At 36.9% G+C, this 72,089-nt stretch overlaps 4 protein-coding genes and 1 non-coding gene across 7 annotated transcripts; 1 reads left to right on the forward strand and 4 right to left on the reverse strand.

Annotated features, from left to right (window-relative positions):
• Nucleotides 1–9,297: 9,297 nt before the first annotated feature.
• LOC111904951 (U2 spliceosomal RNA) lies at nucleotides 9,298–9,494 on the reverse strand. The gene has a single exon (XR_002854681.1). It is a non-coding gene; the product is annotated as a U2 spliceosomal RNA (small nuclear RNA).
• A 1,611-nt stretch (nucleotides 9,495–11,105) lies between these two features.
• Nucleotides 11,106–13,269, reverse strand: LOC111904947 (uncharacterized). The gene is made up of 6 exons (XM_023900645.3): nucleotides 12,822–13,269; nucleotides 12,386–12,583; nucleotides 12,126–12,254; nucleotides 11,882–12,028; nucleotides 11,564–11,731; nucleotides 11,106–11,465 (listed from the first exon to the last, which is right to left on the reverse strand). The coding sequence occupies exons 1-6, from the start codon at nucleotides 13,032–13,034 to the stop codon at nucleotides 11,211–11,213; spliced, it is 1,110 nt and encodes a 369-aa protein (XP_023756413.1). The 5' UTR covers nucleotides 13,035–13,269; the 3' UTR covers nucleotides 11,106–11,210.
• Nucleotides 13,270–22,850: 9,581 nt separating this feature from the next.
• Nucleotides 22,851–24,030, reverse strand: LOC128125945 (uncharacterized). Its single transcript, XM_052763576.1, has 2 exons — nucleotides 23,634–24,030; nucleotides 22,851–23,517 (listed from the first exon to the last, which is right to left on the reverse strand). Exons 1-2 carry the CDS (start codon nucleotides 23,784–23,786, stop codon nucleotides 23,104–23,106), a joined length of 567 nt encoding a protein of 188 aa, XP_052619536.1. The 5' UTR covers nucleotides 23,787–24,030; the 3' UTR covers nucleotides 22,851–23,103.
• Nucleotides 24,031–24,490: 460 nt separating this feature from the next.
• LOC128125944 (uncharacterized) lies at nucleotides 24,491–27,244 on the reverse strand. Its single transcript, XM_052763575.1, has 7 exons — nucleotides 27,141–27,244; nucleotides 25,801–26,399; nucleotides 25,571–25,712; nucleotides 25,336–25,479; nucleotides 24,884–25,255; nucleotides 24,730–24,801; nucleotides 24,491–24,638 (listed from the first exon to the last, which is right to left on the reverse strand). Exons 1-7 carry the CDS (start codon nucleotides 27,171–27,173, stop codon nucleotides 24,525–24,527), a joined length of 1,476 nt encoding a protein of 491 aa, XP_052619535.1. The 5' UTR covers nucleotides 27,174–27,244; the 3' UTR covers nucleotides 24,491–24,524.
• Nucleotides 27,245–27,584: 340 nt separating this feature from the next.
• On the forward strand, nucleotides 27,585–29,838 carry LOC111904929 (E3 ubiquitin-protein ligase CIP8). 3 transcript variants are annotated; one of them, XM_052763577.1, is made up of 4 exons: nucleotides 27,585–27,744; nucleotides 27,834–27,876; nucleotides 28,597–28,781; nucleotides 29,007–29,838. In XM_052763577.1, the coding sequence occupies exons 3-4, from the start codon at nucleotides 28,612–28,614 to the stop codon at nucleotides 29,743–29,745; spliced, it is 909 nt and encodes a 302-aa protein (XP_052619537.1). In that variant the 5' UTR covers nucleotides 27,585–27,744; nucleotides 27,834–27,876; nucleotides 28,597–28,611; the 3' UTR covers nucleotides 29,746–29,838. The 3 variants fall into 3 exon arrangements, with proteins under 3 accessions (XP_052619537.1, XP_023756395.2, XP_023756394.2); XM_023900627.3 differs by having other exon boundaries at nucleotides 27,834–27,887; nucleotides 28,597–29,838; XM_023900626.3 differs by having other exon boundaries at nucleotides 28,597–29,838.
• The last annotated feature ends 42,251 nt before the right edge of the window (nucleotides 29,839–72,089 follow it).

Consider the following 72,089-nt stretch of genomic DNA (forward strand, 5'->3'; position numbering starts at 1 on the left):
CCATTACTTTACATTATTGCCTACCTGAATATTTACCAACTGTTATATCATACAATCTCCATTGATCAAGTTTGATGATGTGCAAATTCAAATAGTTTCAAGTTGTTGACTCTTATCTTTATTAATGTTCTAGATTAAAGATTTGGTGCATTAAAGATTTGGTGGTGCTTTATTACAATTCATCATTTTATGATTATGGTTATGTAGGGTGTCTCGGTTGCTGCTTGCACTTCTAGTATTTTGTATTTTCCCAATCTTTGGCCGGCGTTTTTATTCGGTTCATTGTAAGCTACAATCATTGGGTACATGTTGGTTTTCTTTATTTTAGTTTCGATGGTAAAATTTTGTGACACTGAATCAGTACTTACTTCTCATGTCAAGGTATAAGGGCATCTCGGTACTTACTTATTACTCAAACTTCTTTTTTAATGCTTGATTTCTTGGTGGTTTTGTGGAATTAACCACTGAATAAGCCTCATTGTTGTAGTTGTTGTACATGGTATTTTCTTAAAATTCGTTGGATCAATAATTACGTTTTTTTTGTGTTTGTTACTTTAATTATTATTTTTGTTTTCACTTAGACTGCAAGTGTAATCTTCGGACATGCCTCTTAAAAAAATCCATGGTTTTCAATTAGGTCGGGGCATTCATTTTTGGGGAAAGAATTGATTTTGATCTTAAAATGTAAGAGATAACTTTGTTTATTCTAATAGAATAAAATGTGTGCAGGAATCAATTCACTTGATGTCAATGGCAAGATTTTATAAAGTATGTAATAAATAATTATAATAAAACGATTCAGAGAGTAAATTTAAAATAATATAATTAAACCAAATGGAACCGTAAGTTTGCATTTTTTTTTATATTGGGTTTGCTTTAAATAGTTTATTGCAATGTTTTAAAAACTGGTTTCGAACCGTTTTGGACCGTGAACTGCGGATGAGAGCGGTTTAATAACAACCGGTATGATGTCAATTTCTAGACATGATCGAACCAAAAGTTTCTTCGGAAACTGGGTTGAACCGATAGGATAGAACCAGTAAAAAAACGTTTGAACATGTTTATTAGACTTCTATAGTTGGATTTCCATAGTCCGTTAAAAATCTCATTTCGAAAGCAAATTGAACATTTTTGGAATATACACAACTCGAAGACCGACGCACACCACTATCAGATCCAAATTTTCTTAGTTGAATCGATAGTCAAACATTTTGAGTCGGTAACTAGCCACCGGTTCAACTAGCTAGAAAACCGGTTTTTAAAACATTGGTTTATTATTTTTTGAAAAAAATGATTTTTTAATAAATAAATGGATGGCAATACATATTATGTCAACATGTAAACTCATAACCTTATAATATCATTACAAATATATTAGGATATTAATGTTTTTAAGCTTAGTTACTCGATTAATCATAAAAGTTTTTATGAAGCATTCAATTAAATTATTTTTTAACCCACTTGCTTCGTTCTAATGTACGGTGACTATTCTCAACATTTTTTTTAGCTTCATTAAGTCGATTTGAAATTTCAATCTTCCAATCCCCACCTCCAACACCATCTAACCTAATTTCTTCTATGTACTTTTAGATCTCTCTCCTCTTTATGACAATCTTTGCCTCTTAAATTTAGGTATTTATCTTCCAAAATTAACATTCTAGCATGACCAACATTAGGTGCTATTGTCTAGATAGATAACACGTGACAATAAAAAATATTAATGAAATATAATAAAGAAATTCAAAGGTGATGAAGTTTATACATCAAATATGGTGTATAAAGAACTGTTGCATCAATCACGATTAATAATGTATGATCAATCATGTATTGATACATATTTTATATTTCATATCAACTCTTTATTTTTAATTCGTATTGATTTCGTACTATCGCGATTATTATTGATAATAGTTTTGATTTGGTACTAAAATGAAAAGATGTAACATTATAAATTAGTTAAATAAAATTATTTGATACAAATAACTCCGTAAATAAGCATAATTTGTGGACAATAAAAATTCAATTACTTATGTATTGCAAGAGTTACAACTATATATTGTCATAAAACAAACGGATAACAGTAATAATGTTCCTAGAAATATAACATGTTTCCGAATGAAATTAATTACCGAAAGAAAATTGTTTCTCGCCGCCGCTTTGCGCGGGTACACAAGTAGTCAATATAAATCCACATTTACTATCCATAATTATCTATTCCAACTGATGATCACTACCTTAACGTAATATATCTAAATTTTAAAAACAGTTTCTTCGATTATCTTGGTTAAATATTTTCACCTATCCTGCTTCATACTTCACGATTCCATTCATTTACATATCCCGTGCAAGAGCAAAAGAACATAAAACATCGAACTTGGCATCCATTCTTCAATTAGGTATGGTGAATATTCTCACCTCTTTTTCATGTTTCTATTGCATAGCTATTCTACATTCTTCTTCTTCCTGTTATATGTATGACTCACATTCATTAAAATTGAAGATAAAAAACATACCGGTTGTTTGATGATTGCTTTTATCTAACCCAAAACATTTGTATATGTTGTTTGATGAGTGTCGTGTTGCAATATATCACAAGCAATAAACATGATGTCTTGGTTGTATAAATAATCTGTAATCTGAACAATAAAGAAAAATAAAACTAACTTTAGAAAAGTCAAAATAGAATATTTGCATGTAACGTTTGGTCCGGGTATAAAACATTTCTCAAAATATTAGAAATCATTGTTGGAACTCGATGAGTTGGGGAGCTCCAACTCGTCGTGTTGAGAATATATTGTGGCCACGGGTTTTGATGACCTAACTCGACAAGTTGAGGTGTCCCAACTCGACGAGTTAGCGGTTGGGATCAAACCCTAATTTTAGGGTGTTGCATCATATTTAAAAGACCTAAACCCCCTTGGTTGGCCTCCTTACCAGCCTCCTTTGTCCAGAAACCATAAGTGCGTATATCACCTTGCAAGTTTGAGTGTGTGAGTTGTGGTGTGCTTGGAGAATTGATTTTGGTGATTCTTTGGAAGGAGCTTGGAAGTTGGAAGCATCTAGCTTGGAAGAAGGATTATAGATCCAGAAACTCTTCACCAATAGCAGTCTTCTTGAGGTATAAAGTCGACATCTTGCCTTGTATTCATCTAGATCTCTTTGTTTGAAGTTTTAGCTTGACTTTGGGATTTTGGTTGGGTTGTCCAAGATGTTGAGGTTTCCAGGGGTTAATAAGTTAGATTTGACCCCTTCATGACTCCTCTTGACTTAAAGTTGCAAAATTTATTGGTTTCTAAGTTCCATTCATGCAATAAGTCCCTCATTAAGTCTTTATTAAGCCCTAAAGTGTATTTTATCTTGCATGGATGTAAAGTTGGAAATTTTATGTGATTTTCCAACCTTTGGACACCATATCTGTGTTTTGGGACTATGTTGTGAAATTTTAAGGGCTTAATGGATTAAGACTCACTCTAATTAACCTAGAGTGTGGGTTTGACTCATTATGGATGGTTCTTAAGGCAAAGTTGGAAACTTTACCCTTCTAGATATCATTTTGGAAGAGATCTGAGATTTGGAGTCCTTGGATTCGATGGAACCAGCTTAATGTATTAAGAGGTTGGATTTTTGGCCAACTCGACGTGTTCATTAGTGAACTCGACAAGTTGATGGGATTTTTCCCAGTCTGTTCAGATGATGGAGAAATTCGACGAGTTGAGGGACAACTCGGCGAGTTAAGTCAACTCAAGTCGTGGACTTTGACTTTTGATTTTAGTCTTTGACCAAGTTTGACCTATAAGGGGCTTTGGGGCATTTTGAGTTGTATTTAAGGAATTGCTTCTGTTATAGGGTTTGTGTAGAGCGGATATCTGGAGTCCCAATTTATTTAGCTACTGTTCAGTATTGAGGTGAGTCTTCTCACTACACTCATGGGTCGAAGGCACCAAGGTCGGCCCATTAATTGATATGAGATGATTAGGATGGGAATATGTAATGGTTTGCTATTTGATCTATGTATGGTTTTATGTGAAGACCATGGGAGGGCCCATGGCATTTGGCAAGACCATGGGGGATCCCATGGCTCGAGGATACAATACCATGGGGTAGCCCATGGCATTCCATATGAAGACCATGGAGGGAGTCTATGGCAAGTTGATATGTATGTGTGCATGACATTATATGATTATGTTTTATGTGTGTTTTGGGAAACTCACTAAATGTATGCTTACAGTTTGTTGGTTGTTTCAGGTACTTCTAACCCTAATGGCAAGGTCCCGATTTGATGGTGTGGCGTGTATTCTCTAGTGTTTTCACATTTAGCTTTTTGTACTCTAAATTCTAAAACAATATGGAACTAGACTCCTCCTAATCAACGAAATAATTAACACTAATTAATAATTAAGGTCCAAAACTCAACTCACGAGTCCCAATCCCACAGATAAGTCCTTTAAGGGGAAAAAGACCATTTTGCCCTTCCTATGGTCCAAAACCCTAAATATTGACCAAAGGTCAAGGTCAACAAAAGTCAACTACCCAACTTGTACGTTGGGCGTACCTCTTCTTACGCGGGGCGTACAACTCGAACAACGTATGGATCGGGGGCGTAGCTAAGAGTACACACGGTGTACTCCGCCAATTTCAACTTGCCAACTTTTATCTTAATCCATTAAGACATCTAGCCCCCAACTTCAGATCTGACCATCCTAAGGTATCTTATTCCATAAAGTCATCGACTTTAAGCCTTTGCATAGCTAGGAAAGTCCCAATGCAACAAACTTTAACTTACAACACACTCTAAGCTATTTTGCTCATGCATGAGCCATAAGGAATGATCAAGTAATCATTTTTATGAATCTACAAGTCTTATAATGCATGAAAGGACAGCTACAAGCCCATAAAGTGCTCTAAACTCATACAAGCTCAATCCTGGGGACAAAAGTTCATGAAACTTCAACCATATAGATCAAATGGAAAACTTATCAAGGTATAAACTTTATACCTGAAAATGATGCACAAAGAGGAAAGGTTCATGGATCTACAAGCTTGCTAGCACCCACTCCTTCTTCTCTAGTCTCCTTCAACTAGATGCACCAAAATCACTCAATGAGTTCACAAAACCCACACAAGCATCTTAGACTCAAAAATAGGGTTGGGGGAGGGAATGGTGGCTGATAAGGATGATCAGATGGGGACACAATGTTGTTTAAATAGGGAGAAACCCTTAATATTAGGGTTTGGAGTCTGAGATAGTATGTCGGGCGTACCACACGTACGCCCAGTGTACTAGCGGATTACCCGTGATTCCATGATGCATGATGCGTGTACTCTTTAAGTACGCCCTGCGCACGACCACAAATGCAAGCCTTTTTCCTGAAGGGATCAATTATGCAATTTTTTATAAAGATAAAAGCAATAATAAAATTACCTGGTATTGGGATGTTACAATCTAACCCCTGGCACTTGCTTGTAAGACCAAGATCTGGCCCTTTGCATTTCAAGGAAAGACCATGGGGGTAGCTCATGGAAATTGTATGAAAGACCATGGAGGTAGCCCATGACACTTTCTTGTATGACCAAGATTTAGCCTTTAGCATTGCAAGGAAAGACCATGGGGTAGTCGATGATAATTATATGAAAGATCATGGGGGTATCCTATGTCACTTGCTTGTAAGAACAGGATTTGTCCCTTGGCATTGCAAGGAAAGACGATGGGGGTAGCCCATGGCAGGAAGTGACTGTAAGACTATGATTTGGCCCATAACATTTGCTTGGTGTTGGAAAATATCCATTATTTTATGTATGAATGTTGTGTATGTTATATGCTAGTTAATACGAGAGTTGGGCGGACGACGCTAGAGCCGAGGACTGTATGTGGATGCATTGTATGTATGATGATATATATGGTATACTAGGGAACTCACTAAGTTTTATACTTACAGTTGTGATTAAAATGTTTTGCAAGTTGTTCGTGAGAAGAGTTCAGTGGGACTGTACTCATGCATTGAAGATGTTCGTTTCCATGGTTTTGTAATTTAACTCTTATAATGTACAATTTTAATCAAAGGAATGTTACTTAATGGTTTTAGAGCTAAATATTTTAATTGGTTAATTTTTTTAAATGGAAATTTTATTATGGAATTTGGGGATGTTATGACAAGAGATTGAGATTTATCAATCAATGTATGAATAATATGATTAGTTTTAAAGTACATCGCGATTTTTTGTTCCTAAATCCTTATTTAACATAAATGATAAATATTTGTAATCTTGGTGATATTACCAATTTTTAAGGGGAAATTAGTGATAACTAATTGAAGTTTTTTTGAAATAATATCATGGTGTTTTTTTGGATGAGTAGTTATAAATACCATGAGACGCCCTATTTAGAGTTTAATGGTGAAAAAAGGGGTTTAGAAAAGAGAATAAACATCGTCTCATTAGGATAAGGGAAGTGATTCGTACACAACAATTTTTTGTCATACACAAATGGGTGGAGGATTTTTACGCATAAAGAGATGACCACATCAACTAATATCAACTCCACTGGGTTTTCACCATCCTTAGGAAATGTGTTCCACTAGTAACTTTCTGGTAAGTGAGGAGAAGAAGATATTATATACATATACATATATATATATATATATATATATATATATATATAAAGAAAAGTTCAATAGAGAACCATAATTATGGGTTTTTCAAGGAACCAAATCTTTTTTTTTTCAATTTCTAGAGCTTATTCTTTATAAAAAAAATCTAAAAATATCTAAATTCATATATTAACATTGTGAATGTGAAAAATATTTTTCGGATTCACGTTGTGAATTTTCGAAGATTCACATTGTGAATTTGACGTAAAAAAAATCAAATTTTATATCATTGGAAAAAAGATAAAAAGTTATGAATTTCTGTATTTTTAGTTTTTTTTTATAAAAAAATAAGTTCTAAAAGTTGAAAAAAAGATTGGTTCCTTGGTTAATTATGGTTCTCTATTGAACCTCACCCTATATATATATATATATATATATATATATATATATATATATATATATATATATATATATATATATATATGATTAGGTTCATGTGTTTCTAACATTTAATGTGAGCTAAAATGCACGAATAGTAATTTAGTAAAATTAAATAATTAATTAATTAATTAAAGATAGATATTAAATAATTTCCATAATTGTCAATAATACATTCTTTCAAAATAGATTCGCATGTATGTTTTCATATATGGGTTCGTGTTTTGTTTATTGACTCACTCACTTAAAATACAATAAAGTTGCATGGAATATGAAAAATGATAGTGTATTTTAGTAAAATACACCCTCATTCTGTTAGATTATATTCTTATTTTTTTTAGAATAAACTATTATTCTACTAGAACACACTTTCGTTCCCAATATTTAACTATGGTCCTTTTGATTAGGCATTTTTGTGTATTTAATTCAATGACAATATAGCCGTAGGAACATAGTTCCCAATATTTAACTCCGATCATTGATTAGGACTTTTGTATATTTAATTCAATGACAATATAATTCATCATCTTGGGACAATATCTTCATAATAGCAACCAACTTTGGCTTTTTGTCATAACCTAATATATAATGAGAAATTATCCCTTATAAATCAACGAAATTCGTAATTATTCTGTAACAACCAAATTACCAATTAACACTTTGTTTTATTGAAGGGTAAAATGCATAAAACCCAACCATTTATGTACCAGCATTCGAGAAAACTCTTAAATTTTGTTTATATGCAGAAAAAACTTTTATATTTTCATTTACCTTTTAGATTTACCAAAATATTTATTTTTTTAAGAAGTTACTGGTTGTTTTGTATCATGGCATTTATCTTGTTTGTTTTTAAGTTGTCATTGAAAAAAAAATGATGTCGCTTATTTTACCTTAGACAAGAGGCAACTTCACTTATTTTTGTTTTAATGTTAACCTAAAAATAAAAATGATAAATGTTATGTCACAAAACAAGCAGTAATTTCTTGAAAAACGATATTTTGGTTTTATGTGAAAGGTAATGAAAATGTAAGAGTTTTTTTGTATATAAACAAAATATAATGATTTTTTAGAATGTAAATAGATAAATAGTTGTGCTTTTCTGCATTTTGCCTTTTATTTTATAATAATTAATTTTGTATTTCAACATTTTACATTTTAAAAACACAACCTATGTATTTTCGGTGTTACAATTTGGTTTCTAGAATAAAACCATAATAAGTTTGATTGCGTTGTAAATAGAATCAGTTTCGCTTTAAATCGAGAGTGTTTATGGGCTTTCAATTTATGATGCATTTTTTGAAATTTTGATGGTTTTATATATTTGTATTATTCTTATAGATAAGTGAAGTATTGTGTTTGAATCTTTATAACAGTAAATATAAATGATTCATTTTTGTAATTTAAATAGTTTATAATGTTTACACAGTAAGATTAATAATTTTCTTTGCATTTGTAACATTTGCATTTGCAATAGTAGTTTTATACATAATGTTTACGTTATGTTTATCTGGCTACGAATTAGTAATGACTCAACCGAGTTTTTTTTTTTTTTTTTTTTTGGAACCAAGCTTTATTTCAGCCAGAATTTTTGGGTCTATTTGAAGACTAGTTTTTTCTATTGTTGGTGTTTGTGTGTGGATGGAAAGAAGTCTTAAATAAAAATAAACTAATGTCAAATTAAAAGCTGTTTAATAGTCATGACTTTTAATCGATGGCCAAACCCTACCTTTATAATACAAAACTTGTTTATTTCATTGTGTTTTTATTTATTTATGAAATTCATTTGTATTGAAAATAGACCCTTATGTTATAACTTTGTTTACAAATATTATTGTTCATTAATAATCCATGGTAGCATTAGCGCAATGCATAAATATCAAATTTCTAAATTGAAATTCCAAATGAGCAAACATTTTGGAGATATTAAAAAATTACAATTTTACCATTTGTTTTATTTGTTTTATGTTTATATTAATAAAAAATGGACCCGTTATAAACCATCTTACCTCCCCCACAGTAGATCATCTTCTGTTGCATTAACGAACTTAAAAGTTAAAACCAAGATGTAATAACAACTTTTAAATGAAGACGCGAATACCTTCTTCCACCCTAATTTTCTAATCGAATAAAAAATGCCCTTCATTCCTTAAAAGTTTCCATTTGAAGCTTTGAATATGAAGAATTACAATAGCAATAGTTAGCTAAAATTATCAGAATGAGAACTAACAGATACACCAAAAAAACAAAAAAAAAAGTTTCAACTGAAGAATTGGAGGGGTGAGCCAGGCCTTGGCAGTAGTGTAAGACCAAGGCGACTCTTGAAGAACCCCAGCAGCAAGCTACTGTAATGGGCCTTCCCCCATAAAAAATAAGATTAATATCGAGTGGGCCGATGGCCCACATATCAGATATTAAACTGATAAGAACAGATACTACACTTGATCTTAGCCAAAAGGCCGAGAAAGGTATGCTTATTCCGCTCATTGGCTTCTTCTTTTATACACAGCTTTCTCTTCGCTGCTTCCTTCACCCTTCCGATGTGGGATACAAAGTCTTCAACTATTGTCTACCTTTACAACAAAAATTAGCAAAAATAATATCTTTATTCTTTTTGTTTTCTTTATCCAAATAATAGTTACAGTGCATATGCGTGTTCATATCTTTATGAAGGTACTCGAAACTATCACCTCCAAATTCAGGCTTAAATCAGTTTAAGGGAATGACTGAACTTTTTCCTGGATGCCTCATGTTCTTCCCCTTTTGTTGTGTACAACTTCCTCCCAATTTGGTATACCTACATTTCCTTATACAGTGTTAGACAAAAGATTCGATAATCTAAAGACCATTTCCCTTGAATCTTCTTCTATGTACTCATATGAATCACACTTCTCAGCAAGAGCTAGCGATCCTGATCCTCATCCCATACATGCTTGCCCATAAATTCAGTAGAATCACCTCGTCTTCTTTCGCCATTGTTTGGTTGTTGGGTATATTCACTACGTGTTTTATGAGGAAGTCTGTATGATATTATATGTGTAGTGATGGACTGGACAAAATTCTTGAGTAGGGTTGTGGAAGTGTGCAGATAGATGTATTGGTGCTACAGTTCGAAAGTGTGAAAAATATCTTAAATTTATTTAAATTACAGGTTTATGTTAAAATAAAGTTGTGATGGTAAAAAGACAGATTGAGGTAGGAAAATTCTATAAAAGTTAATTAGTTTATAAATTTGTTCGGAATTTTGTTGTTTTTACAATACATATTTGGAAGTGACAAAATTACAAAAATAGTCATTTGTTTTTTATTTTACCTAGTTAATATCCAAAGCTTTAAAAAATGTAGTAATAGATTTGGTAGTAGTTTTGTTGTTGATTCTTCAAACTAAAAAGACGGTTTTATCCATTTCATTTTTTTATTACAGGGTTTAAATAGTTATATAAATATTTAATAACTACTGAAATAGAAAAATACCCCTACACTCTCGCTCTTTCTTCAAAGCCCATCTCCGCCTCACCATTCTTTCCCTTCACCAGATAATACCTCTCCATCAGGCCATAACCACCTCCGGTCACATCACTTCACCGACAGCCACCATGAACCGCCACCCTTAGGCCACCAATTTTATAACGACCCGAATCCACCACTACCATTTGTTTTATACTATTTTATTATTTGTTTATAAACCCTCCCACACGGTGGATGTCTTCTCAGGCATTGAACCAAGAACAGATCAAGAAAGAAAGAAATGTGAAGAACAAAAGCAACTAAACAAATATAGGCAAGAAACCAAAAAATTAAAACCAAGATGTATTAACAACTTTTTAATCAAGATGAAAACCTTCTTCCTTCCTTATTTTGTATTCAAATAAAAAATGGCCTTAATTTCCCTACACTTTCCATTTGAAGGTTTAAGTATGTATGAAGAAGCGGTGATCTGTTTGTGTGTTTTTCGAATCCATGTTGAGAACTTATCTTGACAGAAGTTATTTATTTATTATATGCTGTTGTATATAAAGAATCACATAAACTGTAGAAAAAAGATGATGGAATTAAGAATGCCACAATCATAACAAATTGGTAGAAAACCTAAAAGAAAAAGATAATAGTAATTAAAATCAAACAAATATGTATATAAATTAATTAATGTTAATTAATAATATCCATTCATAAACATTGAAAAATCGATCATACACTCTTAGCAGTAGTAAGCCGTGGTCGTTGGGAGGTATCCGGATCCGTTGGGCGGGACCAAGCAGAAGCAGGGGTAGATAGGTCAATTTGAACTTCTTGGGTGACGTCATCCCAATACACCAAATCTTGCATGCTCAGTTGATGGTATTCAATTATCTCTCTCAAATGCCTGTTCTCACGTGCGTACACTGAATTATCATGTGCCAAACGCCCTTTTTCTGCTAATAACGTCTCCAGCTGAATCCGTATCTAAATTAATAAATAAACAATCCAATTAATTAATTTCTTTCAATTATACTAACCGTTAATAGTACTAATTAAATTAAAATACATACATACATACATACCATGTCATCATCATCATCATGTGCATGTGCAGGGTGGTCGCCATCTCGGAGCATTTTGTTTTCTTCTTCCAGCTCAGAACATCGTTTTTTTGCAGAATCCAAATCAGCCTTCACTCTTTTCAGCTCCCGAAGAAGCACTTTTGCTTTGGCAGCTGTTGCAATTGCCACCTGTCACCCATGCAATCCAACAAACAACCACCATCATACATACATACATATATGATATGATATATCTCATATACTATAATTAATTATCATTGACATGTCCATCATGCATGCATGATGCATCATGATTCATGCATGCATTTGCCACCTTACGTCGCGAGAAACCTTCAGTTGAGTTTCTGGATCCATCTGGACTTTCTTTCCTTCATTATTCTTTCCCCTGCCTCTTCTCATCTGCATTAATTCCTGCATCAATTCCTCATCGCTTTTCCTGTCTCTCATGCTTTTTCTATTTCCTTCCTAAATGTAACAAAATTAAAATAATTACTTTGATAGATATCTATAAACATTTACAATTCATAATTACTTTTAACTAACAATAACAAGATTAATTTACCTCCAAAGCATTCCCAATGGTCTCACCAATTTGATTGAGGGAACAAGATGTGAGTCTATCCAAACCATGAATCTTTACTCTTGGAGGACCCTCCAATTTCTTCGAATGCTCAAATTGAATACCATTGAACTACAAACCAACATTGTATCTTTACTGATATATGAAAAATCTTATACAGTACTAGCTAATTGATAATGTGGTATACATTAATCAATCAACAAATAAAGAAACTATATGAAATGCAAAAAGTGATATAGCACCTGGTTACTTGATGAGAAACTAACTGCTTCTGGCTTCGCAATGTTAGGAGTATTTGATTGTTTAGGACTTCCATTATGATCAAGAATGGATTTAGCTTTCCTTGCTATAACGCCCCAAAAGCCTCCTGGTTCATTTGTGCTCTTCATTGAAGTATAATCATATGTCGTAGCAGAACTTTTTTTTTCTACGAATCCTGACTGAAATCGTAATAATGTTCAAACCAATTAAAGCTAGAAATAAGGAAAAAAGGGGTAATTAATATCAAATATATACACACAACTGTGACATTTATGCAGTTCCTTTAACACGGGGAAAATTTATCTATATAGATTCATTCATTCACACATATGTGTATGAATGTTGTTAAACAAGAATAGAACAGAAAACCTTGTAATTTAGCATGAAAATAAACTAAAAGTAAAAGTAATGAAAAACCTTGGTTCGATTTTTGAAAGAGGCGTGAAAGGCACCGGAGGATTGAAAAGATTGGAGACGAGGGTCGGTAGGTCTGTTTGGCTGAGGGGCGAGAGGTGACGAAGGAGCGGCTGCGGCGGAGGATGTGGTGGTGTCATCTTGGTCTCGCGGATGGAGAATCCCTTCGTTAAACGTGGAAGACCTAGAAAGTCCTTGCCTTCTACGATACGCCATCTTTGATTATACAAATATATACAAATACACAGTTAGCAGGCAACGAGGGAGAAACAATGGAGTCGTAGTAGGGCATCGGAATGACCCACCGCCGGGCACCAGAACGGCAATCCAGCGATCGGAGGAGATGAAAGGCTTTCAGATCATGAAAAACACCGGAAACACGTCTTTCTGTTTTCTAACAAACTCGCCAAATTTGGTCTCGCGAATTCTATTTCAATTTTTGAGGGAAAACATTAATGTATGCGATTGCGTTCTTTCAATTAAAATACCAATTTATAAATGTTTGCTCTCCACTATTCATTACATGCAACTTTGGTCCTCTGAAATGTTTTTCTTCATTATCAGCCCAACATCGTTAATATCGTTTCGTTTGATATCCCAATAATTTCATTTGCCATTTTGTGTCATTTTTTTTATTAATTCGTTATATTTTTACTTTAAAAAACGAACGAAAATTCCAAGTGAAATATTTTTTCAATTTATTTATTAGAGCTACATTATCTTATAGACTTATTTATCAAATACCAAAATGAATGTTATATAAAACAATTACAACACCCTTCAAAACCTTGAGAATAACACCCAATTAAAACTTAACGTATAATGAAAGTTTGCAACAATTTAAAAAATTCTAAAACCTCAACAAGGTGTTTAGTAGAACCAAACCACTAATTAAAAATAGTTTTATGGTACGTCAAACATGAAAAAATCTTGATATCAAAGTCCACGATATCAATGTTGAATATATCAATTGGTCATCGTGCTCTTATATTCACCACTTAATATTAATATTCTAATTACAATCTTCAAGAGTTGAATAAATAGTGTAATTTTTTAAGTCCAGGATTTTAAATGATAATTCGCTATTTATTAAAAAAAAGAGAAAATGACAAAAATAGCCAATTATACTAATTGCATTACAAAAATAGCCAAAAAAAATCGGGATTACAAAAATAGCCACCCATTTCGCAGGTGAGAAGGCCCCATCTGCGAAATGGGCATCTCATCTGCGAATGTACAAGTGCCTGAAGCACAGTTGTGCTTCAGGCACTTGTACATTCGCAGATGAGAATTTTTTTTTTTTTTTTAATAAATTTCGGTATAAATAGGGGTAATTTCGCAGATGGAATAGGTCCCATCTGCGAAATCCTCTGATCCTATCTGCGAAATGCTGATATTTTTTTTTTTTTTTTTTTTTTTTTTTTTAAGGTTGACTACGAAATGAATTGGTTTGACTGCGAAATGGGCTTTGCTATATAAAAATTTTTGTAGAAAAAATATCATTTTGGTTGTTATTTGGTTTGTGATATACTCTCTATCTCTACAATTTGCTCAAAAAATGATTGAATATTTGGTTTGTCTTGTAACCGGTGGGAGATGGCAAGTTAATGGAACTAATCTGGAATACATATGTCCACAGGGAGGTATTTCTGAATTTGCTTTGATATTTTCTGAGTATATTAGTTATAGTGATTTTGTATCTATGGTAAGAAGCAAAATTGGTTTGTTAGACAAATATAGAATTAGTCTTCGTTTCCACCATCCTGAATTAAATTATTATATAGCTATAGTTGAAGACGTGGATGTTAGAATGTTGATAAACGTAATCAAATGTAGTGGAGGAAGAGCTGTGAAAGTGTTTGTGGTGGTTGATGAAGTTGAGGAGGTTAATGGGGGCGGTGAAATTGGAAACGAACTTGTTGGTAATTTATGCAGTTTTAAAGGGAGCAACGATCCGATAGGTACTTTCAATACTCCTAGTGTACCTCAGTTTCACAGTGTTGCTGAAAATGTTAATGTTAGTTATTCACCTATTCAATATGTGGATCCCGAGAATTACAAGTATGTTGGTGATGATGATGTTGGTACATATCTTAATCATGTTGGTGGTCGTTGTGATGATGTTGCCGAACAAGAAGTTAAACTTATGAATAGGCGTGTGGTAGATAAAACTAAAAAGAAAAAAAATTCAACTCAAAAAAATGAAAAAAATCATGTTTACGGGCATTATGTTGATGTTGGTGATGTATGTTTAGATATAACCGAGCTACAAAGTAATTCCGATAGAGATGAGTTGGGTGATGAAGTTAAAACTAAGTATCCCGATAACCTTTTTTACGGTATGCCCCCTGTACCAACATGGCCAGTTGATAATAATGAAGATATCCCAACACAGATGGTAGACATTAATCTTCAAAAGATTCAATGTGAGAGTATATTTAAAAACAAAGAACTTTTAAAGCGGTGTATTGGTAAAAAATGTCTTCGAGAAGGTTTCCAGACGAGGACAAGTAGATCCACCAAATCAAGGTATGAAGCTGTGTGTGTTTCGAAAAATTGTTCTTGGTTACTAAGAGCAAAAGCAATTAAAAATACTGATGGACTTTTCCAAGTGAATAAATTTGTTGATGTACACACATGTTCTTCAACATTGTTGCAACCTAATCATCGACAAGCAAACAAATATGTTTTGGGTGAATATGTTGCTGATGTTTTGGCTGAAGACTATAGTAGAGTTTATCGGGGAAAAGAAATTGTTAATGATATGAATGCTCAATTGAATATCAATATCTCATACCATCAGGCATGGCGTGCGAAACAATATGCATTGTTGTCGTTAAGGGGTACGAAAGAGGATTCTTTTACCAAACTTCCGGCGTATTGTCACAACTTGGCCAAACATAATCCGGGTACTGTCACACATATTAAAACAGATGCTGATGATCGGTTTGAGTTTTTGTACGTCGCACTCGGTTGCTCGGTTAGTATTATCATGTTCTAATTTTTTTTTAATATTTATTTTGGTGTATTTGAATAGATATACAATGTATTGTAGGTACGAGCTTTTGTCAATTTTTGTAAGCCGACCCTAGTAGTAGATGGAGCTCACCTAAAGGGCGAGTTCAAAGGTACCATGCTACTTGCAGTTACTAAGGACGGACAAAATCAAATATTACCGGTTGCATATGGTATATGCAAAAATGAGTGTACTGATTCTTGGACATGGTTTTTTCAAAAACTACGTGATTGCATAGGAAATATGCAGGAGCTTACAATTATATCTGATAGGTCTCCATCTATAGCAACATCCGTTGCCAACATTTTTCCTCACGCTCATCATGGAATATGTGGTGTCCATTTGTATTTCAACATAGTATCTAGATTCGGCAAGAGTAAGACGGTTAAAGGAATTTTTTGGGAGGCGTGTAGGGCGTACACAGTTGATGCTTTTGATGCTGCCATGGATGTTATGAAAAAGACAAAAGAACCAGTATGGGAGTACTTAAAAAGTATAAATCCAGAAACCTGGTCAAGGGCACATTTTAAAGGGAACCGATACAATCTTATGTCGTCCAACAGTGCGGAGTCTATAAATGCATTATCTAGACACGCACGTAAGGTGCCAATACTTATGTTGATTGATTTTTTTCGTGCTACAATGCAACAATGGTGGTTTCAAAGACGTAACTTTGCAGGTATTACGTAAATTTGTAATATTAATGTTTTATTAGTTTCGATGTTATTGATTTTAACTTCTTCATTTTGGCTGTTTTTTTAGCGGAAGCAACAACAACCCTTACCCCTTGGGCGGATGAAGTTGTAAAAGAAAACAAGAAAAATTTTACCAAATGGGATGTTCGCATGATCTCAAATACGAAATGCGAGGTCAAAAAGGGGGCACAAAATGTGATTGTTGATTTTCAACATATGACATGTACATGTAGGCATTGGCAACTTGATGGGATACCTTGTGGTCATGTCATAAGATGTTTAACAGTGAACAATTACCAAGACTGCTCGAGGTTTGCATTAAATGCTTACTTTACCGAAACACTGAGGAAAACATATGAGGAATCAATAAACCCTCTGCCGAAGCCATCCGAATGGGAGATCCCCGATGATTTGATGATTGTTAAGCCACCTATAATGGATAAACGTCAGCCAGGCAGGCCAAGAAACACAGACCGCATTCCATCCCAAGGCGAGGGTCCAATTATAAAAGAGTGTTCTACATGTGGTCAACTAGGACACACGAGAAATAATTGTACTGGAAGGGCGTCTGGTAGCAGAGCAGGTCACATAATTTCTACTGCAGAAATGGCATATAATATTGGTGGTTCAGCGGGTTGCTCACAAACCCATAACGCTGATTTTGATATAAAACAACCTTGAAATTAAGAGTAATGACGAGTTGTTAGCTTATTATGTATTGTAATATTTTTATTAACTCTTACAAGACATTGCTATGCTTTCATATTTTAGTTAAGTTTGTTGATTATAACAATGAATGAAGCCTTTATATTATAAAATATAGTTTGCAGATTTATTTTAACAGTTACAACATGTTATTTAAAAAAAACAACAAACGATCCTTTGGCAAGCTAATCTGTTTCATGATAATATTACAACAACTTTATAACTAATTTTTAAACTCAGGGAACTGCAACGGGTACTTCTCTTTCTCCATCGTTATATAGTCATCCCTAATTCTCATTTTGTCTTCGAAACGATCCTTTTTTACCATAATGTGTATCAACTGCTCATCCTTCTCAGCAAGCCGTTTTTCAGTCGTTTTGATTGCCTTCTTACTCTTTTTTATCCAATCTTTATGCTCTTTGATTTTGTTTTTATTGAGGTCAATCCATTCTTCAGCTTGTTTGCATTCCGAACCTATATCATTAGCAAGTTGAGTGAGAAGTCGGGATGACTCTTTGTCCTCTTCTTGTTGTGCTTCAGCCTTCTTTAATTCTTCAAAATTTTCATGTGACATATATGACCCGGCTGAAGAGGGTGTAAAAAAAGGGTCTACCGAATCACAGTAGTAACAATCTACTTCGTTGCATGAGCAAATTTCGAATTTGTGTGAGGAACTCATAATAAAATCGATGTTGTATTAAACTGGAGCAATAAGTGGTATTTATACATACTAGACAGTAATGAGAAGTCCAAGTTTGAAATGACTAGACAGTAATGACAAGTCACTGTAGTAACCTGCACATCCCAGTGGGTCCCTTAAGTGACAAGAGATCAATGACAGTTTGACATGACAAAACACTGCATAAAGCTGAAATTCGTAGTCCAAATATAACCATTTCGCAGTCAAAGTATTATTTCATAGTCTATTTATTTATATAAATAGATGTTTAAGATCTATAAACCAAACACCCAAATCACCTAAACGAAACAAATTCCCATTATTAGAAATGCCGTCGAATGCAGCAAGTTCTTCGAATGAATTACCTGGTTCCAATTCTGAAAGGCCATGGACGACAAACGAGGTGTTACTTCTAACACGGTGCTGGCTAAGTGTTAAGGATGGTGAACCGTTACTTGCTCCCCCGCATTGCCTAATTGGTGATGAATGGAGTCGCATCACATCTTTGTTTAACCATGAGATGGGAGAAGGGCAAAAAAGAGAAAAATCAGATGTTGTTACTAAGTGGACGGATGTAAAGGAGGAAGTGACATGGTTCAATCGAGCATGTAGTTATGCGAAACGTAACAATGTTCGTTGTCGTGACGAAGAAGAGTTCTTGGAAGTTGTTACAGAGTTTTACATCTTTGAGCATGAAGGCAGAGACTTCGAATATGAGGAAGTTTGGAAGGTTGTTAGAGATAAACAGTATTTCAAGTAGACCGCTCTAATTTGTGTTAAGAATAAGCCATGGACTTGTGTTTTACGTTAATGCTTTGTTCGTATTATGTTGTTTTTTTCATGTAATTGTTGTGATGTTTTAATGGTTCATGGAATCTTGTTACTAATGTATTCTAATATATTTTGATAACTAATGCAATGGCCATTTATTAACTCAAGTTAATCATACGAGTTTCTCACATAATAAACTAAAATATATATATATATATATATATATATATATATATATATATATATATATATATATATATATATTAACTCAACTTAATCATACGAGTTTCTCACATACTAAACTAAAATATATTTTAAACATATGAAACACATACGAATTACATACGAAATACATGAAAATAACCTAGTACTCACATAATAAACTAAAATAGATTTTAAACAAACGAAATACATACGAAATACATAAGAAATACATGAAAATAACCTAGTACATGAAAATAACCTAGTACTGAAATAATAAACTAAAATAGATTTTAAACAAACGGGATATATTTCAAAATATTCCAAGGGGCTTCAAACTGGAATTCCAACCCGTTACTTAATGACTTGTATTCCTCCTTAGCAGCTTCCAAGATGACATCCTCAGTAGCATTTAGACGGGCGTCGTCAATTTTGGTATAAAGATCGTTGAATAATAGAACTTCGGTTTTCATTTCATACCATCTTGCTAAGATGTCTAGTTCGTCACGATCGTTTCTTGTAGCCATTCGGTTTGCAGCATTGAAAATATTTGTTAGACGGCTCCAAAACATTGGATCATTCAACTTGCTTGTCTCGTACACATGAATATAAGCATGTGTAAGAACCAAGAACTCTTCATTGCTCCATGATATAGAAGTCATTTGGATTGAAACAAAGAGGGTAGAATCTAAAAAACAATATTTGAACAACTATATTGGTTAATTTAATAACGTTTTGCGTGTAACTTAGGGTCAATTTATAGTAGTTTCTACACAAAATCGCAGTCCAAACTTCTAATATGTCTGCAATTCATAGTCAAAATTAACTGACGAATGCAGTGTACTATACTTATAACACAACAGATCACTGTTCGAGTTGACAATTCATCCCCGGTTGAATGACAACACAATACATTGCTGTTTGAGTTGACAACTCATTGCACCAGGAAAAGTAAGGAGTCGTTATAAATAGATTTCAATATCCGTTGTAATTGTATTCTATTACTTCCCTCCTTGCAATTATGGACTCACCACGTATATGGAGGAACGCAGAGGAGGTCGCTTTGGTTCAAGCTTGGATTACAACTGTAGAGGTGGATTTTCCACCGGGTCCCCCACAAGTTCGTGCCGGATCATTTTGGTCTCGTGTCTGTCATTTGTTTCACCATTTAATGAACCGCACTCAATATCGAAGAAGAAGAGATGTCAAAGCGAAGTTTCTGGATATGAAAATGAAGGTGAAACAATTTCAACGTATTTATAACGAGTTGGATAACGAACATGCAAATACGGATGAAGACATTCTACGACAGGTGGCTTTGGAACTATACCGCTTTCAATACGATGGTAGCGAGTTTACCCACTTAGATGCATGGAATGTTTTAAAGAATGTCCCTTATTTTTAATATGCATGTTGGTTAAGTTAATTGTTTTTCGTTATTTAAGTTGCTTGTTGTTGTATGTGTCTAGTCGTTACTATTTAATAAACGTCCATTTCTTTTAATGTATGTTGTTCCCTCAATAGCCAATATTTAGAAAGCAATAAAATAAAATCGGGGTACATAAATAACTAACACATAATACGACATAAAAAATAAACTGGGTACATGGATAACTAATACGTAACACAGCAGTAAAATAAAAACAGAGTACATAAAAAACTAATACATAATACTACATAAAACATAAATGTGCTACATGAATAACTACTGCATTGAGGGAGGTAACAGGACCACCGTTTCATTTGGTATTTCCCAATGCTCATATGATGGTATACCATTCACCAACTCAGATCCATATGCAACTCGATACACATAATTAGTGAACTTGTATTCAACCATTCTCTGAATGGACTCAGATGTACGGGTTCTTAGACATGCTATAGCGTGGCCACATGGTATACCGCTTTTTTGCCATTTACCACAACTACATACCCTTCGTTCAAGTTGTACGTTGTTGGTGGCAAAAGTGTCATGGACTTCAAATGTATCCCCATACAAACGTTTTGCATTACAATTGTAAGACTTGCTGAGACTTTTTTGAACCTTACTCTCAACGTAAGGGGTCAACCCACCAGACAACCTCCCTGTAAAATTTGATATTTTAATAAAAATAGCAGCACAATAAAAAAAACAAAACATAACAATCTCCCTTACCAGCCAGTTCGGCCCGCTCAGCATACTTTGATTTTATCGACGTGGTGGTTAACTCAATTATCGTTGTTATAGGAAACTCACGTGAGGATATAATTTGCAAAATTTCAGGGACGTCAATCGATTTAACATTGTAACGTATTTTTGGGAAAAATGCTCTTGTCCATTTTGAAATCGGTATATCGTCAAGCCAGTAAATTGGACTCATAAGCAAGGTGCAGAAAGGTGGTTGCCTACATGTACTTTGCAACCTTTCGAAACACAAGTAAAAATCATCAACGCTATATGCATTGCATGACTTCCAAAACAACGATTCGACTTCCGTATTGTTATGTCCGATAGACTCACGTATCTTTCGAGCTATATCTTTAGGACAATATCCATGATAGGAATCCGGGTAGGCACTGTCAACACCAAAGTCTATGTTATCACACATGTTGCTTATGAAACCAACCTCTGTGTCCTCACCTAAACAATCTCTTAACCTCATCATGAACCATCTCCATGATTCTTCACACTGTAAGGTTCCCAAACCAAGTGCTAAGAGTAGTGGCTCATGATTTCCATCTAAAGCCACTGCGAAGTACATTGTTGTCAGAAAGCTCCCAAGAAGGGGTAAATAACCTACATATATCAGCGGTATCATGCACCTAAGGAAGGTACGAATCTACATAAAAACGAAGACATATTAGTGTTATGTAAGAACTAATCGACATAGATTACCATGAAATATTGTATAACTCAATAAAAGAAGTATGTTATACCACGCAACCTAAAGCCACAAAACAGAATTGAAAGCGGTTGTTATCGGTTTTCTTAATGGCTGTGAAGGTATTAGGATTTGTTCTTTGAAGGTTATGCAAGAAAATTGGTAGTTGAGAAAAGGTTCTTTGGCTGTGACTACTCATTTTCAATACCGATAATTGTGCTCTACAATGATCACACAAATGGAATTATAAATAGAAGATATTGTATCTCTACTGATCAAAATTCATAGTTTAACCCTTTAAATTCGTAGTTGAACTTTTATGAATTCATAGTCAAACCAGTTCATTTCATAGTCAAATTTCACTGACCGACATGACAATACTACAGAATGTACTTGTCTGCATTTCATAGTTGAACTTTTATGAATTCATAGTCAAACCAGTTCATTTCATAGTCAAATTTCACTGACCGACATGACAATACTACAGAATGTACTTGTCTGCATTTCATAGTTGAACTTTTATGAATTCATAGTCAAACCAGTTCATTTCATAGTCAAATTTCACTGACCGACATGACAATACTACAAAATGTACTTGTCTGCATTTCATAGTTGAACTTTTATGAATTCATAGTCAAACCAGTTTATTTCATAGTCAAAAAGAATTGTCCGTTATATGATTTATTCTATAAATGGGTGTCACTCATTATGAAAAAATTTAACTGAGAAAGTAACTCCGATTTAAAAGAATAAGAAGGCTAATGGCATACTGCAATTGTGGAGGAGAACGTATCGCTAGGATTTCGGGTACAGCTAAAAACCCAGGAAGATTGTTCTACGCTTGCCCGTATTTGGTATCATGTTCTTACCGTCATTCAAATTTAAACCCTTGTGTTTACATGACACAAATTTATTTTCTTACTGTGAATATTAAATTTAACAGGGACCAAAATGCGGGTTTATCAGTTGGGTTGATGAAGAGAAGGACCAATCTTCTATGGTAATAGCTAAAGTAGCTAACTCTAATAAGCTCTTTCAATCAGAAAATAAGAAGTTAAAGATAGCGTTGGTTTGTAGTTGGGTGTTGTTCTTGGCAGTTCTTGTTTACAAGTTGTAAGTTTTTCAATATTGTTTTTATGGTTTTGAAGTTGTTTGGTCAATAAATTGTTGTATTTGTAACGTTAAAACAAAAGTTGTGGTCGTTCTTATGTTGAATTTATTGATAAGTAATTAGTAGGTCATTAAATTGTTGTAATTGTCGTAACGTTATATTTTTTGTCATCCGTTGAGTAAACTCTAAAGATAAACTAATAATGAAATCCAACATTAATTTGTATATACATTTAATATAATCCAACTACAGAGGAGCAAGACTAGACCCCCAAATAATTTTTGCCATCCGGAGACGGAACTCTAAAGCTGCGTTCTTTGGGTCAATAAGAACACGTATTGGTTGACCTGAAACCAATTGCTCCATAAACATACAAAGAAAAACACCGCAATCTCCCAAATGACTACTTTGTTGGGGAACATTTTCTTCATAAATGAATTGCATATTCAATGGAATCCTTCGGATGTTCCTCCGCGCCCAATACTTAATCTTGTCCAAATAATTTGCCACCCGACGTTCAAATTTGGAAAAGATTCCTTCGGATTGGAATTTTTCATAAGCACCTCTACCAAGACTGTCATAAATATGCACTTCCATTGACGCTAATCGTAGTTCCCCAAATAGCCAATGATTAGGGGATGAATGAATCGGCAATAAGACCTGTATAAGGATCAGAAAATAAAATTATGTTTATTTACATCACAATACAAAAACATCACAATACAAAAACATAACAAAAAAACGATATTATTTTCAATATAAACTATTAAGTTTACCGTATCAACATCCCACCAAGCAACCATGAAGTTAGGGTATGTAGCAATACCAGCCATAAACGCCCTCCAGTCCTGTCCTTCTTCCAAAGCATGAGAAACAAAAAAATTTGGAGGCATTATTGTATGTCGGTCGCTCTCAAACCGTCTCTCCATCAAAAGTCGGTACCAAATGGTTATATGCTGCACACATGATACTTTTGTTATTGACTAAAAAACAATTAACTTTTAAAAGAATTAATTAACAATTTATTTACCGCTGACTCCAACCATCCGTCGTGTGTATGCCCAAACAATGAGCTCCAAAAATCTCTATCTAACACGAAATTAAACAAACGATGCTGCACATCGTATGAATGCAATACATAATTTTGGATGACATCCTCACCGCCTGCTACGTAAGGTTGCAGGCGCAACATGGAGAAGTCATGAGCAACACCAAAAACTGGAGGAGGAACGGGGCATGTTGATTTCGTACCAACCTTCTTTTTTGTTCTTCTTTTTTGTTTCGGTGTCGTGTGCAACTAAAAACAATATTCATATGTTTAAATGTATATCTTTCAGATAATTCACATAAAGATAGATAATTCACATAAACATAAAATCATCAGTTTATAAATAAAACGAATACCTCGGTGTAAGGAGTGCATAAAAATTGTGATGGTTTTCGACTCCTAGGTTTATCGGGTGTAACTTCTTTGTCATCATCATCATCATGAAAATAATCTACATTTCCCGTTATTATTAGTTCGTCTTCATCCGGCACATCATCATCAAATTTGTTCCCTGCATTGTCATTCCTCTCCTCCCACTCCTACATTAAAGATAATACTTTATACTTAATAACGAAATACACATAATTTAATAAGCAATAATATCTAAATAAACAAAATATTAATATAATATTAATGTAACTATAATAACCTCTTTAACTTCACTATAATCGTTTACATCAAACACATCATCATCAAATTTGTTCCCCGCATACTGATTACTCTCCTCCAACACCTACATTAAAAATATAACTTTTTACTTAATAACGAAAGACACTTTATTAAAAAGTAATTATTAAAATCGTAAAGGTAACATCTATAACAACCTTGTCGTCTTGAGTATCACCAAAAACATTTTGAGTTGTATTGTTTTTATTCATCTCTTCATCTTGCACAACCTATATTTTCAAATATAAAATATGAACACAGGTATTCATATATGTTAATAAAATTTAATAAATAATGTAGCGTGTAACTAACCTGTTCATCATAATTTCTTTGTGACACTGTCGGGTCCTCAAAAAAAATGTCGTTCCAAAATTGGTCATTATTCACTTCTTCAACAAAAACCTCTGTAGGTTTTTGTTGATTCATAAACACATGCTGCTCCAGTGCATGTACCCGTTTCAACAACTCGTCTAGCTTGTGTTTCCCACTGCCCCGACCTCTACCATGAGAGCGACCACTGGACGACATACTAGACGAAGATTCGTCTTGTCTCCTAAAATGGTCCCGTACTGGGGATGGAACTGCTTTCCCTTCACCATATACATACTCTTGAAATGACATATAATAAAAAGATGTCATCTCACCATCACCCGGTAACATGTTTTGTCTTGGTGGTAGCCCCTCCTAAAAAATTAAACATATTAAAAATGCATATAAAACTATAATAATCAACTTTATTAATAATAAACGAATTATTTTTAAACCTGCATCTTTGACCAAATCTTGTTCACGTCAACCCATTTCAATTTTTTTGTTCCGCTCCATCTTTTCATCCGAGGCAAGTCTTTATTTTTTCTCAATGCAAATCCACATGCACGAACAGCCGGAATCATCTCATATATCCATATCTACAATTTTGTACAATAACAGTAATAAAAGTTAAAATTAAAATAAAAAATATAACAATAAAACAATTTAAATAAAATAAAATTTTTATACCCTAATTGGAGCCGTAAATCCTGAGACGGAATACTTTAAAGTTTGACCACGCTCAGGAAGTGATAAATAATGATGTATCTTATTCCACGTATCCTCAAGGTCAACATAAGTAAAATCCCATAGATAGCTACCCCAAGCGAAGCTAACAAAACAAAAAAAAAAAACAAAATTGATTATTATATAAATTATAACTTTAATAAAATAGAACTTTTAACGTAAAGAAAATATACCTATTCCAGAGATCCAAATTCTCAGCCAAAAAAAACCAATCTTGTGGCACCCGATCGTTAACTTCTTTGCCCAAAAAACCTTCACACAAAATGTATATCAAACATACTCTAACTGCATCAAGGTCGTCAAGTGCTAAGAATGTTTGATTTAAAATTAAACTTTTCAAGTCGCCGATTTTCACCGAACTATTAGTATGGTCCGGAAATAGCCGTTCACGCAGTAAACATCTTTTTTTACTGCTTATTAATTTTTCCGACCCTTTTCTCCCAATGTTTTTTGGATACTCCCCAAAATTGAAGCCGGTAATCAAACAAAACTCTTCCGGCCCATAAACCATTTTGGTATTGCCTACTCGAAAATATAAACGTTTTATTCCATCTGGAGATAAAACAGGGTCCGGCCGGATCTGATGAAGGAACATTTTATGAAACAATAAAGCGTCCCCTTGTAAACGAGGGACATCAATAAAATAGCCAAAGACGGTATTTCTGAAAATAGCACGTCGGGCATCATCTAAAACTTCAAAGACTTCCCATATGTTACCGCCAGAGCCTTTTAGGTTCGCAAAGGCTTTCGTATTCATTAAACTAAAATCATGCTGCAAAAAAAAAACACAAAAACAAATTAGATAACTAAAAAATATATTTTTTTTTAAATATATGATTACGAACTGCAAATACTTTCTTAATTACTAATATATATATATTTCCCCGATAAAAAACAATAACATACACATATATAAACAATTTTCCAAGTTATACAACAAATATATTTACGATAGAAAACAATATCATATATAAATATTTTCAACTTAAACATATTTTCAACTTAAACAAATTTTCAACTTAAACGATAAATATATAAACAATTTTTATCTTTCTAATTAAAACTAACATTATATAACCATATAAACAAAAAAATTTAAAAATAAAACGACAACCAAACTAACAATTTTCCAAGTTATACGACTACTTTATACAAAATTTTCAACTTATACGACAAATAAAAACAATTTCTAACAATATATATACGACAAATTTTCAACTTATACAAATGTTATATGACAAATATATATACAAACAACTATTTTGCAGTTTCTACTAAAAAAACTTACAAGATTTCAGGTTATACAACAACTAAAAAAACTACAAAAACAAATTGTAAACATTATCTACGCAGTCTCTACTTGTCTCTACTTGCATTTAAACTTCAAGTATACTAAAAATATACTAAAACTATCAATCAAACACAACAAAATTACCATTTTTTAACACTAAATAATACAAAAATTGATAAAAAAAAAAAAAAACTTTAAACATTAAAAGAGTTAAAATCTAACCATATTTGCGGGATTGTTGACATAATCTTCCATTTTCTTCAAAAACTAGCCAAAATTCCGAGAGAAGCCCAAAGTTAGAGAGAGTTTTTGTGTAGAGAATGGTGAAAATGAAAAAAAAAAAAAAAAAAAACGTTTTTATACCTAAAAATCACCCATTTCGCAGATGAGAAGGCCCCATCTGCGAAATGGGCATCTCATCTGCGAATGTACAAGTGCCTGAAGCACAACTGTGCTTCAGGCACTTGTACATTCGCAGATGAGATGCCCATTTCGCAGATGGGGCCTTCTCACCTGCGAAATGGGTGGCTATTTTTGTAATCCCGATTTTTTTTGGCTATTTTTGTAATGCAATTAGTATAATTGACTATTTTTGTCATTTTCTCTAAAAAAAATTACATTAATACATATTTGTAAATTTCCTTCAAGGTATGGCGGCATAAAAGAGATAAGAGGAACTTTTTCTTGCATCAGACAACTAATGAATGGACCCCAAAACAAGAAAGCAGCCAATCGTGGGAATTTCTGACACTCTCCATCGCGTTTACCTCTTCTTCTCGATCTTCTTCTTTGATTTTGGTTGCCGCAAATCCCTGATAAATTTCAGGTTAATTGTCTTCTGATCATAGGCTTCTTTCTAATCTTTATGAACTTTATTTCAAAAATGGTCAACGATTCGTATGTCTTTCAATTCAGGTGAGGAAATTGATGATCTCTGGTGCGGAATTGATTTTTACAAGTAAGTATCTGGTAAATTTATGCGTATCCCTTTTCCTTATATATGAAATCAGTATTAGGGTAAGGAGATTCGCATGTGAACACCACATTTCTATATCCTTACTAAAATTATAATAATAAACGTTGACCTTTCACAAAACGTTTGATTATCTTTTTTATCATACAAAATGGATATAGGAAATGGAGGCTTACGAAATGCCACCACTAGTTTAATTATATGCCTTCATCTGTGATATGATTCAAGTTGATCTCTTTCATCCTATCATCTGTGATAGTGACTATGTTATCTCTTCTCATTGGGCTGGATATATGGATGCAAAGGTTGATCATTTTGGTGGATTGGAATTACTTTTGATAAAAAGCACACAAATTGGAACAAACTTCCTCAATTTCACACTCCAGATAGGAGTTCTAAATTGATTGCTTTGTTATTTTTCTGTGCTAAATTAACATAAAGGTCACATTATCCAATATTTTATTCTCTTTAATGGAGTTTGTATGCTGGCTTTCTTCACATCTCACATCTGACAATAATCCCATTATGTGTTTGTTAACTGTATGTTGTTTTAACAAACAAAAGTAGCACTAAAGGTGGATTATGAGTTATGACAGATCGTGGGAAACAACAATGATAAATGAGTTAAAGCTAATAATCAAACATCCATAGCTTCTATGTATCTTATGGACATGAATTGACTAATCACAACATGTACTTTTGCAGCTGTAACTTACGGAAATGAATGACACATTAGCCATTGAACCAAAGAGGTGTTGCCTATGTCATAGAATTCTTTCATCTGAGGTGGTTGAACCCATGGCCATGAACATATGTGGGGATTGTAAGTTTTTGTTTGTGGAGGACACAGACACCCTCACACTCACACAGCACTCAACTCCTACCACAAGGTACAACAGCAGTCCAGAATCTATTGAAAATATATTATCACAAGAATTTCCAGATATGATCAATCTAGCCAGACATATGCAGCCTATAGTCTCTGATCATGACCATGGATATCAATCCAGATCAAGACAATGGAGGAGAGTTTTATCTGATACAGAAAGTGATGACTTTGATTCTGTTTTTGAGGAAACTGATATCTTTCCATATTCTAATTCCAATTCTGGAAGTTATGACACAGATTCAGACTCCATCCACAGTGATCTTAACCAATGGAACTCGGATGACCATGATGATGATGATGATGATGATGATGATGATGGTGAAAACACACATGGAAGTTTGTTGGGTAGGGCTCAGCTGCACAGATCATTGGCGACAAATGGACGGAATCTCTCGGTGGATTGGCTTAGGGAGGTTCTGTCTCCCGAGGCCGGAATCGGAATCGGAATCAGTGAAAGGAGAGGAATTGATGGTAACTTGGAGGAGCAAGTGACATGGCGTAGTGTTGGAGAGTATCTTGATGGTGAGATTGACAGAGGGGCGCCTCCTGCATCTGCTTCCTTTGTGAAGAATCTTGAACGTGTGGTGGTTGGAGATGATGACGTGGAGGGTTTGGGTTTGGTGTGTGTGATTTGTAAAGATAGTGTGTGTGTTGGAAGTGTAGTGAATCGACTTCCTTGTTTACATGTGTATCATCCTTCATGTATTACACCATGGTTAAATGCACATAATACTTGTCCCCTTTGTAGATACGAGCTTCCTACAGATAGTGACAGGAGGAGACCAGACAGAAGCCATGCATTGGTGGGGGAGAGTGAGAATGTGAGTGGTGGTGGTGGAGGAGGAGGGTGGTGGTTTGTGGTGGCTCCGCTAGTGAGTGTGGTGGGTATCGGTCTTATGCTGTGGTTGGGGGGATGTAGTAGTGGAATGGAGAACATAAGCAGGAGATGGTGGTCTCTCTTGTAGTAGTGAATTTTGGTTTTCCTTCATGTCTGGTTGTACAGAGATTTGGTTCATCATCATTGATTTTGCTTAATTTCAAGGAAAGAAATTAGTTAAGTTATTCTGTTAAATATCCCCTACTAAAATTTAATGTTAAACTTAGAGTTGTTCGAAATACAGAAAATTGGGTTGGTGTATGTAGGTCACTGCTTCCAAACATCATAAAGAAAATATCAAACTATAATGGTCGGTGAAAAACATGTTTAGAACTCGATAAAACTCTCATAGAAATTTGTGGACACTACTTTTCCCATAAACCAAATACCTTAGCATTAGTGGTAATTATTAGGAGTGCCCAAAAATCATTTTTTTAAACGAAAAGTTATCTAAACCTACTCCTAAATATAACATATATCTCCTAAGAGATTTGAATACATGACCTCTAATTTGAGAGGTTCATTCCTTAGCACAAGGCCAAATGTCAAACGGATCTAAAAAAACGATACAAAACCGACAATGTGGTTTTTATTTTGACAAAAACCGATCAATTTGATGTTGTGTGACAGTTTTACCCTAGAAACCGAACCCCACGACTTCAATTATATGTATATTGAAAAAAAAATGTTATTGTGGATGTTTATGTTAAAAAGGTCATTTCTTTTGTTGGTAAATCAATACATCAAATGCATCACTATAACTCATAATTAGGGGTGCAAACGAGTCAAGCTACTCGCAAGTTACTCGGGATCGACTCGTTAAAAGCTCGACTCGAAACCGGTTTTAAACGAGCTCCAACCGAGCTCGAGCTTAATATTAAGCTCGTTTATTAAACGAGCTCGAGTTCGAGCCTATGTCACTAAGCTCGATTAGGCTCACAAGTCTAAACGAGCATTTATATAATATAATTTATTATTATTTTCTTATATTAAAATAAAAACATATTTGGGAAATTATGGATTTCGGGTAGACTAAACTGCACAAATGGTCCCTGTGGTTTGCTCAAAATTGTCACTTTGGTCCAAAAAAGTTTTGACTAGCACCACAGGTCCAAAGTTTTCATTTTGTTGCGATTTTAGTCTAATTTGATTTAGAAATATTTAAAATGACGGATTTACCCTTTATACTTTCTTTTTCTATTTTTTATTTATTTAAATGTTTTTTCTTATTAAAAGAAAAATAAAAAAGAATATCTCTCTCTCCATTTTCGTTCCAGTCAAGTCCAGCACCCCCAAACATCCCCGACCCTTACTCTTTCCTCCCCTCATCTCTCACGCGTTGACCTCGCCGAAAGAAATAAACAGAAGCAGCAGGAGTCGCCGGAACGAGCACCACCGACTGCCACCGTTGTTCTCAGCCCAATCAGCCCTCCCCCTGTCGTGACCCATAGCCATCAAACGCCCCAACGTCGCTGCGGCCTTCCACCTGTTGCCTCCATTCCAGCATTCACCTGCCATGCGCTGCAATCAGTCACCAATCTACCACCTCCCATTCCTTTATATCCACATCACATATGCACATCATTAGATCGAACTCCTTCTACATCGCTTCAGATCAAACCCATTACTACACCCACAATTAGAGACATCACCCCATTCTTTTACCTTCATCCACTAACAACTCCCCACCCATGTACAAACCACTTTTGAATTCGATTTGTTCAGATACAAAAAAGGAAAACACCACCGGTTACTTGTGACCTAAAATCAAAATCAATCTTGAAACATTAACCAAATTGAATCATCCATCGGAAATACATCAAACGAATTGGGTCAACACTGGAGCAAATCAATTAGATGAAAGAGGGAAGGACATGGATTCCACAACCATCGCTTACTCTCAATCAATTTTTGATGTGAACCCTAACCCTAAAATTAATTTTTGTAGATGTAGGGATGATCTTCACCAAAACGGATCTTTCAATCGTAACAATCAAGACAAATTCCACAACAATCGCCAAATATGGAGGGTAGGAAACTGTAATTCGCCGACCACCGCCTTCGCCTGTACCGAGAAATCCAAAAATCGACATCAATCCAGTGGTGCTCGTCGATTCTCATGAGGTTCGAGATCCAAAGAGTATGTCGACCTAATCACTTTGGGGTTTTCCTTCACGATGGATGGTCACCACAGGAGGTGAGTGTGCCTCTCGGTGGTCACCACAGTAACACCACCCTTGGTTGTGTTTGTCCTCGACAGTGAATGGAGAGGAATGGTAGCAGGTGGTGGTGGTTATTGGTTTGAATAAGGAGGAGGATGGAGGAGGTCGGGAAACGGTGGTATTGGTTGGTGAGATACGAACAAGAGGGAGAGATGTTTTGAGTGAGGGAGGGTTATATGTTGAGAGAGAGAGAGAGAGGGAGAGCTATTTCTTTTTAATTTTTATTTTAATCAGAAAAAGATTTAAATAAATAAAAAATATTGAAAAATAAAAAAGCATAAGGGCAAAACCGTCATTATAAAAATATTTAAAGCAAATTGGACCAAACTCGCAAGAAAATGAAAAGTTTGGACCTCTAATGCTAGTCCAAATCTTTTTGGACCAAAGTGGCAATTTTCAGCAAACCACAGGGACGATTTGTGCAGTTTTGTCTTTCGGGTATTAGTAAACGAGTTTCTTAACGAGCTTGAGCCGGGCTTAAGCTTATTTAGGCACATCAAACGACAAACGAGTCGAGCCCGAGCCCGAGCCAAGCTTGTAGAATTCTTTACGAGCTTGAGCCGAGCTCAATAAAAGAAAGCTCAAATAGAGTCGAGCTCAAGCTCGAGCCTCGTATAACTTAAACGAGCCCGAGCCGAGCCTGGCCAGGCTCTGGCTCGGCTTGGCTCGTTTGCACCCCTACTCATAATAGTTTAAGAGTCCTTGTGTTTGTGGACCAAAAGTCCAAAATTATGATTTCACAAAACTTTCATTGTAGGCTAAAAAAAACAAGAAAAGAAAAAGTTGCTTCATATTTCTAGGCTTAGCGTGTTGGGTAAGTGTTAAAATCTAAAATTTTAATCAAATAAATGTTTCACAATAGAAAACCGTACCACAATAGAACAATGTACCATTTCACTGTGCGGTTTAAAACCGAAACCATACCACTTAAAACCACACCACCTTTAAAATTATACATTGTGGTTTTAAGATTACAAAAATCGATACATGCAGTTTGCGATTTGATTTTGGCCTAAAACCACACTAAAATGCACAGTGCTTACCACAAAAAAATCACGTGTTGTGTAACACATGTTTTCCCGTATGTGATTATTTTAAGATCTTGAGGAAATGAGATTGAGGAGTTTGGGAAAAACCCTTGTTCGCGACGAGCTTAATAGATAAGCATGACACGTATCACGTCATAAATCGCACAACAACTAAGCATAGGTCGCGACTCGAAGCCACATAAATCCCAAACTCTAATCTTGGGCGTTGAGGCTTATATAAGGACACCGATTTCTAAGGTTAGTCGTTTTTTTCTTCAGCCTCCATCCCATAAGACCGAAACCTCGAAACGCAAGCCTCTATTGCCTGATTTCCTTAAAGTATGAAGCTTTTGATGGTTATTGAAGAAGAAGCAAGCTCCTTGGTGCATAACGAAGCATTCCAGAGTTATTCAAACATTTCATAGCCTTCTAGGCCTTTGTAAGTCATCAAGATCCAACATTTATGTGTCTTCTACTTAGATCTAGGTTTTTAGCTTGATTAGTCCACTCTTTGTCATGATTCTTGAGAGTTTCGAAAGGTCCATGTCCAAAGGTGGGGTTTTTCTTTTTTTCTTTTTTTTAGACCCTTTGAGGTTTTTTGAGTTTATTTATGTCTTTCCAAATGATCTATGCATGAGGATTGAGTCATTTTGTCCCATTTTAGACCTAGGTTTAGAGATGGTGTTATTCAAACCATGAAAATGGATAAAGTTGGAAAGTTTATCCATTAAGACATTGTTTTGATATGATCTGGAAAATTGGAGCCTTAGTCTTAAGGGACTAAGTGATTGTTGGGTATAATCTTGATGTTGAAGATTGTGTTGAATAAGCAGGAATGGGTCATTGCGTTGACCAATATGCATGGGAGTTATAGAGATTATTCAGTTTTGTATACCCACGTTTCTGGTAGGATATGTACCTATTTTACAGGGACAATAGTTTATAGATAGATTAGGTTGTCATTTGTTTTAAAGTGTAATCAGTTTTTCTTCTGAAAGTAATAATAGTGAGCAATATATGAGAGTCGTTATTAGGGTGTATGTTCTAGAGTCGTTTGCAGGTGGGTTAAAGGAAGACTGATTACCAACATTTGGTAATCAGAGCACCAGGCTCAAACCTGGTTCAAAGCAAGAAAGAGATGACTGATTGGAACCTTATGTAATCAGATCAAGAGGAAGATAGAAATCAGCAAGGCAGATCACATTTGGTGATCAAAAGAAAGAATGAAAGCAAGTAGGAAAGCTGATCATGTTTGGTTATCAGATGAAAGAAAACAAAAGAAGCAAACGCAAGCAGCAAGTTTGATCACGTGTTGGTGATCACAAGAAAGATGCAACAACAGAAAGTTGTTGTATGTTAGCAAGATTTAGTAAGCAAGAAAGCAAGAAGAACGAAGAAAAGAAAGAAGTAGCAAGAAAAGAGAAACAAGTAGCAAGGTTGATCATGCTTTGTTGATCACGGGAAAAGGAAGATAGAAAGCAATAGGTTTGTAGCAAGTAGCAAACCATAAGAAGTTTGTAGCAAGTAGCAGGTAATAACAAGTAGAAAGTGGGTTATTAGCAAGTAGCAAACATGAAACAAAATGCAAGAAGCAATAGGCATGAGACAACAAGATTATAGCATGAAAAGTAAGGTCATGAGCATCAAGATTAGGGGGTGATTGTTGGGTATAATCTTGATGTTGAAGATTGTGTTGAATAAGCAGGAATGGGTCATTGCTTTGACCGATATGTATGGGAATTATGGAGATTATTCATTTTTGTATACCCACGTTTCTGGTAGGATATGTAACTATTTTACAGGGACAATAGTTTATAGATAGATTAGGTTGTCATTTGTTTTAAAGTGTAATCAGTTTTTCTTCTGAAAGTAATAATAGTGAGCAATATATGAGAGTCGTTATTAGGGTGTATGTTCTAGAGTCGTTTGCAGGTGGGTTAAAGGAAGACTGATTACCAACATTTGGTAATCAGAGCACCAGGCTCAAACCTGGTTCAAAGCAAGAAAGAGATGACTGATTGCAACCTTATGTAATCAGATCAAGAGGAAGATAGAAATCAGCAAGGCAGATCACATTTGGTGATCAAAAGAAAGAATGAAAGCAAGTAGGAAAGCTGATCATGTTTGGTTATCAGATGAAAGAAAACAAAAGAAGCAAACGCAAGTAGCAAGTTTGATCACGTGTTGGTGATCACAAGAAAGATGCAACAACAGAAAGTTGTTGTATGTTAGCAAGATTTAGTAAGCAAGAAAGCAAGAAGAACGAAGAAAAGAAAGAAGTAGCAAGAAAAGAGAAACAAGTAGCAAGGTTGATCATGCTTTGTTGATCACGGGAAAAGGAAGATAGAAAGCAATAAGAAGTTTGTAGCAAGTAGCAAACCATAAGAAGTTTGTAGCAAGTAGCAGGTAATAACAAGTAAAAAGTGGGTTTGTAGCAAGTAGCAAACATGAAACAAAATGCAAGAAGCAATAGGCATGAGACAGCAAGATTATAGCATGAAAAGTAAGGTCATGAGCATCAAGATTAGGGGGTGATTGTTGGGTATAATCTTGATGTTAAAGATTGTGTTGAATAAGCAGGATTGGGTCATTGCTTTGACCGATATGCTTGGGAATTATGGAGATTATTCATTTTTGTATACCCACGTTTCTGGTAGGATATGTACCTATTTTACAGGGACAATAGTTTATAGATAGATTAGGTTGTCATTTGTTTTAAAGTGTAATCAGTTTTTCTTCTGAAAGTAATAATAGTGAGCAATATATGAGAGTCGTTATTAGGGTGTATGTTCTAGAGTCGTTTGCAGGTGGGTTAAAGGAAGACTGATTACCAACATTTGGTAATCAGAGCACCAGGCTCAAACCTGGTTCAAAGCAAGAAAGAGATGACTGATTGCAACCTTATGTAATCAGATCAAGAGGAAGATAGAAATCAGCAAGGCAGATCACATTTGGTGATCAAAAGAAAGAATGAAAGCAAGTAGGAAAGCTGATCATGTTTGGTTATCAGATGAAAGAAAAGAAAAGAAGCAAACGCAAGCAGCAAGTTTGATCACGTGTTGGTGATCACAAGAAAGATGCAACAACAGAAAGTTGTTGTATGTTAGCAAGATTTAGTAAGCAAGAAAGCAAGAAGAACGAAGAAAAGAAAGAAGTAGCAAGAAAAGAGAAACAAGTAGCAAGGTTGATCATGCTTTGTTGATCACGGGAAAAGGAAGAGACAAAGCAATAAGAAGTTTGTAGCAATTAGCAAACCATAAGAAGTTTGTAGCAAGTAGCAGGTAATAACAAGTAAAAAGTGGGTTTGTAGCAAGTAGCAAACATGAAACAAAATGCAAGAAGCAATAGGCATGAGACAGCAAGATTATAGCATGAAAAGTAAGGTCATGAGCATCAAGATTAGGGGGTGATTGTTGGGTATAATCTTGATGTTGAAGATTGTGTTGAATAAGCAGGAATGGGTCATTGCTTTGACCGATATGCATGGGAATTATGGAGATTATTCAGTTTTGTATACCCACGTTTCTGGTAGGATATGTACCTATTTTACAGGGACAATAGTTTATAGATAGATTAGGTTGTCATTTGTTTTAAAGTGTAATCAGTTTTTCTTCTGAAAGTAATAATAGTGAGCAATATATGAGAGTCGTTATTAGGGTGTATGTTCTAGAGTCGTTTGCAGGTGGGTTAAAGGAAGACTGATTACCAACATTTGGTAATCAGAGCACCAGGCTCAAACCTGGTTCAAAGCAAGAAAGAGATGACTGATTGCAACCTTATGTAATCAGATCAAGAGGAAGATAGAAATCAGCAAGGCAGATCACATTTGGTGATCAAAAGAAAGAATGAAAGCAAGTAGGAAAGCTGATCATGTTTGGTTATCAGATGAAAGAAAACAAAAGAAGCAAACGCAAGCAGCAAGTTTGATCACGTGTTGGTGATCACAAGAAAGATGCAACAACAGAAAGTTGTTGTATGTTAGCAAGATTTAGTAAGCAAGAAAGCAAGAAGTAGCAAGAAAAGAGAAACAAGTAGCAAGGTTGATCATGCTTTGTTGATCACGGGAAAAGGAAGATAGAAAGCAATAGGTTTGTAGCAAGTAGCAAACCATAAGAAGTTTGTAGCAAGTAGCAGGTAATAACAAGTAAAAAGTGGGTTTGTAGCAAGTAGCAAACATGAAACAAAATGCAAGAAGCAATAGGCATGAGACAGCAAGATTATAGCATGAAAAGTAAGGTCATGAGCATCAAGATTAGGGGGTGCTTGTTGGGTATAATCTTGATGTTGAAGATTGTGTTGAATAAGCAGGAATGGGTCATTGCTTTGACCGATATGCATGGGAATTATGGAGATTATTCATTTTTGTATACCCACGTTTCTGGTAGGATATGTACCTATTTTACAGGGACAATAGTTTATAGATAGATTAGGTTGTCATTTGTTTTAAAGTGTAATCAGTTTTTCTTCTGAAAGTAATAATAGTGAGCAATATATGAGAGTCGTTATTAGGGTGTATGTTCTAGAGTCGTTTGCAGGTGGGTTAAAGGAAGACTGATTACCAACATTTGGTAATCAGAGCACCAGGCTCAAACCTGGTTCAAAGCAAGAAAGAGATGACTGATTGCAACCTTATGTAATCAGATCAAGAGGAAGATAGAAATCAGCAAGGCAGATCACATTTGGTGATCAAAAGAAAGAATGAAAGCAAGTAGGAAAGCTGATCATGTTTGGTTATCAGATGAAAGAAAAGAAAAGAAGCAAACGCAAGCAGCAAGTTTGATCACGTGTTGGTGATCACAAGAAAGATGCAACAACAGAAAGTTGTTGTATGTTAGCAAGATTTAGTAAGCAAGAAAGCAAGAAGAACGAAGAAAAGAAAGAAGTAGCAAGAAAAGAGAAACAAGTAGCAAGGTTGATCATGCTTTGTTGATCACGGGAAAAGGAAGAGACAAAGCAATAAGAAGTTTGTAGCAATTAGCAAACCATAAGAAGTTTGTAGCAAGTAGCAGGTAATAACAAGTAAAAAGTGGGTTTGTAGCAAGTAGCAAACATGAAACAAAATGCAAGAAGCAATAGGCATGAGACAGCAAGATTATAGCATGAAAAGTAAGGTCATGAGCATCAAGATTAGGGGGTGATTGTTGGGTATAATCTTGATGTTGAAGATTGTGTTGAATAAGCAGGAATGGGTCATTGCTTTGACCGATATGCATGGGAATTATGGAGATTATTCAGTTTTGTATACCCACGTTTCTGGTAGGATATGTACCTATTTTACAGGGACAATAGTTTAACGATAGATTAGGTTGTCATTTGTTTTAAAGTGTAATCAGTTTTTCTTCTGAAAGTAATAATAGTGAGCAATATATGAGAGTCGTTATTAGGGTGTATGTTCTAGAGTCGTTTGCAGGTGGGTTAAAGGAAGACTGATTACCAACATTTGGTAATCAGAGCACCAGGCTCAAACCTGGTTCAAAGCAAGAAAGAGATGACTGATTGCAACCTTATGTAATCAGATCAAGAGGAAGATAGAAATCAGCAAGGCAGATCACATTTGGTGATCAAAAGAAAGAATGAAAGCAAGTAGGAAAGCTGATCATGTTTGGTTATCAGATGAAAGAAAACAAAAGAAGCAAACGCAAAAAGCAAGTTTGATCACGTGTTGGTGATCACGAGAAAGATGCAACAACAGAAAGTTGTTGTATGTTAGCAAGATTTAGTAAGCAAGAAAGCAAGAAGAACGAAGAAAAGAAAGAAGTAGCAAGAAAAGAGAAACAAGTAGCAAGGTTGATCATGCTTTGTTGATCACGGGAAAAGGAAGATAGAAAGCAATAGGTTTGTAGCAAGTAGCAAACCATAAGAAGTTTGTAGCAAGTAGCAGGTAATAACAAGTAGAAAGTGGGTTTGTAGCAAGTAGCAAACATGAAACAAAATGCAAGAAGCAATAGGCATGAGACAACAAGATTATAGCATGAAAAGTAAGGTCATGAGCATCAAGATTAGGGGGTGATTGTTGGGTATAATCTTGATGTTGAAGATTGTGTTGAATAAGCAGGAATGGGTCATTGCTTTGACCGATATGCATGGGAATTATGGAGATTATTCAGTTTTGTATACCCACGTTTCTGGTAGGATATGTACCTATTTTACAGGGACAATAGTTTAACGATAGATTAGGTTGTCATTTGTTTTAAAGTGTAATCAGTTTTTCTTCTGAAAGTAATAATAGTGAGCAATATATGAGAGTCGTTATTAGGGTGTATGTTCTAGAGTCGTTTGCAGGTGGGTTAAAGGAAGACTGATTACCAACATTTGGTAATCAGAGCACCAGGCTCAAACCTGGTTCAAAGCAAGAAAGAGATGACTGATTGCAACCTTATGTAATCAGATCAAGAGGAAGATAGAAATCAGCAAGGCAGATCACATTTGGTGATCAAAAGAAAGAATGAAAGCAAGTAGGAAAGCTGATCATGTTTGGTTATCAGATGAAAGAAAAGAAAAGAAGCAAACGCAAGCAGCAAGTTTGATCACGTGTTGGTGATCACAAGAAAGATGCAACAACAGAAAGTTGTTGTATGTTAGCAAGATTTAGTAAGCAAGAAAGCAAGAAGTAGCAAGAAAAGAGAAACAAGTAGCAAGGTTGATCATGCTTTGTTGATCACGGGAAAAGGAAGATAGAAAGCAATAGGTTTGTAGCAAGTAGCAAACCATAAGAAGTTTGTAGCAAGTAGCAGGTAATAACAAGTAAAAAGTGGGTTTGTAGCAAGTAGCAAACATGAAACAAAATGCAAGAAGCAATAGGCATGAGACAGCAAGATTATAGCATGAAAAGTAAGGTCATGAGCATCAAGATTAGGGGGTGCTTGTTGGGTATAATCTTGATGTTGAAGATTGTGTTGAATAAGCAGGAATGGGTCATTGCTTTGACCGATATGCATGGGAATTATGGAGATTATTCATTTTTGTATACCCACGTTTCTGGTAGGATATGTACCTATTTTACAGGGACAATAGTTTATAGATAGATTAGGTTGTCATTTGTTTTAAAGTGTAATCAGTTTTTCTTCTGAAAGTAATAATAGTGAGCAATATATGAGAGTCGTTATTAGGGTGTATGTTCTAGAGTCGTTTGCAGGTGGGTTAAAGGAAGACTGATTACCAACATTTGGTAATCAGAGCACCAGGCTCAAACCTGGTTCAAAGCAAGAAAGAGATGACTGATTGCAACCTTATGTAATCAGATCAAGAGGAAGATAGAAATCAGCAAGGCAGATCACATTTGGTGATCAAAAGAAAGAATGAAAGCAAGTAGGAAAGCTGATCATGTTTGGTTATCAGATGAAAGAAAAGAAAAGAAGCAAACGCAAGCAGCAAGTTTGATCACGTGTTGGTGATCACAAGAAAGATGCAACAACAGAAAGTTGTTGTATGTTAGCAAGATTTAGTAAGCAAGAAAGCAAGAAGAACGAAGAAAAGAAAGAAGTAGCAAGAAAAGAGAAACAAGTAGCAAGGTTGATCATGCTTTGTTGATCACGGGAAAAGGAAGATAGAAAGCAATAGGTTTGTAGCAAGTAGCAAACCATAAGAAGTTTGTAGCAAGTAGCAGGTAATAACAAGTAAAAAGTGGGTTTGTAGCAAGTAGCAAACATGAAACAAAATGCAAGAAGCAATAGGCATGAGACAGCAAGATTATAGCATGAAAAGTAAGGTCATGAGCATCAAGATTAGGGGGTGCTTGTTGGGTATAATCTTGATGTTGAAGATTGTGTTGAATAAGCAGGAATGGGTCATTGCTTTGACCGATATGCATGGGAATTATGGAGATTATTCATTTTTGTATACCCACGTTTCTGGTAGGATATGTACCTATTTTACAGGGACAATAGTTTAACGATAGATTAGGTTGTCATTTGTTTTAAAGTGTAATCAGTTTTTCTTCTGAAAGTAATAATAGTGAGCAATATATGAGAGTCGTTATTAGGGTGTATGTTCTAGAGTCGTTTGCAGGTGGGTTAAAGGAAGACTGATTACCAACATTTGGTAATCAGAGCACCAGGCTCAAACCTGGTTCAAAGCAAGAAAGAGATGACTGATTGCAACCTTATGTAATCAGATCAAGAGGAAGATAGAAATCAGCAAGGCAGATCACATTTGGTGATCAAAAGAAAGAATGAAAGCAAGTAGGAAAGCTGATCATGTTTGGTTATCAGATGAAAGAAAACAAAAGAAGCAAACGCAAACAGCAAGTTTGATCACGTGTTGGTGATCACGAGAAAGATGCAACAACAGAAAGTTGTTGTATGTTAGCAAGATTTAGTAAGCAAGAAAGCAAGAAGAACGAAGAAAAGAAAGAAGTAGCAAGAAAAGAGAAACAAGTAGCAAGGTTGATCATGCTTTGTTGATCACGGGAAAAGGAAGATAGAAAGCAATAGGTTTGTAGCAAGTAGCAAACCATAAGAAGTTTGTAGCAAGTAGCAGGTAATAACAAGTAGAAAGTGGGTTTGTAGCAAGTAGCAAACATGAAACAAAATGCAAGAAGCAATAGGCATGAGACAGCAAGATTATAGCATGAAAAGTAAGGTCATGAGCATCAAGATTAGGGGGTGATTGTTGGGTATAATCTTGATGTTGAAGATTGTGTTGAATAAGCAGGAATGGGTCATTGCTTTGACCGATATGCATGGGAATTATGGAGATTATTCAGTTTTGTATACCCACGTTTCTGGTAGGATATGTACCTATTTTACAGGGACAATAGTTTATAGATAGATTAGGTTGTCATTTGTTTTAAAGTGTAATCAGTTTTTCTTCTGAAAGTAATAATAGTGAGCAATATATGAGAGTCGTTATTAGGGTGTATGTTCTAGAGTCGTTTGCAGGTGGGTTAAAGGAAGACTGATTACCAACATTTGGTAATCAGAGCACCAGGCTCAAACCTGGTTCAAAGCAAGAAAGAGATGACTGATTGCAACCTTATGTAATCAGATCAAGAGGAAGATAGAAATCAGCAAGGCAGATCACATTTGGTGATCAAAAGAAAGAATGAAAGCAAGTAGGAAAGGTGATCATGTTTGGTTATCAGATGAAAGAAAACAAAAGAAGCAAACGCAAGCAGCAAGTTTGATCACGTGTTGGTGATCACAAGAAAGATGCAACAACAGAAAGTTGTTGTATGTTAGCAAGATTTAGTAAGCAAGAAAGCAAGAAGTAGCAAGAAAAGAGAAACAAGTAGCAAGGTTGATCATGCTTTGTTGATCACGGGAAAAGGAAGATAGAAAGCAATAGGTTTGTAGCAAGTAGCAAACCATAAGAAGTTTGTAGCAAGTAGCAGGTAATAACAAGTAAAAAGTGGGTTTGTAGCAAGTAGCAAACATGAAACAAAATGCAAGAAGCAATAGGCATGAGACAGCAAGATTATAGCATGAAAAGTAAGGTCATGAGCATCAAGATTAGGGGGTGCTTGTTGGGTATAATCTTGATGTTGAAGATTGTGTTGAATAAGCAGGAATGGGTCATTGCTTTGACCGATATGCATGGGAATTATGGAGATTATTCATTTTTGTATACCCACGTTTCTGGTAGGATATGTACCTATTTTACAGGGACAATAGTTTATAGATAGATTAGGTTGTCATTTGTTTTAAAGTGTAATCAGTTTTTCTTCTGAAAGTAATAATAGTGAGCAATATATGAGAGTCGTTATTAGGGTGTATGTTCTAGAGTCGTTTGCAGGTGGGTTAAAGGAAGACTGATTACCAACATTTGGTAATCAGAGCACCAGGCTCAAACCTGGTTCAAAGCAAGAAAGAGATGACTGATTGCAACCTTATGTAATCAGATCAAGAGGAAGATAGAAATCAGCAAGGCAGATCACATTTGGTGATCAAAAGAAAGAATGAAAGCAAGTAGGAAAGCTGATCATGTTTGGTTATCAGATGAAAGAAAACAAAAGAAGCAAACGCAAGCAGCAAGTTTGATCACGTGTTGGTGATCACAAGAAAGATGCAACAACAGAAAGTTGTTGTATGTTAGCAAGATTTAGTAAGCAAGAAAGCAAGAAGAACGAAGAAAAGAAAGAAGTAGCAAGAAAAGAGAAACAAGTAGCAAGGTTGATCATGCTTTGTTGATCACGGGAAAAGGAAGATAGAAAGCAATAGGTTTGTAGCAAGTAGCAAACCATAAGAAGTTTGTAGCAAGTAGCAGGTAATAACAAGTAGAAAGTGGGTTTGTAGCAAGTAGCAAACATGAAACAAAATGCAAGAAGCAATAGGCATGAGACAACAAGATTATAGCATGAAAAGTAAGGTCATGAGCATCAAGATTAGGGGGTGATTGTTGGGTATAATCTTGATGTTGAAGATTGTGTTGAATAAGCAGGAATGGGTCATTGCTTTGACCAATATGCATGGGAATTATGGAGATTATTCAGTTTTGTATACCCACGTTTCTGGTAGGATATGTACCTATTTTACAGGGACAATAGTTTATAGATAGATTAGGTTGTCATTTGTTTTAAAGTGTAATCAGTTTTTATTCTGAAAGTAATAATAGTGAGCAATATATGAGAGTCGTTATTAGGGTGTATGTTCTAGAGTCGTTTGCAGGTGGGTTAAAGGAAGACTGATTACCAACATTTGGTAATCAGAGCACCAGGCTCAAACCTGGTTCAAAGCAAGAAAGAGATGACTGATTGCAACCTTATGTAATCAGATCAAGAGGAAGATAGAAATCAGCAAGGCAGATCACATTTGGTGATCAAAAGAAAGAATGAAAGCAAGTAGGAAAGCTGATCATGTTTGGTTATCAGATGAAAGAAAACAAAAGAAGCAAACGCAAACAGCAAGTTTGATCACGTGTTGGTGATCACGAGAAAGATGCAACAACAGAAAGTTGTTGTATGTTAGCAAGATTTAGTAAGCAAGAAAGCAAGAAGAACGAAGAAAAGAAAGAAGTAGCAAGAAAAGAGAAACAAGTAGCAAGGTTGATCATGCTTTGTTGATCACGGGAAAAGGAAGATAGAAAGCAATAGGTTTCAAGTAGCAAACCATAAGAAGTTTGTAGCAAGTAGCAGGTAATAACAAGTAGAAAGTGGGTTTGTAGCAAGTAGCAAACATGAAACAAAATGCAAGAAGCAATAGGCATGAGACAGCAAGATTATAGCATGAAAAGTAAGGTCATGAGCATCAAGATTAGGGGGTGATTGTTGGGTATAATCTTGATGTTGAAGATTGTGTTGAATAAGCAGGAATGGGTCATTGCTTTGACCGATATGCATGGGAATTATGGAGATTATTCAGTTTTGTATACCCACGTTTCTGGTAGGATATGTACCTATTTTACAGGGACAATAGTTTAACGATAGATTAGGTTGTCATTTGTTTTAAAGTGTAATCAGTTTTTCTTCTGAAAGTAATAATAGTGAGCAATATATGAGAGTCGTTATTAGGGTGTATGTTCTAGAGTCGTTTGCAGGTGGGTTAAAGGAAGACTGATTACCAACATTTGGTAATCAGAGCACCAGGCTCAAACCTGGTTCAAAGCAAGAAAGAGATGACTGATTGCAACCTTATGTAATCAGATCAAGAGGAAGATAGAAATCAGCAAGGCAGATCACATTTGGTGATCAAAAGAAAGAATGAAAGCAAGTAGGAAAGCTGATCATGTTTGGTTATCAGATGAAAGAAAAGAAAAGAAGCAAACGCAAGCAGCAAGTTTGATCACGTGTTGGTGATCACAAGAAAGATGCAACAACAGAAAGTTGTTGTATGTTAGCAAGATTTAGTAAGCAAGAAAGCAAGAAGTAGCAAGAAAAGAGAAACAAGTAGCAAGGTTGATCATGCTTTGTTGATCACGGGAAAAGGAAGATAGAAAGCAATAGGTTTGTAGCAAGTAGCAAACCATAAGAAGTTTGTAGCAAGTAGCAGGTAATAACAAGTAAAAAGTGGGTTTGTAGCAAGTAGCAAACATGAAACAAAATGCAAGAAGCAATAGGCATGAGACAGCAAGATTATAGCATGAAAAGTAAGGTCATGAGCATCAAGATTAGGGGGTGCTTGTTGGGTATAATCTTGATGTTGAAGATTGTGTTGAATAAGCAGGAATGGGTCATTGCTTTGACCGATATGCATGGGAATTATGGAGATTATTCATTTTTGTATACCCACGTTTCTGGTAGGATATGTACCTATTTTACAGGGACAATAGTTTATAGATAGATTAGGTTGTCATTTGTTTTAAAGTGTAATCAGTTTTTCTTCTGAAAGTAATAATAGTGAGCAATATATGAGAGTCGTTATTAGGGTGTATGTTCTAGAGTCGTTTGCAGGTGGGTTAAAGGAAGACTGATTACCAACATTTGGTAATCAGAGCACCAGGCTCAAACCTGGTTCAAAGCAAGAAAGAGATGACTGATTGCAACCTTATGTAATCAGATCAAGAGGAAGATAGAAATCAGCAAGGCAGATCACATTTGGTGATCAAAAGAAAGAATGAAAGCAAGTAGGAATGCTGATCATGTTTGGTTATCAGATGAAAGAAAACAAAAGAAGCAAACGCAAGCAGCAAGTTTGATCACGTGTTGGTGATCACAAGAAAGATGCAACAACAGAAAGTTGTTGTATGTTAGCAAGATTTAGTAAGCAAGAAAGCAAGAAGAACGAAGAAAAGAAAGAAGTAGCAAGAAAAGAGAAACAAGTAGCAAGGTTGATCATGCTTTGTTGATCACGGGAAAAGGAAGATAGAAAGCAATAGGTTTGTAGCGAGTAGCAAACCATAAGAAGTTTGTAGCAAGTAGCAGGTAATAACAAGTAAAAAGTGGGTTTGTAGCAAGTAGCAAACATGAAACAAAATGCAAGAAGCAATAGGCATGAGACAGCAAGATTATAGCATGAAAAGTAAGGTCATGAGCATCAAGATTAGGGGGTGATTGTTGGGTATAATCTTGATGTTGAAGATTGTGTTGAATAAGCAGGAATGGGTCATTGCTTTGACCGATATGCATGGGAATTATGGAGATTATTCATTTTTGTATACCCACGTTTCTGGTAGGATATGTACCTATTTTACAGGGACAATAGTTTAACGATAGATTAGGTTGTCACTTGTTTTAAAGTGTAATCAGTTTTTCTTCTGAAAGTAATAATAGTGAGCAATATATGAGAGTCGTTATTAGGGTGTATGTTCTAGAGTCGTTTGCAGGTGGGTTAAAGGAAGACTGATTACCAACATTTGGTAATCAGAGCACCAGGCTCAAACCTGGTTCAAAGCAAGAAAGAGATGACTGATTGCAACCTTATGTAATCAGATCAAGAGGAAGATAGAAATCAGCAAGGCAGATCACATTTGGTGATCAAAAGAAAGAATGAAAGCAAGTAGGAAAGCTGATCATGTTTGGTTATCAGATGAAAGAAAAGAAAAGAAGCAAACGCAAGCAGCAAGTTTGATCACGTGTTGGTGATCACAAGAAAGATGCAACAACAGAAAGTTGTTGTATGTTAGCAAGATTTAGTAAGCAAGAAAGCAAGAAGAACGAAGAAAAGAAAGAAGTAGCAAGAAAAGAGAAACAAGTAGCAAGGTTGATCATGCTTTGTTGATCACGGGAAAAGGAAGATAGAAAGCAATAGGTTTGTAGCAAGTAGCAAACCATAAGAAGTTTGTAGCAAGTAGCAGGTAATAACAAGTAGAAAGTGGGTTTGTAGCAAGTAGCAAACATGAAACAAAATGCAAGAAGCAATAGGCATGAGACAACAAGATTATAGCATGAAAAGTAAGGTCATGAGCATCAAGATTAGGGGGTGATTGTTGGGTATAATCTTGATGTTGAAGATTGTGTTGAATAAGCAGGAATGGGTCATTGCTTTGACCAATATGCATGGGAATTATGGAGATTATTCAGTTTTGTATACCCACGTTTCTGGTAGGATATGTACCTATTTTACAGGGACAATAGTTTATAGATAGATTAGGTTGTCATTTGTTTTAAAGTGTAATCAGTTTTTATTCTGAAAGTAATAATAGTGAGCAATATATGAGAGTCGTTATTAGGGTGTATGTTCTGGAGTCGTTTGCAGGTGGGTTAAAGGAAGACTGATTACCAACATTTGGTAATCAGAGCACCAGGCTCAAACCTGGTTCAAAGCAAGAAAGAGATGACTGATTGCAACCCTATGTAATCAGATCAAGAGGAAGATAGAAATCAGCAAGGCAGATCACATTTGGTGATCAAAAGAAAGAATGAAAGCAAGTAGGAAAGCTGATCATGTTTGGTTATCAGATGAAAGAAAACAAAAGAAGCAAACGCAAGCAGCAAGTTTGATCACGTGTTGGTGATCACAAGAAAGATGCAACAACAGAAAGTTGTTGTATGTTAGCAAGATTTGGTAAGCAAGAAAGCAAGAAGTAGCAAGAAAAGAGAAACAAGTAGCAAGGTTGATCATGCTTTGTTGATCACGGGAAAAGGAAGATAGAAAGCAATAGGTTTGTAGCAAGTAGCAAACCATAAGAAGTTTGTAGCAAGTAGCAGGTAATAACAAGTAAAAAGTGGGTTTGTAGCATGTAGCAAACATGAAACAAAATGCAAGAAGCAATAGGCATGAGACAGCAAGATTATAGCACGAAAAGTAAGGTCATGAGTATCAAGATTAGGGGGTGATTGTTGGGTATAATCTTGATGTTGAAGATTGTGTTGAATAAGCAGGAATGGGTCATTGCTTTGACCGATATGCATGGGAATTATGGAGATTATTCATTTTTGTATACCCACGTTTCTGGTAGGATATGTACCTATTTTACAGGGACAATAGTTTAACGATAGATTAGGTTGTCATTTGTTTTAAAGTGTAATCAGTTTTTCTTCTGAAAGTAATAATAGTGAGCAATATATGAGAGTCGTTATTAGGGTGTATGTTCTAGAGTCGTTTGCAGGTGGGTTAAAGGAAGACTGATTACCAACATTTGGTAATCAGAGCACCAGGCTCAAACCTGGTTCAAAGCAAGAAAGAGATGACTGATTGCAACCTTATGTAATCAGATCAAGAGGAAGATAGAAATCAGCAAGGCAGATCACATTTGGTGATCAAAAGAAAGAATGAAAGCAAGTAGGAAAGCTGATCATGTTTGGTTATCAGATGAAAGAAAACAAAAGAAGCAAACGCAAACAGCAAGTTTGATCACGTGTTGGTGATCACGAGAAAGATGCAACAACAGAAAGTTGTTGTATGTTAGCAAGATTTAGTAAGCAAGAAAGCAAGAAGAACGAAGAAAAGAAAGAAGTAGCAAGAAAAGAGAAACAAGTAGCAAGGTTGATCATGCTTTGTTGATCACGGGAAAAGGAAGATAGAAAGCAATAGGTTTGTAGCAAGTAGCAAACCATAAGAAGTTTGTAGCAAGTAGCAGGTAATAACAAGTAGAAAGTGGGTTTGTAGCAAGTAGCAAACATGAAACAAAATGCAAGAAGCAATAGGCATGAGACAACAAGATTATAGCATGAAAAGTAAGGTCATGAGCATCAAGATTAGGGGGTGATTGTTGGGTATAATCTTGATGTTGAAGATTGTGTTGAATAAGCAGGAATGGGTCATTGCTTTGACCGATATGCATGGGAATTATGGAGATTATTCAGTTTTGTATACCCACGTTTCTGGTAGGATATGTACCTATTTTACAGGGACAATAGTTTATAGATAGATTAGGTTGTCATTTGTTTTAAAGTGTAATCAGTTTTTCTTCTGAAAGTAATAATAGTGAGCAATATATGAGAGTCGTTATTAGGGTGTATGTTCTAGAGTCGTTTGCAGGTGGGTTAAAGGAAGACTGATTACCAACATTTGGTAATCAGAGCACCAGGCTCAAACCTGGTTCAAAGCAAGAAAGAGATGACTGATTGCAACCCTATGTAATCAGATCAAGAGGAAGATAGAAATCAGCAAGGCAGATCACATTTGGTGATCAAAAGAAAGAATGAAAGCAAGTAGGAAAGCTGATCATGTTTGGTTATCAGATGAAAGAAAACAAAAGAAGCAAACGCAAGCAGCAAGTTTGATCACGTGTTGGTGATCACAAGAAAGATGCAACAACAGAAAGTTGTTGTATGTTAGCAAGATTTGGTAAGCAAGAAAGCAAGAAGTAGCAAGAAAAGAGAAACAAGTAGCAAGGTTGATCATGCTTTGTTGATCACGGGAAAAGGAAGATAGAAAGCAATAGGTTTGTAGCAAGTAGCAAACCATAAGAAGTTTGTAGCAAGTAGCAGGTAATAACAAGTAAAAAGTGGGTTTGTAGCATGTAGCAAACATGAAACAAAATGCAAGAAGCAATAGGCATGAGACAGCAAGATTATAACACGAAAAGTAAGGTCATGAGTATCAAGATTAGGGGGTGATTGTTGGGTATAATCTTGATGTTGAAGATTGTGTTGAATAAGCAGGAATGGGTCATTGCTTTGACCGATATGCATGGGAATTATGGAGATTATTCATTTTTGTATACCCACGTTTCTGGTAGGATATGTACCTATTTTACAGGGACAATAGTTTAACGATAGATTAGGTTGTCATTTGTTTTAAAGTGTAATCAGTTTTTCTTCTGAAAGTAATAATAGTGAGCAATATATGAGAGTCGTTATTAGGGTGTATGTTCTAGAGTCGTTTGCAGGTGGGTTAAAGGAAGACTGATTACCAACATTTGGTAATCAGAGCACCAGGCTCAAACCTGGTTCAAAGCAAGAAAGAGATGACTGATTGCAACCTTATGTAATCAGATCAAGAGGAAGATAGAAATCAGCAAGGCAGATCACATTTGGTGATCAAAAGAAAGAATGAAAGCAAGTAGGAAAGCTGATCATGTTTGGTTATCAGATGAAAGAAAACAAAAGAAGCAAACGCAAACAGCAAGTTTGATCACGTGTTGGTGATCACGAGAAAGATGCAACAACAGAAAGTTGTTGTATGTTAGCAAGATTTAGTAAGCAAGAAAGCAAGAAGAACGAAGAAAAGAAAGAAGTAGCAAGAAAAGAGAAACAAGTAGCAAGGTTGATCATGCTTTGTTGATCACGGGAAAAGGAAGATAGAAAGCAATAGGTTTGTAGCAAGTAGCAAACCATAAGAAGTTTGTAGCAAGTAGCAGGTAATAACAAGTAGAAAGTGGGTTTGTAGCAAGTAGCAAACATGAAACAAAATGCAAGAAGCAATAGGCATGAGACAACAAGATTATAGCATGAAAAGTAAGGTCATGAGCATCAAGATTAGGGGGTGATTGTTGGGTATAATCTTGATGTTGAAGATTGTGTTGAATAAGCAGGAATGGGTCATTGCTTTGACCGATATGCATGGGAATTATGGAGATTATTCAGTTTTGTATACCCACGTTTCTGGTAGGATATGTACCTATTTTACAGGGACAATAGTTTATAGATAGATTAGGTTGTCATTTGTTTTAAAGTGTAATCAGTTTTTCTTCTGAAAGTAATAATAGTGAGCAATATATGAGAGTCGTTATTAGGGTGTATGTTCTAGAGTCGTTTGCAGGTGGGTTAAAGGAAGACTGATTACCAACATTTGGTAATCAGAGCACCAGGCTCAAACCTGGTTCAAAGCAAGAAAGAGATGATTGATTGCAACCTTATGTAATCAGATCAAGAGGAAGATAGAAATCAGCAAGGCAGATCACATTTGGTGATCAAAAGAAAGAATGAAAGCAAGTAGGAAAGCTGATCATGTTTGGTTATCAGATGAAAGAAAACAAAAGAAGCAAACGCAAGCAGCAAGTTTGATCACGTGTTGGTGATCACAAGAAAGATGCAACAACAGAAAGTTGTTGTATGTTAGCAAGATTTAGTAAGCAAGAAAGCAAGAAGAACGAAGAAAAGAAAGAAGTAGCAAGAAAAGAGAAACAAGTAGCAAGGTTGATCATGCTTTGTTGATCACGGGAAAAGGAAGATAGAAAGCAATAGGTTTGTAGCAAGTAGCAAACCATAAGAAGTTTGTAGCAAGTAGCAGGTAATAACAAGTAAAAAGTGGGTTTGTAGCAAGTAGCAAACATGAAACAAAATGCAAGAAGCAATAGGCATGAGACAGCAAGATTATAGCATGAAAAGTAAGGTCATGAGCATCAAGATTAGGGGGTGATTGTTGGGTATAATCTTGATGTTGAAGATTGTGTTGAATAAGCAGGAATGGGTCATTGCTTTGACCGATATGCATGGGAATTATGGAGATTATTCATTTTTGTATACCCACGTTTCTGGTAGGATATGTACCTATTTTACAGGGACAATAGTTTAACGATAGATTAGGTTGTCACTTGTTTTAAAGTGTAATCAGTTTTTCTTCTGAAAGTAATAATAGTGAGCAATATATGAGAGTCGTTATTAGGGTGTATGTTCTAGAGTCGTTTGCAGGTGGGTTAAAGGAAGACTGATTACCAACATTTGGTAATCAGAGCACCAGGCTCAAACCTGGTTCAAAGCAAGAAAGAGATGACTGATTGCAACCTTATGTAATCAGATCAAGAGGAAGATAGAAATCAGCAAGGCAGATCACATTTGGTGATCAAAAGAAAGAATGAAAGCAAGTAGGAAAGCTGATCAGGTTTGGTTATCAGATGAAAGAAAACAAAAGAAGCAAACGCAAGCAGCAAGTTTGATCACGTGTTGGTGATCACAAGAAAGATGCAACAACAGAAAGTTGTTGTATGTTAGCAAGATTTAGTAAGCAAGAAAGCAAGAAGAACGATGAAAAGAAAGAAGTAGCAAGAAAAGAGAAACAAGTAGCAAGGTTGATCATGCTTTGTTGATCACGGGAAAAGGAAGATAGAAAGCAATAGGTTTGTAGCAAGTAGCAAACCATAAGAAGTTTGTAGCAAGTAGCAGGTAATAACAAGTAGAAAGTGGGTTTGTAGCAAGTAGCAAACATGAAACAAAATGCAAGAAGCAATAGGCATGAGACAGCAAGATTATAGCATGAAAAGTAAGGTCATGAGCATCAAGATTAGGGGTTGATTGTTGGGTATAATCTTGATGTTGAAGATTGTGTTGAATAAGCAGGAATGGGTCATTGCTTTGACCGATATGCATGGGAATTATGGAGATTATTCAGTTTTGTATACCCACGTTTCTGGTAGGATATGTACCTATTTTACAGGGACAATAGTTTATAGATAGATTAGGTTGTCATTTGTTTTAAAGTGTAATAAGTTTTTCTTCTGAAAGTAATAATAGTGAGCAATATATGAGAGTCGTTATTAGGGTGTATGTTCTAGAGTCGTTTGCAGGTGGGTTAAAGGAAGACTGATTACCAACATTTGGTAATCAGAGCACCAGGCTCAAACCTGGTTCAAAGCAAGAAAGAGATGACTGATTGCAACCTTATGTAATCAGATCAAGAGGAAGATAGAAATCAGCAAGGCAGATCACATTTGGTGATCAAAAGAAAGAATGAAAGCAAGTAGGAAAGCTGATCATGTTTGGTTATCAGATGAAAGAAAACAAAAGAAGCAAACGCAAGCAGCAAGTTTGATCACGTGTTGGTGATCACAAGAAAGATGCAACAACAGAAAGTTGTTGTATGTTAGCAAGATTTAGTAAGAAAGAAAGCAAGAAGAACGAAGAAAAGAAAGAAGTAGCAAGAAAAGAGAAACAAGTAGCAAGGTTGATCATGCTTTGTTGATCACGGGAAAAGGAAGATAGAAAGCAATAGGTTTGTAGCAAGTAGCAAACCATAAGAAGTTTGTAGCAAGTAGCAGGTAATAACAAGTAAAAAGTGGGTTTGTAGCAAGTAGCAAACATGAAACAAAATGCAAGAAGCAATAGGCATGAGACAGCAAGATTATAGCATGAAAAGTAAGGTCATGAGCATCAAGATTAGGGGGTGCTTGTTGGGTATAATCTTGATGTTGAAGATTGTGTTGAATAAGCAGGAATGGGTCATTGCTTTGACCGATATGCATGGGAATTATGGAGATTATTCATTTTTGTATACCCACGTTTCTGGTAGGATATGTACCTATTTTACAGGGACAATAGTTTATAGATAGATTAGGTTGTCATTTGTTTTAAAGTGTAATCAGTATTTTCTTCTGAAAGTTATAATAGTGAGCAATATATGAGAGTCGTTATTAGGGTGTATGTTCTAGAGTCGTTTGCAGGTGGGTTAAAGGAAGACTGATTACCAACATTTGGTAATCAGAGCACCAGGTTCAAACCTGGTTCAAAGCAAGAAAGAGATGACTGATTGCAACCTTATGTAATCAGATCAAGAGGAAGATAGAAATCAGCAAGGCAGATCACATTTGGTGATCAAAAGAAAGAATGAAAGCAAGTAGGAATGCTGATCATGTTTGGTTATCAGATGAAAGAAAACAAAAGAAGCAAACGCAAGCAGCAAGTTTGATCACGTGTTGGTGATCACAAGAAAGATGCAACAACAGAAAGTTGTTGTATGTTAGCAAGATTTAGTAAGCAAGAAAGCAAGAAGAACGAAGAAAAGAAAGAAGTAGCAAGAAAAGAGAAACAAGTAGCAAGGTTGATCATGCTTTGTTGATCACGGGAAAAGGAAGATAGAAAGCAATAGGTTTGTAGCGAGTAGCAAACCATAAGAAGTTTGTAGCAAGTAGCAGGTAATAACAAGTAAAAAGTGGGTTTGTAGCAAGTAGCAAACATGAAACAAAATGCAAGAAGCAATAGGCATGAGACAGCAAGATTATAGCATGAAAAGTAAGGTCATGAGCATCAAGATTAGGGGGTGATTGTTGGGTATAATCTTGATGTTGAAGATTGTGTTGAATAAGCAGGAATGGGTCATTGCTTTGACCGATATGCATGGGAATTATGGAGATTATTCATTTTTGTATACCCACGTTTCTGGTAGGATATGTACCTATTTTACAGGGACAATAGTTTAACGATAGATTAGGTTGTCACTTGTTTTAAAGTGTAATCAGTTTTTCTTCTGAAAGTAATAATAGTGAGCAATATATGAGAGTCGTTATTAGGGTGTGTGTTCTAGAGTCGTTTGCAGGTGGGTTAAAGGAAGACTGATTACCAACATTTGGTAATCAGAGCACCAGGCTCAAACCTGGTTCAAAGCAAGAAAGAGATGACTGATTGCAACCTTATGTAATCAGATCAAGAGGAAGATAGAAATCAGCAAGGCAGATCACATTTGGTGATCAAAAGAAAGAATGAAAGCAAGTAGGAAAGCTGATCATGTTTGGTTATCAGATGAAAGAAAACAAAAGAAGCAAACGCAAGCAGCAAGTTTGATCACGTGTTGGTGATCACAAGAAAGATGCAACAACAGAAAGTTGTTGTATGTTAGCAAGATTTAGTAAGCAAGAAAGCAAGAAGAACGATGAAAAGAAAGAAGTAGCAAGAAAAGAGAAACAAGTAGCAAGGTTGATCATGCTTTGTTGATCACGGGAAAAGGAAGATAGAAAGCAATAGGTTTGTAGCAAGTAGCAAACCATAAGAAGTTTGTAGCAAGTAGCAGGTAATAACAAGTAGAAAGTGGGTTTGTGGCAAGTAGCAAACATGAAACAAAATGCAAGAAGCAATAGGCATGAGACAGCAAGATTATAGCATGAAAAGTAAGGTCATGAGCATCAAGATTAGGGGGTGATTGTTGGGTATAATCTTGATGTTGAAGATTGTGTTGAATAAGCAGGAATGGGTCATTGCTTTGACCGATATGCATGGGAATTATGGAGATTATTCAGTTTTGTATACCCACGTTTCTGGTAGGATATGTACCTATTTTACAGGGACAATAGTTTATAGATAGATTAGGTTGTCATTTGTTTTAAAGTGTAATAAGTTTTTCTTCTGAAAGTAATAATAGTGAGCAATATATGAGAGTCGTTATTAGGGTGTATGTTCTAGAGTCGTTTGCAGGTGGGTTAAAGGAAGACTGATTACCAACATTTGGTAATCAGAGCTCCAGGCTCAAACCTGGTTCAAAGCAAGAAAGAGATGACTGATTGCAACCTTATGTAATCAGATCAAGAGGAAGATAAAAATCAGCAAGGCAGATCACATTTGGTGATCAAAAGAAAGAATGAAAGCAAGTAGGAAAGCTGATCAGGTTTGGTTATCAGATGAAAGAAAAGAAAAGAAGCAAACGCAAGCAGCAAGTTTGATCACGTGTTGGTGATCACAAGAAAGATGCAACAACAGAAAGTTGTTGTATGTTAGCATGATTTAGTAAGCAAGAAAGCAAGAAGAACGAAGAAAAGAAAGAAGTAGCAAGAAAAGAGAAACAAGTAGCAAGGTTGATCATGCTTTGTTGATCACGGGAAAAGGAAGATAGAAAGCAATAAGAAGTTTGTAGCAATTAGCAAACCATAAGAAGTTTGTAGCAAGTAGCAGGTAATAACAAGTAAAAAGTGGGTTTGTAGCAAGTAGCAAACATGAAACAAAATGCAAGAAGCAATAGGCATGAGACAGCAAGATTATAGCATGAAAAGTAAGGTCATGAGCATCAAGATTAGGGGGTGATTGTTGGGTATAATCTTGATGTTGAAGATTGTGTTGAATAAGCAGGAATGGGTCATTGCTTTGACCGATATGCATGGGAATTATGGAGATTATTCATTTTTGTATACCCACGTTTCTGGTAGGATATGTACCTATTTTACAGGGACAATAGTTTATAGATAGATTAGGTTGTCATTTGTTTTAAAGTGTAATCAGTTTTTCTTCTGAAAGTAATAATAGTGAGCAATATATGAGAGTCGTTATTAGGGTGTATGTTCTAGAGTCGTTTGCAGGTGGGTTAAAGGAAGACTGATTACCAACATTTGGTAATCAGAGCACCAGGCTCAAACCTGGTTCAAAGCAAGAAAGAGATGACTGATTGCAACCTTATGTAATCAGATCAAGAGGAAGATAGAAATCAGCAAGGCAGATCACATTTGGTGATCAAAAGAAAGAATGAAAGCAAGTAGGAATGCTGATCATGTTTGGTTATCAGATGAAAGAAAACAAAAGAAGCAAACGCAAGCAGCAAGTTTGATCACGTGTTGGTGATCACAAGAAAGATGCAACAACAGAAAGTTGTTGTATGTTAGCAAGATTTAGTAAGCAAGAAAGCAAGAAGAACGAAGAAAAGAAAGAAGTAGCAAGAAAAGAGAAACAAGTAGCAAGGTTGATCATGCTTTGTTGATCACGGGAAAAGGAAGATAGAAAGCAATAGGTTTGTAGCGAGTAGCAAACCATAAGAAGTTTGTAGCAAGTAGCAGGTAATAACAAGTAAAAAGTGGGTTTGTAGCAAGTAGCAAACATGAAACAAAATGCAAGAAGCAATAGGCATGAGACAGCAAGATTATAGCATGAAAAGTAAGGTCATGAGCATCAAGATTAGGGGGTGATTGTTGGGTATAATCTTGATGTTGAAGATTGTGTTGAATAAGCAGGAATGGGTCATTGCTTTGACCGATATGCATGGGAATTATGGAGATTATTCATTTTTGTATACCCACGTTTCTGGTAGGATATGTACCTATTTTACAGGGACAATAGTTTAACGATAGATTAGGTTGTCACTTGTTTTAAAGTGTAATCAGTTTTTCTTCTGAAAGTAATAATAGTGAGCAATATATGAGAGTCGTTATTAGGGTGTATGTTCTAGAGTCGTTTGCAGGTGGGTTAAAGGAAGACTGATTACCAACATTTGGTAATCAGAGCACCAGGCTCAAACCTGGTTCAAAGCAAGAAAGAGATGACTGATTGCAACCTTATGTAATCAGATCAAGAGGAAGATAGAAATCAGCAAGGCAGATCACATTTGGTGATCAAAAGAAAGAATGAAAGCAAGTAGGAAAGCTGATCATGTTTGGTTATCAGATGAAAGAAAACAAAAGAAGCAAACGCAAGCAGCAAGTTTGATCACGTGTTGGTGATCACAAGAAAGATGCAACAACAGAAAGTTGTTGTATGTTAGCAAGATTTAGTAAGCAAGAAAGCAAGAAGAACGATGAAAAGAAAGAAGTAGCAAGAAAAGAGAAACAAGTAGCAAGGTTGATCATGCTTTGTTGATCACGGGAAAAGGAAGATAGAAAGCAATAGGTTTGTAGCAAGTAGCAAACCATAAGAAGTTTGTAGCAAGTAGCAGGTAATAACAAGTAGAAAGTGGGTTTGTGGCAAGTAGCAAACATGAAACAAAATGCAAGAAGCAATAGGCATGAGACAGCAAGATTATAGCATGAAAAGTAAGGTCATGAGCATCAAGATTAGGGGGTGATTGTTGGGTATAATCTTGATGTTGAAGATTGTGTTGAATAAGCAGGAATGGGTCATTGCTTTGACCGATATGCATGGGAATTATGGAGATTATTCAGTTTTGTATACCCACGTTTCTGGTAGGATATGTACCTATTTTACAGGGACAATAGTTTATAGATAGATTAGGTTGTCATTTTTTTTAAAGTGTAATAAGTTTTTCTTCTGAAAGTAATAATAGTGAGCAATATATGAGAGTCGTTATTAGGGTGTATGTTCTAGAGTCGTTTGCAGGTGGGTTAAAGGAAGACTGATTACCAACATTTGGTAATCAGAGCTCCAGGCTCAAACCTGGTTCAAAGCAAGAAAGAGATGACTGATTGCAACCTTATGTAATCAGATCAAGAGGAAGATAAAAATCAGCAAGGCAGATCACATTTGGTGATCAAAAGAAAGAATGAAAGCAAGTAGGAAAGCTGATCATGTTTGGTTATCAGATGAAAGAAAAGAAAAGAAGCAAACGCAAGCAGCAAGTTTGATCACGTGTTGGTGATCACAAGAAAGATGCAACAACAGAAAGTTGTTGTATGTTAGCATGATTTAGTAAGCAAGAAAGCAAGAAGAACGAAGAAAAGAAAGAAGTAGCAAGAAAAGAGAAACAAGTAGCAAGGTTGATCATGCTTTGTTGATCACGGGAAAAGGAAGATAGAAAGCAATAAGAAGTTTGTAGCAATTAGCAAACCATAAGAAGTTTGTAGCAAGTAGCAGGTAATAACAAGTAAAAAGTGGGTTTGTAGCAAGTAGCAAACATGAAACAAAATGCAAGAAGCAATAGGCATGAGACAGCAAGATTATAGCATGAAAAGTAAGGTCATGAGCATCAAGATTAGGGGGTGATTGTTGGGTATAATCTTGATGTTGAAGATTGTGTTGAATAAGCAGGAATGGGTCATTGCTTTGACCGATATGCATGGGAATTATGGAGATTATTCATTTTTGTATACCCACGTTTCTGGTAGGATATGTACCTATTTTACAGGGACAATAGTTTATAGATAGATTAGGTTGTCATTTGTTTTAAAGTGTAATAAGTTTTTCTTCTGAAAGTAATAATAGTGAGCAATATATGAGAGTCGTTATTAGGGTGTATGTTCTAGAGTCGTTTGCAGGTGGGTTAAAGGAAGACTGATTACCAACATTTGGTAATCAGAGCACCAGGCTCAAACCTGGTTCAAAGCAAGAAAGAGATGACTGATTGCAACCTTATGTAATCAGATCAAGAGGAAGATAGAAATCAGCAAGGCAGATCACATTTGGTGATCAAAAGAAAGAATGAAAGCAAGTAGGAAAGCTGATCATGTTTGGTTATCAGATGAAAGAAAACAAAAGAAGCAAACGCAAGCAGCAAGTTTGATCACGTGTTGGTGATCACAAGAAAGATGCAACAACAGAAAGTTGTTGTATGTTAGCATGATTTAGTAAGCAAGAAAGCAAGAAGAACGAAGAAAAGAAAGAAGTAGCAAGAAAAGAGAAACAAGTAGCAAGGTTGATCATGCTTTGTTGATCACGGGAAAAGGAAGATAGAAAGCAATAGGTTTGTAGCAAGTAGCAAACCATAAGAAGTTTGTAGCAAGTAGTAGGTAATAACAAGTAGAAAGTGGGTTTGTAGCAAGTAGCAAACATGAAACAAAATGCAAGAAGCAATAGGCATGAGACAGCAAGATTATAGCATGAAAAGTAAGGTCATGAGCATCAAGATTAGGGGGTGATTGTTGGGTATAATCTTGATGTTGAAGATTGTGTTGAATAAGCAGGAATGGGTCATTGCTTTGACCGATATGCATGGGAATTATGGAGATTATTCAGTTTTGTATACCCACGTTTCTGGTAGGATATGTACCTATTTTACAGGGACAATAGTTTATAGATAGATTAGGTTGTCATTTGTTTTAAAGTGTAATAAGTTTTTCTTCTGAAAGTAATAATAGTGAGCAATATATGAGAGTCGTTATTAGGGTGTATGTTCTAGAGTCGTTTGCAGGTGGGTTAAAGGAAGACTGATTACCAACATTTGGTAATCAGAGCTCCAGGCTCAAACCTGGTTCAAAGCAAGAAAGAGATGACTGATTGCAACCTTATGTAATCAGATCAAGAGGAAGATAAAAATCAGCAAGGCAGATCACATTTGGTGATCAAAAGAAAGAATGAAAGCAAGTAGGAAAGCTGATCATGTTTGGTTATCAGATGAAAGAAAAGAAAAGAAGCAAACGCAAGCAGCAAGTTTGATCACGTGTTGGTGATCACAAGAAAGATGCAACAACAGAAAGTTGTTGTATGTTAGCAAGATTTAGTAAGCAAGAAAGCAAGAAGAACGAAGAAAAGAAAGAAGTACCAAGAAAAGAGAAACAAGTAGCAAGGTTGATCATGCTTTGTTGATCACGGGAAAAGGAAGATAGAAAGCAATAAGAAGTTTGTAGCAATTAGCAAACCATAAGAAGTTTGTAGCAAGTAGCAGGTAATAACAAGTAAAAAGTGGGTTTGTAGCAAGTAGCAAACATGAAACAAAATGCAAGAAGCAATAGGCATGAGACAGCAAGATTATAGCATGAAAAGTAAGGTCATGAGCATCAAGATTAGGGGGTGATTGTTGGGTATAATCTTGATGTTGAAGATTGTGTTGAATAAGCAGGAATGGGTCATTGCTTTGACCGATATGCATGGGAATTATGGAGATTATTCATTTTTGTATACCCACGTTTCTGGTAGGATATGTACCTATTTTACAGGGACAATAGTTTATAGATAGATTAGGTTGTCATTTGTTTTAAAGTGTAATCAGTTTTTCTTCTGAAAGTAATAATAGTGAGCAATATATGAGAGTCGTTATTAGGGTGTATGTTCTAGAGTCGTTTGCAGGTGGGTTAAAGGAAGACTGATTACCAACATTTGGTAATCAGAGCACCAGGCTCAAACCTGGTTCAAAGCAAGAAAGAGATGACTGATTGCAACCTTATGTAATCAGATCAAGAGGAAGATAGAAATCAGCAAGGCAGATCACATTTGGTGATCAAAAGAAAGAATGAAAGCAAGTAGGAAAGCTGATCATGTTTGGTTATCAGATGAAAGAAAACAAAAGAAGCAAACGCAAGCAGCAAGTTTGATCACGTGTTGGTGATCACAAGAAAGATGCAACAACAGAAAGTTGTTGTATGTTAGCAAGATTTAGTAAGCAAGAAAGCAAGAAGAACGAAGAAAAGAAAGAAGTAGCAAGAAAAGAGAAACAAGTAGCAAGGTTGATCATGCTTTGTTGATCACGGGAAAAGGAAGATAGAAAGCAATAGGTTTGTAGAGAGTAGCAAACCATAAGAAGTTTGTAGCAAGTAGCAGGTAATAACAAGTAAAAAGTGGGTTTGTAACAAGTAGCAAACATGAAACAAAATGCAAGAAGCAATAGGCATGAGACAGCAAGATTATAGCATGAAAAGTAAGGTCATGAGCATCAAGATTAGGGGGTGCTTGTTGGGTATAATCTTGATGTTGAAGATTGTGTTGAATAAGCAGGAATGGGTCATTGCTTTGACCGATATGCATGGGAATTATGGAGATTATTCATTTTTGTATACCCACGTTTCTGGTAGGATATGTACCTATTTTACAGGGACAATAGTTTATAGATAGATTAGGTTGTCATTTGTTTTAAAGTGTAATCAGTTTTTCTTCTGAAAGTAATAATAGTGAGCAATATATGAGAGTCGTTATTAGGGTGTATGTTCTAGAGTCGTTTGCAGGTGGGTTAAAGGAAGACTGATTACCAACATTTGGTAATCAGAGCACCAGGCTCAAACCTGGTTCAAAGCAAGAAAGAGATGACTGATTGCAACCTTATGTAATCAGATCAAGAGGAAGATAGAAATCAGCAAGGCAGATCACATTTGGTGATCAAAAGAAAGAATGAAAGCAAGTAGGAAAGCTGATCATGTTTGGTTATCAGATGAAAGAAAACAAAAGAAGCAAACGCAAGCAGCAAGTTTGATCACGTGTTGGTGATCACAAGAAAGATGCAACAACAGAAAGTTGTTGTATGTTAGCAAGATTTAGTAAGCAAGAAAGCAAGAAGAACGAAGAAAAGAAAGAAGTAGCAAGAAAAGAGAAACAAGTAGCAAGGTTGATCATGCTTTGTTGATCACGGGAAAAGGAAGATAGAAAGCAATAGGTTTGTAGCAAGTAGCAAACCATAAGAAGTTTGTAGCAAGTAGCAGGTAATAACAAGTAGAAAGTGGGTTTGTAGCAAGTAGCAAACATGAAACAAAATGCAAGAAGCAATAGGCATGAGACAGCAAGATTATAGCATGAAAAGTAAGGTCATGAGCATCAAGATTAGGAGGTGATTGTTGGGTATAATCTTGATGTTGAAGATTGTGTTGAATAAGTAGGAATGGGTCATTGCTTTGACCGATATGCATGGGAATTATGGAGATTATTCAGTTTTGTATACCCACGTTTATGGTAGGATATGTACCTATTTTACAGGGACAATAGTTTATAGATAGATTAGGTTGTCATTTGTTTTAAAGTGTAATAAGTTTTTCTTCTGAAAGTAATAATAGTGAGCAATATATGAGAGTCGTTATTAGGGTGTATGTTCTAGAGTCGTTTGCAGGTGGGTTAAAGGAAGACTGATTACCAACATTTGGTAATCAGAGCACCAGGCTCAAACCTGGTTCAAAGCAAGAAAGAGATGACTGATTGCAACCTTATGTAATCAGATCAAGAGGAAGATAGAAATCAGCAAGGCAGATCACATTTGGTGATCAAAAGAAAGAATGAAAGCAAGTAGGAAAGCTGATCATGTTTGGTTATCAGATGAAAGAAAACAAAAGAAGCAAACGCAAGCAGCAAGTTTGATCACGTGTTGGTGATCACAAGAAAGATGCAACAACAGAAAGTTGTTGTATGTTAGCAAGATTTAGTAAGCAAGAAAGCAAGAAGAACGAAGAAAAGAAAGAAGTAGCAAGAAAAGAGAAACAAGTAGCAAGGTTGATCATGCTTTGTTGATCACGGGAAAAGGAAGATAGAAAGCAATAGGTTTGTAGCAAGTAGCAAACCATAAGAAGTTTGTAGCAAGTAGCAGGTAATAACAAGTAAAAAGTGGGTTTGTAGCAAGTAGCAAACATGAAACAAAATGCAAGAAGCAATAGGCATGAGACAGCAAGATTATAGCATGAAAAGTAAGGTCATGAGCATCAAGATTAGGGGGTGATTGTTGGGTATAATCTTGATGTTGAAGATTGTGTTGAATAAGCAGGAATGGGTCATTGCTTTGACCGATATGCATGGGAATTATGGAGATTATTCATTTTTGTATACCCACGTTTCTGGTAGGATATGTACCTATTTTACAGGGACAATAGTTTATAGATAGATTAGGTTGTCATTTGTTTTAAAGTGTAATCAGTTTTTCTTCTGAAAGTAATAATAGTGAGCAATATATGAGAGTCGTTATTAGGGTGTATGTTCTAGAGTCGTTTGCAGGTGGGTTAAAGGAAGACTGATTACCAACATTTGGTAATCAGAGCACCAGGCTCAAACCTGGTTCAAAGCAAGAAAGAGATGACTGATTGCAACCTTATGTAATCAGATCAAGAGGAAGATAGAAATCAGCAAGGCAGATCACATTTGGTGATCAAAAGAAAGAATGAAAGCAAGTAGGAAAGCTGATCATGTTTGGTTATCAGATGAAAGAAAAAAAAAAGAAGCAAACGCAAGCAGCAAGTTTGATCACGTGTTGGTGATCACAAGAAAGATGCAACAACAGAAAGTTGTTGTATGTTAGCAAGATTTAGTAAGCAAGAAAGCAAGAAGTAGCAAGAAAAGAGAAACAAGTAGCAAGGTTGATCATGCTTTGTTGATCACGGGAAAAGGAAGATAGAAAACAATAGGTTTGTAGCAAGTAGCAAACCATAAGAAGTTTGTAGCAAGTAGCAGGTAATAACAAGTAGAAAGTGGGTTTGTAGCAAGTAGCAAACATGAAACAAAATGCAAGAAGCAATAGGCATGAGACAGCAAGATTATAGCATGAAAAGTAAGGTCATGAGCATCAAGATTAGGGGGTGATTGTTGGGTATAATCTTGATGTTGAAGATTGTGTTGAATAAGCAGGAATGGGTCATTGCTTTGACCGATATGCATGGGAATTATGGAGATTATTCAGTTTTGTATACCCACGTTTCTGGTAGGATATGTACCTATTTTACAGGGACAATAGTTTATAGATAGATTAGGTTGTCATTTGTTTCAAAGTGTAATCAGTTTTTCTTCTGAAAGTAATAATAGTGAGCAATATATGAGAGTCGTTATTAGGGTGTATGTTCTAGAGTCGTTTGCAGGTGGGTTAAAGGAAGACTGATTACCAACATTTGGTAATCAGAGCACCAGGCTCAAACCTGGTTCAAAGCAAGAAAGAGATGACTGATTGCAACCTTATGTAATCAGATCAAGAGGAAGATAGAAATCAGCAAGGCAGATCACATTTGGTGATCAAAAGAAAGAATTGTAACATCCAAAATTTCAAAACAATTAAAACTTTTCAAAATCACCCATTTTATTAACGTTGTTACAAAAAGGTTTTCAATACAATATTTAACAAAGTATTTTCCCAGGTTCACCTCATAAAACATCAACACGAGGAACGGTACGATCACGCCCTTGCCTTGTCACAGACTCTTGAGAACCTGAAACATAAAACCACAACTGTAAGCCCGAAAGCTTAGTGAGATACCCCCAGAATACCAACCACATATACGCCTTTCCAGGCCCTGACCTTCCGGTCCATCACACAACATAATCGCCTTCCGGCCCATAACATATTGCCTTCCGGCCCATAACATATATTGCCTTCCGGCCCATAAGCATAAAATGCATATACAACATAACGAATAATCATATAGCAGTTCATAGACAACAATCGATCAACAGATTACATATCATAGCATTACTCTAACAAGATACCGGTCTAGCCGGTCACTATCATAACATTACCCCATGAATCAGTCAACATACTAAATGCATACATACGCCTTTCCAGGCCATGACCTTTCGGTCCACATAGTAATGCCTTCCGGCCCATAACATGTAGTGACAACTACCCGGATTTCCATCCGATAAAAGGGTCGGCCTTGGTGCCATAAACCCTAGCGATATAGTGAGGATAACTCACCTCGAAACTGCCGACTGAACAGATAGCTCAAGCTGCTCCGATCACTGATACGATCTCCACCTCTGGACAGTCACCAATGCACTGAACTCAAACAATAACAACAATTACCAAAATACCCCTGGAACCACTGGTAAATCCTTGGTCAAAGACAAGGTCAAAGTCAACCCCTGACTGACCCTACTCGTCGAGTCAACCCTATGACTCGCCGAGTCCCCATACTCAGAACTTCACTCAACCCGCGATCTAACTCGCCGAGTCACCCCAAGACTCGCCGAGTTCAACGACTCTGAGTCCACTCGCCCTTAACTCACCGATTCCTTAAGACACCCTTTCTACACGTCGAGTATCCCCTTTTTACTCGACGAGTTCCTCCTGGAAGAATCGCGGGGCCACCCCGACTCAACTCGCCGAGTCTGAAGAACAACTCGACGAGTCCCAGTAAATCTTCAAGCTACTCGCCGAGTCTGTTCATCGGACTCGGCGAGTCCATGCCATGCAACCGCTCAAACTGCTTTCTAATGGCAGAATTGCTCCGACCATTCATAGGCCTGGCCTTCCTAGACTGGTCCATCACGTAAGGTCCTCATTTTGGTGCTCATGATACACCCCATGATTCATAACATACATATTGACCTAAGGCATAAGGATTCCAATCCAAAACCTTCATCAATTTCCGAAATGCACAGGCATGGGACATTCTGGACCTCCAAATGTCCCAATACAGAGTCACAATCATTTGGGGGACTAGGGTAGCATTCAATCTAATCACAAAAGGGTTCCACAAACCCTAATTCCATAAACACATCAACATAACAGAGCATAACTCGAATTCTTACCTGAATAATGTGCCATCTGTGTCCCCAAGTCCTCAGAACGTGACTCCCTTGCTGTTCCTTTAGCCAAGCCCTTCTCTTCCTTGCACAACAACACTTCCAAGATCAACAATGGCCCTTGAACTTTGCTCCAGATGCACCCAATCGATTTAGGGTTCTTCCCAGAAGGCTAAAATGAACAATGACGGCCAATAAGTGCCTCTTATACGTCCCAAACCTGAACAGTTAGGGTTTTCGCTACACAGCGCAGACTCGCCGAGTCCATATCTGGACTCGTCGAGTCCAGTCGCGAACCCGCGACCCGGTCTGCGATCCTACTCGGCGAGTCTAGGCTCCAACTCGCCGAGTCCCCTCTTAAAACACCCCCAAAATCATAATTATATCAATATTTGGAATTCCGGGCTGTTACAACTCTCCCCCACTAGAACTAGACTTCGCCCTCGAAGTCTCACTCTGAAAATAGTTCCAGATGCTGCTCCCGCATCTCACGTTCCGGCTCCCAAGTCATTTCCGATCCCTTCCGATGTTGCCACTGAACCAATACCAGAGGTACCTCCTTGTTCCTCAGAACCTTGTTCTTACGATCCCTGATGGACACTGGTCTCTCAGCATAATTCAGGCTCGCATCCACCTGAATATCCTCCAATGGAACCACTGCCGACTCATCGGCTATGCACTTCCTCAATTGCGACACATAAAAGGTTTCGTGGATCTGTCCCAACTCCGCTGGCAACTCCAATCGATAGGCTACCCGGCCTATCCTTGCAATCACCCGAAATGGCCCAATGTACCGGGGCCCCAACTTGCCTCTCTTTCTGAAGCGAATCACTCCTTTCCAAGGAGAGGCCTTCAGGAGTACGAAGTCGCCGACCTGAAACTCAAGCTCGGACCAGCATCTGTCTGTATAACTTTCCCTGTCGGCTCTGTCGAATCTGCTCTGTCGACTGAAGCACGATCTCTGCACTGCACATCACTCTCTGTAACCGAAAATTACCCAAGATGCAACTCTGCTCTAAATCTCAACGATCACTCGACCCATAAGGGTTAGGAAACCATGAACCACCAGATCCCCGATCCAAAGCCCACTTTGTCCATTCCGGACCGACTGAGAGATCCATTCTCACTCTCAGAGCAACTCTCACAAGTTCTCCTCTTGCCATCACATACACATGCTGAACTAGCCCCAACACCCGCAGGTTGGAAGACCCGATACACTGATGATATCCTCGAACATCTCCCAAGATGAACCACTACATCCACCCTACACTCTGATCAGAATCACACTGAGAATTTAAAATTCTCTCTCCCCCTGCATCCCTTCTGAGCCTCAACAGACATCCCCAAACCGGATGGGTTCCTACTTCGCTGCCGCGAACACGATGCTCGAAGCCATACCCGAAATACTCTAACCAAAACTCTGCTCTGCAGCTTTCATTCTCGTGAACTTGCACTCCCCTTCGGAGTTACACACCTTTCTCTTTTCCTTCCAAGGGACCCTCTTGGCCATAATGCCACTCCAACCGGTGCCATGGTGCTTGCCCCAAGCGACACCACCCTTTTTGCGTAACCGTTATTCACATACTCTGGTTCTCATTGCAGGGGCTCTCAATCCCATGCACTCTCTCCACTCATCAAAATCATTGCCTTAGCTAAACAGGATCACTAACCCGGGGCCAGACCTTCCAATGCAATCACACTGCAACATATACAATCCGCAATCTCAAACTGATCCAGCAATACTAACAGAGTCTCCAGCATGACTGGACCGACTCTCATAACACATACTAGCCACTCGAGGCTATATCTCTGTGGGTCCGTACACCCAAGCTCCGCGAACCCTCAGGTTCTAACTCTGGGAACCTTCCGGTTCCAGCTCTAGAAACATGCACAACATAATCCCGTGGGATTAATGCAGTACAACCCATCACGTACCTCAAACATACCAATACTCTGATCGCATAACCCCTGTTACTTACTCAAGCTTGATCCCGGCCTTCTCTCAGGCCTCCACAATCAATGCCCTAGGTCTGTATCCCGCCCCGCATACCCGACACTCGCTCTCGTCGGCCTATACTCTGAGCTGACAAACACTGCTGAATCCCAACAGCTAAGCACCCTCACATACTCATCGATCTCCCGGAGAATTCTCCAATTCTCCCCCACTAAAGCACTGACTAACTACCACCGATCGTTATTAACGACCTTTCAGAACAATCCTGCACAAAGAGAACATTTACACACTGACTGCTTCCCACAAGCATAAGCAACCCTCAGCAAAACACATCTCCTCCCTGATCAAACCACTCAAAAGAATCCGGTCTTTCAATTATCCACTCTACGACTGCAGATGCTACCCGACATTCAACCCAGTGCCGTATCTCCACTAACAACCCTCACAAACGATAACCAACGGAATTCCCAACAATAACCCGTAACCAAACCCACAACTTGCCAAAGGATGGATACCACATCGAAAACCGCACAAGGATACCGGCACCAAAACACCAACTATAACCATACCAACCATCAGGGAACAACGAATGCCAAAGCAAAAACCTGAAACACCATTCCTTAACCATGCCAAACCCGCGAAACAACGAATACTGCATCGAAATCCACACAAGATACCAGCACAACAATATGCCACAATCAACGCAAGATAATCAAGACATCAAGAAAGCATTATACCCACAGCTGCCTCCGGCACTGCTCCGTCTCCCTCTGCCGCAAGCCGATAAGCACGACTCTTAGCCCTTGGGCTCCGCTCCATCCTGTCCTCCTCCTGAACTCCTCAAGGTGGCCGGTGCTAGAGCCTGCACCGGTCCTGCAGAAAGCTGTGGACAGTTGACCCTCAAATGTCCTACCTGCCGGCAATGATGACAAATCCTCAAATCCCGAATCGGCACTGACTGCCGAAAATCCCACGCATAGTGCCCCTCTTTTCCGCACTTGCGGCATGCACCACCGGACCAGCAACTCCGGTGTGACCCCTCCCATACTTCCCACAAGTGTGGCCGCTCCGATCCCCCATTCTAACATCAACGGTACTGGACCGTTTCGGCGCTGGCTGCGACTGCATCGGAGCCTGCCTCAGCTCACGCAACTGCAACTCAACCTCTAACTCACGCCGCATGGCGGCCTCCTGCAACACCAACAAGGTCTCACACCTCTGCGCATACACGAACTGTCTGATATCCCCCTTGAGCATACTCAGATATCGGGACATCTGAGCCTGCTCCAAAACGAACTCAGGGCAAAACATCGCCCTCTCAATAAACATCCTGGTGATCTCAGTCACCGACTCCACATCCTGCTTCAGCTCAAGGAATTCCCGAGCCAATCTCTCCTTTTCATCCCGCGGAACATAGCGAGTACTGAACATCTCTCTGAATTGATCCCATGAAACTGCAGCCCTCTGCGCATCGGAAAATGACCTCGTAGTCAATCTCCACCAATCCTTCGCTCCTAGCCTCAACAGGTTCAGAGCACACCTCACCCTCTGATCAGCAGGGCATAAACTCGTGGAGAAACACCCCTCCAAGTCTGATAACCATCTCATAGCAACAATCGGGTCCTGAACTCCATCGAATGTGGGAGGCTTCGTATAATAGAAGTCCCGATACTGAAACCCCGACTAGGTCTTCCCTTTGCTGCTGCTACAGCCGCTGTAACCACCGCGGCAGCCGTCTCTGCGAGAGCCGCATATCGCTCATCAAACTACTCAACCATGGTGGTCCTGATCGACCCAAACAATTCCGGCAACTCAGCCCATAGCAATGCAGCAACCTCATCACGCAGGATCTCGCGAACCTTCGCGTCCAACTCGTTCGTGCTCGTCCGATCGATAACCTCAGACGGTACCGATCCACCCGGAACTCGCTCTCCAGCTCCCGATCCTGATCCGGATCCACTATCATCATGCCTCGAAATCTCCATACCGAAAACACCATACCAAATCCCAGACACTTCTTACAATCCTGGGATCCAACTCTCGCAACCCTACCCTAGAGATCATGGTTTCCCTGATACGCGTATGGGTCCTGTGCTTTCAGTAGTACGGGCCCATACTACCTTCCACACCTACCCATATTTGTATGAAGTACTACCACAATACCCTAGAGAACATGCATAACAACTATCAACCCTCACCACTAGAGGAACACTGAGAACATCCCATAGGGGACCCTAGGCTACAGGCATCACATATCAGGCAACATTATCATGAATTCCTGAAGATCCCTAGCCTAACTCTAGCATGCTGTGCTATCAAGCTCAAATAGACAAATATCATGTATGGTATCTTGGGGTTACTTACTGGCTCCGGCTGATCGTACCTCCGCGTCCTCCTTTTACCAAATTTGAAAACCATTTTAATTTCTCATTTTAAATTTTCTCTTTTTGAAATCCTCCTCGATTTGAGACTGGAGTCACACCAATGTTTCCCCAATTCACTCAAACCAAGGCTCTGATACCAACTTGTAACATTCAAAATTTCAAAACAATTAAAACTTTTCAAAATCACCCATTTTATTAACGTTGTTACAAAAAGGTTTTCAATACAATATTTAACAAAGTATTTTCCCAGGTTCACATCATAAAACATCAACACGAGGAACGGTACGATCACGCCCTTGCCTTGTCACAGACTCTTGAGAACCTGAAACATAAAACCACAACTGTAAGCCCGAAAGCTTAGTGAGATACCCCCAGAATACCAACCACATATACGCCTTTCCAGGCCCTGACCTTCCGGTCCATCACACAACATAATCGCCTTCCGGCCCATAACATATTGCCTTCCGGCCCATAACATATATTGCCTTCCGGCCCATAAGCATAAAATGCATATACAACATAACGAATAATCATATAGCAGTTCATAGACAACAATCGATCAACAGATTACATATCATAGCATTACTCTAACAAGATACCGGTCTAGCCGGTCACTATCATAACATTACCCCATGAATCAGTCAACATACTAAATGCATACATACGCCTTTCCAGGCCATGACCTTTCGGTCCACATAGTAATGCCTTCCGGCCCATAACATGTATTGACAACTACCCGAATTTCCATCCGATAAAAGGGTCGGCCTTGGTGCCATAAACCCTAGCGATATAGTGAGGATAACTCACCTCGAAACTGCCGACTGAACAGATAGCTCAAGCTGCTCCGATCACTGATACGATCTCCACCTCTGGACAGTCACCAATGCACTGAACTCAAACAATAACAACAATTACCAAAATACCCCTGGAACCACTGGTAAATCCTTGGTCAAAGACAAGGTCAAAGTCAACCCCTGACTGACCCTACTCGTCAAGTCAACCCTATGACTCACCGAGTCCCCATACTCAGAACTTCACTCAACCTGCGATCTAACTCGCCGAGTCACCCCAAGACTCGCCGAGTTCAACGACTCTGAGTCCACTCGCCCTTAACTCACCGATTCCTTAAGACACCCTTTCTACACGTCGAGTATCCCCTTTTTACTCGACGAGTTCCTCCTGGAAGAATCGCGGGGCCACCCCGACTCAACTCGCCGAGTCTGAAGAACAACTCGACGAGTCCCAGTAAATCTTCAAGCTACTCGCCGAGTCTGTTCATCGGACTCGGCGAGTCCATGCCATGCAACCGCTCAAACTGCTTTCTAATGGCAGAATTGCTCCGACCATTCATAGGCCTGGCCTTCCTAGACTGGTCCATCACGTAAGGTCCTCATTTTGGTGCTCATGATACACCCCATGATTCATAACATACATATTGACCTAAGGCATAAGGATTTCAATCCAAAACCTTCATCAATTTCCGAAATGCACAGGCATGGGACATTCTGGACCTCCAAATGTCCCAATACAGAGTCACAATCATTTGGGGGACTAGGGTAGCATTCAATCTAATCACAAAAGGGTTCCACAAACCCTAATTCCATAAACACATCAACATAACAGAGCATAACTCGAATTCTTACCTGAATAATGTGCCATCTGTGTCCCCAAATCCTCAGAACGTGACTCCCTTGCTGTTCCTTTAGCCAAGCCCTTCTCTTCCTTGCACAACAACGCTTCCAAGATCAACAATGGCCCTTGAACTTTGCTCCAGATGCACCCAATCGATTTAGGGTTCTTCCCAGAAGGCTAAAATGAACAATGACGGCCAATAAGTGCCTCTTATACGTCCCAAACCTGAACGGTTAGGGTTTTCGCTACACAGCGCAGACTCGCCGAGTCCATATCTGGACTCGTCGAGTCCAGTCGCGAACCCGCGACCCGGTCTGCGATCCTACTCGGCGAGTCTAGGCTCCAACTCGCCGAGTCCCCTCTTAAAACACCCCCAAAATCATAATTATATCAATATTTGGAATTCCGGGCTGTTACAAGAATGAAAGCAAGTAGGAAAGCTGATCATGTTTGGTTATCAGATGAAAGAAAACAAAAGAAGCAAACGCAAGCAGCAAGTTTGATCACGTGTTGGTGATCACAAGAAAGATGCAACAACAGAAAGTTGTTGTATGTTAGCAAGATTTAGTAAGCAAGAAAGCAAGAAGAACGAAGAAAAGAAAGAAGTAGCAAGAAAAGAGAAACAAGTAGCAAGGTTGATCATGCTTTGTTGATCACGGGAAAAGGAAGATAGAAAGCAATAGGTTTGTAGCAAGTAGCAAACCATAAGAAGTTTGTAGCAAGTAGCAGGTAATAACAAGTAGAAAGTGGGTTTGTAGCAAGTAGCAAACATGAAACAAAATGCAAGAAGCAATAGGCATGAGACAGCAAGATTATAGCATGAAAAGTAAGGTCATGAGCATCAAGATTAGGGGGTGATTGTTGGGTATAATCTTGATGTTGAAGATTGTGTTGAATAAGCAGGAATGGGTCATTGCTTTGACCGATATGCATGGGAATTATGGAGATTATTCAGTTTTGT

Source organism: Lactuca sativa, chromosome 5 (genome assembly GCF_002870075.4).
Source record: "Lactuca sativa cultivar Salinas chromosome 5, Lsat_Salinas_v11, whole genome shotgun sequence".
NCBI classification, from domain to species: domain Eukaryota; kingdom Viridiplantae; phylum Streptophyta; class Magnoliopsida; order Asterales; family Asteraceae; genus Lactuca; species Lactuca sativa.

Excerpts from the sequence above, each read along its gene's own strand:
- LOC128125944 (XM_052763575.1), bottom strand. The coding sequence starts at position 27,173 with ATGGAAGATTATGTCAACAATCCCGCAAATATG. Across the intron at positions 25,713-25,800 it reads AATTTGGATCTCTGGAATAG|CTTCGCTTGGGGTAGCTATC; the intron begins GTATATTTTCTT and ends TTGTTTTGTTAG. Across the intron at positions 25,256-25,335 it reads AGATTTGGTCAAAGATGCAG|GAGGGGCTACCACCAAGACA; the intron begins GTTTAAAAATAA and ends TTAATTTTTTAG.
- LOC111904929 (XM_023900627.3), top strand. The coding sequence starts at position 28,612 with ATGAATGACACATTAGCCATTGAACCAAAGAGGTGTTGCCTATGTCAT.
- LOC111904947 (XM_023900645.3), bottom strand. The coding sequence starts at position 13,034 with ATGGCGTATCGTAGAAGGCAAGGACTTTCTAGGTCTTCCACGTTTAAC. Across the intron at positions 12,584-12,821 it reads CTTTCAAAAATCGAACCAAG|TCAGGATTCGTAGAAAAAAA; the intron begins GTTTTTCATTAC and ends TTACGATTTCAG. Across the intron at positions 11,466-11,563 it reads ATGATGATGATGATGACATG|ATACGGATTCAGCTGGAGAC; the intron begins GTATGTATGTAT and ends TTATTAATTTAG.
- LOC128125945 (XM_052763576.1), bottom strand. The coding sequence starts at position 23,786 with ATGGAGAGACGGTTTGAGAGCGACCGACATACAATAATGCCTCCAAAT. Across the intron at positions 23,518-23,633 it reads CTTGGTGGGATGTTGATACG|GTCTTATTGCCGATTCATTC; the intron begins GTAAACTTAATA and ends ATCCTTATACAG.